The 60,948-nt window shown below is 40.0% G+C and overlaps 2 protein-coding genes across 5 annotated transcripts; one reads left to right on the plus strand and one right to left on the minus strand.

Moving 5' to 3' along the window:
• Positions 1–14,165: 14,165 nt before the first annotated feature.
• ttr (transthyretin (prealbumin, amyloidosis type I)) lies at positions 14,166–27,952 on the plus strand. The gene is made up of 4 exons (XM_086146730.1): positions 14,166–14,298; positions 22,071–22,210; positions 22,283–22,418; positions 27,676–27,952. Exons 1-4 carry the CDS (start codon positions 14,170–14,172, stop codon positions 27,781–27,783), a joined length of 513 nt encoding a protein of 170 aa, XP_086002856.1. The 5' UTR covers positions 14,166–14,169; the 3' UTR covers positions 27,784–27,952.
• A 2,826-nt stretch (positions 27,953–30,778) lies between these two features.
• Positions 30,779–60,389, minus strand: b4galt6 (UDP-Gal:betaGlcNAc beta 1,4- galactosyltransferase, polypeptide 6). 4 transcript variants are annotated; one of them, XR_015106125.1, is made up of 9 exons: positions 59,333–60,389; positions 51,219–51,335; positions 50,692–50,805; positions 42,024–42,148; positions 41,812–41,928; positions 40,785–41,215; positions 39,331–39,432; positions 38,013–38,436; positions 30,779–37,791 (listed from the first exon to the last, which is right to left on the minus strand). XR_015106125.1 is itself a non-coding variant. In XM_086146412.1 (9 exons), the coding sequence occupies exons 1-9, from the start codon at positions 59,445–59,447 to the stop codon at positions 38,289–38,291; spliced, it is 1,149 nt and encodes a 382-aa protein (XP_086002538.1). In that variant the 5' UTR covers positions 59,448–60,389; the 3' UTR covers positions 30,779–38,288. The 4 variants fall into 4 exon arrangements, 3 of the variants coding, with proteins under 3 accessions (XP_086002538.1, XP_086002525.1, XP_086002547.1); XM_086146412.1 differs by having other exon boundaries at positions 30,779–38,436; positions 40,785–40,907; positions 41,028–41,215; XM_086146399.1 differs by having other exon boundaries at positions 30,779–38,436.
• Positions 60,390–60,948: the final 559 nt, after the last annotated feature.

Below are 60,948 nucleotides of genomic sequence, written 5' to 3' on the forward strand. Positions count from 1 at the left end.
TTAAAGGACACACAAGAAAATACAAATGCAAATATGTCACTCTCATAACAGATAAATGTAGCTTTTGAAGTTGAAGATCAAGAGAATGCGGTAGGCTGGAGTTCTCTGCAGGGAAGAACAAATCAAGTATTACCAACTTTCACAGAATTCTCAATGTGTAGACCAGGAGTTTTCAGCCAATGCAATTACATCTTCAGTAAACTTGACATCTTCCAGGGTGGCTGCAGGACAGGTTAGTGGCCCCAGTGAAGTCAAAGAGGCCAAGAGCAAAATGATGGCAACTAAACAAGGCATCATGTGTGGTATGATTACCTTGGACTAAAAGAACATGGAGGTAATTAGCATTCAACAAGATGAAGGTGATCATGAAGATCTCCTAGGCAGAGAAATAGCATAGCAAAGTGTTTCAACTTGGACATCACTAAGGGATTTTATGACCATTCACCCGAAACAACTGGCTAGGTATTACCAGCACCTAATATGGAATTTAATGTAGTGGCCAGTTCCACATCTTTAATGTGGGAAAAAAAGAGATCTTGTCTCAGCAGAAGCAGCTGAGTTGGCTGGCAATCTCATCCAGAATCATAGCGTGTTCATGACTAAAGAGACAGTAGAAGCAGAATCAGAATGATGTCCATGAAGCAGACGAGTCATGGTGACATGAGTTTGGGTTCACTCCAAATAGCCATTAGTCAAACTGCGAGGAATATATTTTGAAGGAATCGAAAGGATTCCAAGAAGAACCCAAAAAGCCTGACAAAGAAATGCAAGCAACAATCATACCTGAGGCCACTGTGGAAAGGTTTCAATGTCTTAATTAATACATTTAATCAATACTTTTCTGAACCAATTACAAAAAATGGAGATTGACTGTGACCTATGGAATGCAGAATGTATGTTGAATCTGTTGCATTTTTTTTTTTTGTTTGTTTTGATATTTGTTTTTGTTTTTTTCAAATTTAATAGTTTTGGAGAAATCTGTAAATTCCAGAAGGGTGTTGATTCTTTTTTATATTAGAATGTCTCAGTGATTCTCTATATAAAGCATGTTCAGGTAGACTGAAGTTTACGCAGAGTTTCCAAAGGTTAATAGATCTGATGTTGAGGGATTCAGGTTGAGCAGCAGATGGCCATAACTTATTTTTTGGTCAGACCAACAAGATCCATCCCATGTCTTTTGGCTCTATATAATTATATTTCTTTTGACGTAATCGCATGATAACGCATATGTTCCCTTGTCACCAGAGCTTGTTTGCCAAGAACCAGTTCATCTCTCATCTGACTTATACCAATATTTGCTTCAATGCATTCAACCCATCTAGGTAAAGACAATTTCTTTTTTGCAGTGCATGTGTGAAAGGGGCTACGGTTACCAATTTGACATAAACCATTATAAAGTAAAGGTTAGTGGGGGTTCAGAATGTGGATGTTTCATTCATACCAAAACTGGGAGCAGAAATAATGATTTATATTCCAAAATTTCTATACATTTTGGAGGGATATGAGGTTTCAATCTTATATATAGCTATGCACTTTTTTCTGTTTGTTTTGACATTGCTTTCCATTATGTTATATATGTATATTTGTTCGATTATTGCTGCAGTTTTTGCATCACCTGTATTGCGTCTTTTTTGTTACCTGAGTCCATGTCACTTATTTCATGTTTGTTGTTTTCACATTTTGAAAATAGGTATTGCTTTTTCTAAGGCTGGTATTGAAAATAAGAAAACATACTTAATGACATGCCTTGACAAAGTTCACATTATCCTGGCCAAATGTTGCTTTCATGTATTTGTTTTTCTCTCTTTTGGTTCCTTGAAGTTGCCATACTAGCTGAAAAACAAAATATTTAGCCACAAGAAATTCCTGTTCCAAGAATCCAAAAGTTTGAGATGGTAAACTCAATAAACAGGATCTGCTCCACAGAAAGATAAAACTTGCACATTCTATCATAACAATTACCGAATAATTTAAATTCTTTAGTTAAAAAATTAAAGTTGATGAAATAAATCAGGAAAGTCAAATATAAGAAAAATTTAACATGTTCGGTTATTTAAAGCCATGAAAATGATAGGCGATTAGTTTTCTTTAATATTAAATCATTTCGGAATGTCTCAATGAAAGTCAGCTAAAATTATGTTTAAGTAAGTGTTTTTTGAGTATTGTTCTATTATGATGAAAATATATGTTGTGCTTTAAGTTATATGGTACATCATTTCTGGCCTCATGAAAAGCGGTTCAATGTTATAACATAAATGTTATTTCGTACCGTTGTCACAGTGCTTGACATGTTCTTGCCAATCAATCACATTGCTTACTTTGCAAAAATGGGAGTTTCTTTAATACAATCGTAAACATCTATGCACCAAGATTTTATAAACCAGCTCTTAAACAGAACCATTAATAGAATGCATTACAGTCACATTAGAACAATGTATAACTAAAACTTACAACCTTGTTGATCTGAGCACTGTTTGATAAATAACAATAAACATTAACAAATTCATAACATTAGCTTTTGAGCACTGTGGATGGCTTAAAAAGTTCCCTTTTAGTTACAAATGGAGAGATCTAGATTTTGTGTTTTTTTTTTCCTATTTTTCGACAAATGTCTGATTTAAAACCTCAGAATGTAATGATTCCAAATAATAAATTGTCTTGTTGATTCAATGGAAAAAAGTGATGTAATTTTGGTGAGAAAGGAACCCTCTGCTCATTAAATGTTTGAAAATATGAAGAATGAAAATTAATTTGAAAAGACAGCATTGTCTGTGAGGAACTTCTGTATGTCATTTTATTTGCTTATGGGGACATTTGTAGAAGTATATCATGCTTGCTTGTATTGGACTTTTCTCATCACTACTAGAAAGAACATTTTTACTTGGGAGGAAGATAAACTATGCTGAATTGAACATCCTTGTTTGCACCGGCACAGTTGTGTTCTGAACATAAATACAAAATCTTCTGCAGCATTTTTGCAGGATGGTCAGCCAATCTCAGTCAAAGCTCCAATTATAAAACACATGAACACAGGACCTGTTAATACCTCATCCAGAACAGGATTTTTACTTGGTTTGGCTGGTGTGGAAACGCAAAAAAAAAAAAAAGAGTTGCTCCCTTACCTATTACCTCAATTAGGAAGTTGTTGAAAAACATGTTTGGTCTTTTCATTGAATGAATGAAATAACTACAAAGATGGGAAGGAGGAGGGGGAGTCATAATTGTATATATCCAGTCAGTGCTTTAAAAGACTTCAAAAGAAAACTTTAAAGAAATATTAGCCATACAGTATGTGAAAACAGACCAAAACCTAGTTTTACGTGATCACTGATTTACGACTATGTAAACCAGAAGTAGTGTTAAAGCAACATGATGGTCCAATGCACACAAGGCTGACAAGCAAACTTTGAGGAATGGGTCCACTGGAGAACTGCTGATCAAGCAGGTTGACATGACATAGCAGCAGTTGGGTGAGCCATTCCCAGGATTGAGATCCATGGTCAGCCCCTGACAAATCTGACTCTCCACAGGCCACATTACATCCCCTAATAGACAGGGAGGTGACAGGATACAGGTTGTGTTGTGTCTCTCCATCTGGAGAAAACTGCCTGGATATGGTATCTGGTTTGATGTCATGTTCTGAGATCGAAAGTAGGCCAATGCCCAAGAAAATGCTCTACCACTTAAGAGCTATAACCTAGGAAATCTTGGCGGCATCAGAGGAAAATGATTGATGTGAACATGAAGAAGAAACCCACCACACTTGCTCAACTCACCAGAGAGCTGATCAGGAGATGGAATTACTGCATCTTGGAAGACCGGTTTCTGACCAGACACCTGACTTGGTGGGGTCGGGACAGATGAAGGTCCAGGGGTCACAGGAGAGAGTTTTTCTAATTACCTTTTGACTTCGCTCACACACTTTATCCACTTGGTGATTACAGAGACCCTGTTGGTCACCCAGGAAGCGCAGGGTTTTTTCATGTTCTCCAAGTAGCTCCCCTTGCTTGGACAGGGCTGTTTTGACTGTGTCTAATGAGTCCATTTTATGGACAGATTGTGCTGTCACAGCTGAATCAGCCAGAATAAAAGGTGAACCCAGAAGCAGAAGAGATCCAGGAGGGTTCCAGCAGAGGAGGTAGGGGGGTGATAGTGATCCATGTGAGTCGAAGGCAGGTTGAGCAGGCAGGTTCCAATGAGAAATGTTCAGAGGAGAAAGATTTGGGCAACATGTGGAATCCGGGAGAGCGAAAGCACTTAAACAGGCAGACAATCTGGCGAAGACTGGAGCCCCTGCAGGTCCTTTAGTAGTTGGAGTGATTAGAGCAGATAGCTTGCAAGGGGGAAGTGGAAGTACTCCAGTCTCGAGTTTCCAGCACTCCAGTCTCCACCCAGAAGCTTCCTGGAAGCCTGCCCTGCCTCACCTAAAACCTCAGCACTATACCCAGCAATCATGACAGATCTGCAAAATGCATATGTTCTGACATCCTACAAAATGAGTATCTGTGCTATTTTCCAAAATAATTTGATTATACACATTGACATTTTAAATATCACTGACAGCTGCATCGATTGTCCACAGATTGAAGGAAACAGAGCTCCAGAATAACCAAACCTCATCCAGACAGAGGAATAGATTGATCATCTGTCAGCCCCATGTAATATTTCCAAACTCAGTGTTGTGGAAGCAAAGGCAGCCCACTTGAGCTAAAAACAAATCCAATCTGGCAACTCAGCATTGATCCTGTTGACATACTGTATATGAAGTTTGGAGATGAGAGACTCACCTTCTATTTTATAGATACCGCAAAAGCAGCTACTTTACCATTCTGACATCCTATACATTTAAGGAGTTTGGTGATTTGTTGAAGATTAATATTCTATCAGGGTCTCACACGGCTGGGTCCAATTGGTAATCAGCGCCAGCTGCCGCTAATTACCCGGCCCCATAAAGAGCAGCGGCATGCTCTGCTCGGGGCCGGGGAATTTGTGAGGGGCTCGAGAGGGCTCGAGAGGGCTCGAGAGGGCTCGAGAGGGCTCGAGAGGGCTCAAAGGAAGGAGCGACTGGAAGTCCCAGGGCTGGAGGATTGTGGGACCCTTCCTGGAATCCTTCCTGAGATCCTGCCCTGCTTGTGACCCTGCCTGTGAGACCCTTCCTGAGATCCTGCCCTGGTGAGACCCTGCCTGTGAGACCCTTCCTGAGATCCTGCCCTGGTGAGACCCTGTCTTGAGACCCTTCTGGTAACCCTGCCTGGGATCCTTCCTGAGACCCTGTCTGTGAGACCCAGCCTTGTGCGACTGTCTCGGGGCCGGGGAATTGCCAGAGACCCTACCTATGTGTGACCCTTAACCTGCAGCTCGGCCCACCATGTCCCCCTCGTCTTGCCCTACCTAAATAAAGCGTTCCGACCTGATTTCAGCCTTGGTGGTGTGGTTCCCACTCAGAGTCTGCCCCCCCACCCTGTGACCTATTCAGAGTAGCTGTTGGAGAGTAATTCTAATTCATGCTGATCTAAGTTAAAGCCTGTAAAAAGGAGACGGAGGTTATAAGAAATAACACAGACAAGCAACTATTCTTTTGTGCTCTGCAGAGGGGGAGACTCAGCGCGCTCTTTGGAGGCAAGATCCAGAGAGTCCCACAGAGTTCCTCCTTGCTCGGCTTTTTATTGTGTGAAAGTGTTTATTTACAAAACAACATTCAATGGATAGTATAGTTCATGCATAAGTTAAGTTGTCCAGGATGATATACAGGGGTGGGCAAGTTTCTGTCCAGAAGTGTTTATTCTCGTTAAATTTACGTTTACGGGGGGTAGGTTCTTATCTAAAGAGGTTTACGACCATTGGAATCTAAAATCTTGGAGGGCTCAATTCCTGTTTGAGGACAAAGGTCATTTGTGCTCTAGCATGTCTGGCTAACTTCATGTGAGTAGTCGAAATAACATAGTTCCAGAAATAGAGAGAGAACTCTAACAGTAGCCGGCGGCTTATTTCCTTTGCGGAATGTTGAGTCACACTGTGGTTAAAATGGGGCTACATTGGGATTTAATAAATAATTGGTGTTTATTTGCTGAAAAATGTTAAACCAGCCTGACACGGATCTGCCCCTTGACAATTAGGTCGCATTCACACTAATGCTGCTTGCTGTGTTGGGGACACTAAGGGGTGTGGCCTCTCAACCCACGGGACTACAGGCTGTGGGCAGGGTTTAGGTTAGGGGCATTCTAGTCCTAGGAAGTTGATTGTTAGTTTGATATTGTTGTTTAAGGAATAAAGTTGGAACTCTCCATCGCTGCAATCCTTCCTTCTCACATCACATTGATGACCTCTTTCTGGACGTGTCTGACCGAGTCTGCGACCACATTTCAGCCACATCGCCACAACTCCCACAGCTGGCCGTGCTCACTGCGGCTTTGACGCTCTGGCAGAGCGACCCTGCCTCCTGGTTCCAGCACATCGAGACTCTTTTCCACCTGTGTGAAATTGTCTTGAACAATGCCAGGTACTTCCTTATTGTCACTGCGCTGGACCAGCAGTCCACAAGGCAAGTTTTGCAGCTGTTGAGCAACACGGTAAATACGCCAACCTCAAACCGCTTCTACTCCTGAGGTAAAGTCATTCTGCTGCATTCAGCTACCTACCAGCAGTCAAGGATGTGACGCCGAAGCCCCCCCAGTTGGGGCCAGGGAATGTGGATCCAGCTGTGGTGCCCAGAGTGACTGTCGAGATGCAACACGGGACCGGCCTCTGCTTTCTCCACCAATGGTTCAGCGGCATGGTGCAGCGCTGCATCCAACCATGCTCCTTCACGGCCGAGGTGATCCAAGGCCAGCACTCGAGTGGCAGCTGTGGACACCGGCAGACACACCAAGCTACTGTTCATCTGGGACTCAAGGTCAGGAAAAATGTTTCTGGTGGACTCTGGCTCACAGAAGAGTCTGCTCCCTCCCTATCTAGCAGAAATACAGGCCAAAGGCAGCATCCCGTTACTGAGCACGGCTAAGGGTTTTTCCACTGCATCATTCAATTCAAGGTCGGTGTCAGATTTTTGAGAGGGATTTTGTGATTACCTCCATCACAGTCCCATGATTGGCATGGACCTCATTCCTCTTTTCTGTTTCTGCTCTGGATCAACTACTTTCATATCCCCTCTAACTAGGTCCATAATATTCTCTTTGGTCTTCCTCGAGACCTACTGCCTGGCAGCTCAAATTCCAGCATCCATCTACCAATAAATTCCCTTTCCCTGCTCTGTGCATGACCGAATCATCTCAGTCTGGCTTCTCTGACCTTCTCACCAAAACATCAAACATGTGCTGTCCCTCTGATAGAGTCATTCCTGATCCTATCCATCCTGGTCACTCCCAAAGAGAACCTTGGGTAGTGGTCACACAAAACTGGTAGTAGTGGTAGGTCAAGCACAAGCTCAGCCAGGGCTGGCTAAGGCAGAGATAGCGGCGCTTGTTGCTCGCCAAGCTGCTTTATAGGAGAAGCATGCGAATGAGGAGCAGGAGCAACAGCTGAAGAGGCAAAGGGAGCAGCTTGATCTGGACGTAGAGTTGGCTGCGTCAAAGGCTAAATTAGCCGTGCTGCAAGCCTCAGACAAAAGGAGTCACTCAGCAGCGCGCTCAGATGGCATGAACTCGTATCTGCATAAAGAAAAAGGGAATGTGGCTACCTTAATCCCAATACAATGGAATTTCAACCTGGTCTACCACAAAAAATGCAACATGTGTCCACCAAAGGCCCACTAACCTACCAACATACCACCTCCCAGCACACTGTCATTAGATGTGTGCAAAAAACAAACTGAGCAATTGTGCAACGATGTTCTAAACCAGCAACACAATGTTCCTCAGTTACAACATTAAATAGAGCCCATCAACAGTATGCAATGGTTGCACAACCACCTCTTACCAATAGTGCATCCAGTTATTGGAAATAATGCAAAGGCAGAATGACATCACAGCCGCTCTGGTTCATGAACAGTGCATCTCTTCTCTACCATATGGTGCCGGAGCATGGCTATGTACTAGCAAAGGGCCTCCTCACTGAACACTTTGGCAATCCATACAAGTTGGCAACAGCCTACATGTAGAAAGCATTGGCCTAGCAAGCTGTTTAAGCGGAAAATGTGAAGTCACTGCAGGCCTAGTCATTGTTCTCACTTGGCTGCTGTAATGTTATGCAGGAATTGAGATATGTGCAAGAGCTGGACATGCCTGTAAACGTGAGGACCATTCTCTCAAAGCTGCCATTTAAAATGAGAGAGCAGTGGTGCACTACAGCTTATGACATCATGGAGAGAACTCATGACAGAGCCAACATCATTGACCTGATGCAGTTCATTGAACGGTGTGTCAAAATTCTGTTTGACCCCTTGTTTGGCGATATATAGGATCCACCCCCTGCCTCATCTATGACAAGGCCTCCATCAAAGTTCAAGCTACAGCCAAGGGGCAATTTAAAGGGAAACATTGTTGCTGCTGTAACAAATGATGTGTCTGAGGATAGCAAGGACCAGACTCAAGGTGTGGATGAAGTGAAATCCCTGTGCCGCGATCGTCAACATCTGGAGGAGGAATGCAGGCAGTTCAGAGGCAAGAAGCACAAAGACAATATACTCCTCTTGAGGCAAAAGGGAGTTTGCTTTGCATGTTTGTGCACCAGACACATGAGCAAGGACTGTGAGCAGCGCTTGACATGCAAAACCTGTGCAAAGACTCATCCAACTGTGCTTCATATTAAACAGCAACAGACCCCAGGGCAGTCAAAGGATTCTGCTAACACCTAGCAGTCCTCCAGTGAAACATGTGGGCATACAGGGCCAGGTAGGAACCAATATGTATTGTCCATTCTGCCAGTGAAGTTGAAGGGAAGCTACATTTTAACAACATATGCCTTCTTGGACCCTGGTAGCTCAGCTATATTTTGCTAGGAACACCTCATGCAAAAACTCAACATCACAGGCAAGAAAACCAGCTTCCTGTTAAGGACAATGGAGCATGAAAAGGTCGTTCCAGCATACACCCTGTCTGTTCTCAAGGTGTCTGAGGTGGACCCCTCAGTAACAGAGGGGTTAGACAGTAACAACTTCTAACCCCTGACTGAACTCTTTACACTGAAGAAAATGCCAGTCTCTGTGGAGAACATGATCACATCTGAGGTTTTTTCCTAGATGGCCCTACCTGTTGAAGGTGCACATCCAAAGCATGAATGCGAACGCTGATCTGTTGATTGATACCAACTCACCTATGGTATTAGAACCCTGAGAGGCCATCAATAGCTGTGACAGCAGGTACTATGCCATCAGGACCATGCTAGGATGGGTGGTCAATGACCACTGAGTGGAAGCAGTGGCACACCAGTACCTTTCACCACAGTGAACCGCATCTCTCTTCAAACATTGGAGCAAATGCTTGGTAGACAATAGAACCACAACTTCAGTGACAAGACTGTGGAGGAAAAGGAAATGTCTAGAGATGACGTCAGGTTTATGGAGACCATGGATCAATCAGCAAAAAATGCAAGATGTAAAGTACTGTCTGAAGTTGTCTTTCGAGAAGAAAGAGGTGTCTTTGACCAGCAACATTGCCGTGGTGAAGCAGAGGATGCAGGGCTTGAGAAGAAGGTTCCTCCATAGCCAAGGCTTGCACCAGGAGTATGCCGAATGTGTGAATGGCCTTATCAGCAACACCTATGCAGAACCTGGAAAAGCCTCCTGGGAAAAAAAAGATGGCGGATATTCCAGAGGTGCAGGTTCAGCCAGACTTACCCCCCTTCACCAACCCAGGGGTAGACTACTTTGGTCCAGTGGAGGTGAGGAAAGGAAGAGGAACTTGTAAGCGCTATGGAGCCATATTTACCTGCTTAGCCAGCAGAGCGGTCCATCTGGAGGTGGCAGTTTCTCTGGAGACAGATGCCTGCATCAACGCCCTGAGGCGGTTCATGAGCAGAAGAGGGCAAGTGACTCATCTGAATTCAGATAATGGCACAAACTTCACTGGAGCAAACAGGGAGCTGAGAGAAGCCATAGCTGCATTCAACCATCAGCGGATTGAAGGCATTCTCTCACAAGCAGGAATTCGTTGGAGTTTCAACCCACCAGCAGGCTCACATTATGGTGGTGTCTGGGAGATGATGATCTGTATGGGGAGAAGGGTCTTATGTTTGGTGCTATGTCAGCAGACACTGGACGATGATGCTCTGCATACAGTGTTCTGTGAGGCCATCTTGAACGACAGACCTCTTACCAAGCTCTCTGATGACTCAACTGATCTGGAGCTGCTCATGCCCAACCACCTACTCTTGCTGAAAGGAATACTCGCTATGACACCAGGAGTCTTTGAGACTTATGACCTATATGTAAGACAAAAATGAAGACCAGAGCAATATATTGCAGATTTGCTCTGGAAGAGATAGGTCTGAGAGTATTTGCCGTTGCTTCAAGAACTACAAAGATGGCGTGAAAAGAAGAGGAGCTTGAAAATTGGAGACATTGTCGTCCTCATAAACGCCTCTGCTCCCCATGGATCTTGGCCACTTACCAGGGCGCTTGAGGTATTTCCTGACAGACAAAATGCAATACTATTGAAAGACCTGTGACCAACCTCTGTTTAGCCCCTTGGTTTTTGCTACCTGTTGGTTCCTTTTTGTTTTCTTTTTCTTTTTCTTTTTTTTTTGTGAATTGTTGTGTCTGCCTGCCGACAATTAGGGGCCGGTGTATAGGAGCCAAGATGTATGTTTTGTTTTGAGGTGTGATTTATTTATCTAATGTCCACTGGGTGGGGCATGTTAATTAGCCATTTATCAGGTATTAGGTAGGAACTATATGTTGTTGGTTAGGTGTCCTACCCAGAGGGCAAAGGGTTTTGACCTCAAAAGCAGGATGTTAGAAACCCAAGACACTAAAGGCAAGAGGCTAACGTAAAATGGCGAGTGCTATGCTAACTCCTTTCGGTTGGACTTCGCTTGTGGATACTTTGCCTAACATGATGTATTGAACTTAGGTGGGATAAATGGATCAGTCTTGATTCCACCAAAAGACTAGTTACAGGCATTGTGCATTGTATCACAGCGAGTCGATAAAGTAGCATAGCAAGTAACTTTTGATCAGATCTAGCACGTCAGCCTCGCCAACACCGGTTGTTAGTGACACCTCAGGAGTTCTGTTCTAACACAGAACTCCTGTTCTAGGTCTGCTCATAGATGTGATGAACCACCGTTAAATTGACACTGTGTCTTTCACCACCTGTCCGTGTGTGACAAGGGAAGCTGGCACGCTAGATCATTCTGTGTTTTTGGCATTGAGGGATGTGTACCAACGTTTGCTAGCAGAATTTCCATCACTCACTACACCTGCCCTTTCTACACTTCACACAAGCACTTTATCCCAAAGGGGGGATCTCCTGTTTTCACACGGGCATGACACCTTAGTAAGCTGGCCACGGCTGAGAAGGAGTTCACCACCATGAAAAGCATTTGGGGATGCACATGGTGCACAAGGCTGATGGGTCATGGTGTCCTTGCGGTGACTTTTGCCATTTGAACAAGGTAACTGAAACAACTTCTACCCCATCCCCCACATTTAGGACTTTTCCGTATGGCTGTCAGGCGCCACCATCATTTCTCAGGAGGACCTGGAGCACGGTTATCACTAGGTGCCCCTGCGCGTGGAGGCCATGCTCAAGACCACCCCATTTGGGATTTTCAAGTTCCTGTGCATGCCTTTCGGCTTAGAGGGAGCTGCTCAAACCCTCCAGAGGTTCATGGACATGGTGCTGCATGAAATGCTTTTATGTTTGTCTGCCTTGATGACATACTCGTGACCAGCTTGTTGGCTCATGAGCACCTGGAAGATGTTACACAGGTTTTGTGTCATTTGGACGAACACAGCCTCATAGTCAACTCACAGCATCCACAGAAATGACAACAGATGCATCTGACATTGCTGTTGGGGCTGTGATCGAACAGCATGCGGCAACTGCAGGGCAGCCCCTTATGTTCCTTAGCTGCAAACTACAGGATAGCGAGTGGAAGTACAGTGTTTTTGACAGCTTTGCAGGGTTTGACACACCTGCTCACCATGATTGATCAAACCATCAGGAAGCCGGGGACTGTTCTCCACGACAACTTCGGATGTGTCAAGGGCGTTTCTTTCTTCCTGGGTTGCCCTGTCAGACATCACTTCGGACAGGGGTCCGCAGTTCACGTCGGTGCTCTGGACGGCACTGGCTGGATAATTGGGGGTGAGGGTACACTGTACAATGGCATACCGCCCTCAGTTTCAGAAAACGGTTCCACATTACTGTGGCTTATGCTGGGGCTGCGTTCAGCGCCGAAGGATGACCGCAACGCATCATCTGCCAAGATGGCTCTTGGTCAGCCACTGAAGGAATTTTTGCCACAGCGATCTACTCCTCTACCTTGTCTAGCCGCGGATCCTTTTATGCACAGCAGCTCTCAGGGCCCAATTCACCATGGTTTCCTGTAGTCTTTTATGCCTGCAGAGCTCATGTCAGCTCAGTTTGTGTTTGTGAGGCATTAAACATTTTGTCCTGGACATAGGTGGGCGAAAGGAGCGGGTCATGCTGGATCGTCTGAAGACGACACACAGGGTAGCTGGAGAAGTTGTGTTTCCAGGTTCCCCGCCAAGTCCACCCTCCTTCCAGGACACCAGCAGTTCCTCCACAGGTCCAACGTTCCTCCTGCTGCCTTGACCGAGGGAACCACAATCGTTATGGCGGGCTGCTCAAGCAGTCCATGAGGGACTAGCTTTCAGGAGTCCCTTCTGGATGTTTGAGGGCGGGCAGATACTACGGGGTATGGCATCTCACATCCCTACGAGTTGGGGTCGTGGTTTAAGTCATTCTAACTTCCAAGAAACTTGACTGTTGGTTTAGTATTGGTGTTTAGGGAATAAGGTTGGACATCACCTTCGTCTACGCAGTCCGTCCTTCTCACAGCACAGGTGCATTTTTCCATACAGTCTAGCATGGTCGGGCTGGTGTGAATACTCAAACAAACTCTGTGTCGAATCAAATAAACTAACCCTAAACCGCTTCAAAAGACAGATCTTGGTTTACTTCCAGCCAATCTATCATGCAGTTCGTTTAAGGTCAAAAAGCAAATGAACCGGCTCGAGACCGAAGTGCGGAGGTAGAGACAATGTGGTACATCATGGGCATCAGGAGTATAAACAAATGATTCAAAATATTGAGCGAGAGAATGACATCAATGGGTTCTAATTACACAGATGGATGTTGTGCCCTTAATGTTAAAAAAGGACATGTCCCACTAATTAAAGTGTCCAAAAGAATGGAATACCTGCCATTTGTTCTGTCCAATAATAAACAGGCCTCTTTTTTCCATTGTCTTCTTCTCTAGTCTTTACAGCTGAACAATGCATCACTGCATCAATGCATCACTTTATCATTATTATTATTATTATTATTATTATTATTTACAATAGTGATAAAAAATTATTATAAATTACAATAATAATAATAATGATAATGATAATGATAAAGTTATGATAATAATGACGATAATGATAAAATTAGATCAGATTGCAAAATTTTAAGGACACTCAAAGAATGCAATGTAACAAAAACAAACAAAATAAATTAAAATAAAACCAAAAGGTTGTTAAAGAGTCACAGTTTGGCAGCAGGGAATTCCAGAGCGTTAGGGCAGCAACAGCAAAGGCTTAGTCACCCAGGGTTCAGCTCCATCTGATTATTGGGGTTCCGGGACTGGTGTTAGCAAATCCCCTTCCCCTTCCAAAGGGGCAGGAAGGGGAAGGGATTGTCACAACCACATGATATTGTTTGAGGGATTTGGTTCATTTGACATACTGTGTTGTAAGTGTGGTGCTAAAGCAAAGCAAACCAAGAAAAGTCAGACAACATTGCACAGCAACCCCCTCCAATCTGGGAACTACTGTAACTGTTGAAGTACTGGCCAATAGTGCTGGGGGCTGTGCCAAGACAACAATCATTTACTTTAAATCAGAAAGGATAAACCCATTAGACGTGTGATCACTGAACATGCTGCTATTGTGGACAAAGCTGATTTAGTCGCAGTTATTCATTGTCCAGGTAATGACGTAAGCCGGCAACATGTTGCTTTAGGGAGGGCAAGAGACAGGACAGCAGTTCATAAGAGCACCGAATGAGGCTTTCAGGTCTTAACAGTTTACCTCTGTGGGTGGGTCGGTCTGTCCATCGGCTAATCATGTTGCGACCGTTGCACTTTCTGCTGCTGGCCTCTGCTTTGCTGTTTTGCAACACAATACCCACGGTGAGTGTATAAGAGGTGGTTGCCTGATTATTATATATGTGTTAACAAAGCCTTGATGTTCAACTTTGTTTTTCCTCTAGACATGATTGTGAAACTTCAAACCCTTGACAGTGGGTTTCATTCCGGACTGTATTTTTTCAGTTTTACATCTTACAATTATACTTAACTTGTCCTTGAACATTTGTTTATCAGAAATTACAGCCCCAGTAAGGTTCAAGGGGGGAAAAAAACTTGCTTAGTAATGGGACTAATTAGGCTTCGACCAAAAACATGAAACTAGTTGATTTAACGCTTCTAATATTGTCTTATATATATTGTCTAATATTGTAATAAGACAGTACTTTTCACTCATTGAGCTGCCAGGAAAGCACCTTGGACAAAACATTACTGGCTTTGACTTTTTTCTTGGTATGTGTGAAATGAGAGAGAAAACTACTTGCCTAAGAAAACTAAGGCAAGGCATTGGAGAAAAATGAATGAGGGGCAGTTTTTGATACCCCACCCCCACCCCCCCAAAAAAATAAAAGAATATCTAATTACCAAAAAACACGTAAAGAATATCAATAGTTATGGAGATTGATTTGTTAGCAAGGATAAGTTAAGCATGACTGGCGGTAGAAACTAGAGGTGGAAGGTTGCTATATGTAATATGTGCATTATTTGACAATATTTGTGCATTGAAATTTTATTTATTGTAAATCTGTTTTGCAGCAGACAATCCAATATTTTACACCGTTGTACTTTCTACCTTGTCCCATTGGACATATTGCATATTGCAGAATTGTGTCTGTTATTTTTGGATTTGATAAGGTAAAATATGTTCTCACTCCTAATGCAACAGCCTGATGAATTACACTGAGAGCCCCCTTGGCGTCACATACCAACCCATTAGGCACCCCTTTTTCACCCTTTTTCGACAAACCTGAGTCTGAGATATTATTTGAAACATACAGTTTCTAAGCCAAATGGGGCTTCATGGAGAATTAGGAGTCAAACAAACAAGACAAACGGCTTAAAGTGAGAATAATTAAACATGATGTTGAGCAAGCAATGCTGGCTTTAGATTTAAGTTTAATAATATTCATCCTCCGGAGCTTATCCAAAGTCAGGTCGCAGGGACAGCAGCCAAGGCAGAATCCCAGTCTTCCCTCTCCCCAGCCACATGGTTCAGCTCATCTGGGGGGATCCCAAGGAGTTCCCAGGCCAGCCTATAGGCTCGTCAGTTCATCCTGGGTCTTCCCTGTAGCCTTGTCCCAGATGGACATGCCCGGAATACCTCCCCCAGAGGGCATCCTGACCAGATGCCCAAGCCACCTCATCTGATTCCTCTCCTTGCGGGTGCAACTCTACTCTGAGCTCCTCCTGAATGGCCAAACTTCTCACACTATTTCTAGGGGAGAGTCAAGCCACCCTGCAGAGAAAACTCATTTCAGCTGCTTGCATCAGTGATCTTGTTTTTTCGGTCACTAACCACTCCTCATGACAATAGGTGAGGGTAGGAATGTAGATAGACTGGTAAACTGAGAGCTTTGCCTTGTGACTCAGCTGTTTCTGGGCCCTTTATTCATAATGGGAAGGTCTTCTGAGACGCGCTTTGTCTGGTCCCTCACCTAGGACCTGTTTACCTTGGGTGATCCTATCAGGGGCATAATGCCCTCGACAACATAGTTCCTACGATCATTAGTATGCGCAAACGCCTCCACCACAATAAGGAGGGGCTTAAAAATAGTTGGCCATTTTTGAAATGAGTAATAATTGTCATGTTTTGGGTTCAGAAGTTTCAGTGAGTGGTTTTTTGATGTGGATGAGAATATCACTGCTCTGTTTGATTAGCCGAAAGACAGAAGGGTAATATTTAAGGCCCTTACATACACCGCAAGGAGCAAGAACAATGCTTGAACAATTATTCAATTGTTCTCAACAACAACAATTGCTCCCAGAGCTGAGAAAATAAAATGATGTAATTCTATTCTTGGAGCCCTATTTCTCTCAACATGTCATCTGGGCAGGGCTTTTTGACCATGTGACAGCAAATGAAGACAATTTTAGAAGCACCTGTAGTTCTTGGAAAGAGGTTCCCTGGACATTGTGCACAGAGGAGAATGTCTGTTTCGAAACATGGTGATAACTATGCAACAAATTTGCAAAGGCCAAACAACATGTACAGATGTAGAGCAGCACAGAGAGGAAATCAATTCCAAGGCCATACACATCATTGCAGTAGCTCAATCCTTGACATTAACACACTAAAATGGCCGGAAAATAATCCTCTCACTCTTACTGTGCTGTCACTAAATTGTTAATTCTGTCAGATTACAACAACACTTGCCATGCATGACTTGTGAGTCTATAAGGTCCTCCTCGGAGTTTTGCATCTGAGTTCCTCATGAATTTGAAGTGTCATGGACAGAAAGAACCATGATTTTGTTCTTGAGCCCTGGGAATAAGAATAAAGTTGTCTCTCAGTATGGGCTCTGAGGCCACCTACTGCTGACATTTCATCCATGGTGGGTAAAATGCAGAGAATACCCTTGCAGCTATATAGTATAAAATGTAAAGTATAAAGCTCCAATACACATCACTGAATAGCGATATTGACATGCTACATCAAATCAACCCATTGTTATAGCTGCCCTCCTAAGCTGAGACCTTTTCAGTTGCAGAGCTAATAGCAGTTTTTAAAAAGGAACTAACACAATGTTGAACTACACCAAAGGGCACTCAAAAGTCAAACAATCGAGTTTCTCCAAGCTTCTTCACAGCGTATGATCTCATAGCCACTACTTTTTGGAGCATTGGAAGGCTAAAGACACAGTTATAGCTATCCACAATAATTCTGAAACAAGCACAGACTGGGCGATCCCTTTCTGATAATAAATTGTGACTTTCATAGAATTCATTTCCAAATAAAATACATTGAAACTATGAATGTCTTTGTATGCTTTAAACACACTCTCCCCCATTTAAAGGAAATAATTTACATTCATCTATATATCTGCAGGGCAGAAAAATCTTCATGCATCAATCATGCAGACATTCTCAGGGCAGAGAGGGACTGGATTATGATCTATACATTTGTGGAGGAAATAGCGGGGTCACTCACCTGTGACATCTGTTGTCTGGGCTGCTATAGGGTGGCGGTGTCGGAAATAGGGATTTTTTTTGGTTGGAGAAAAAATATCTACAGTCCATCTAAGGCACTTCAAGCCTCTGAGGTCACTGAGGGATTGGCTTCTACATCACACTTCTTCTTCTTCTTCTTCTCCTTTTGGTTTTTCCCTTTTCCCTATTCTCCGTATCCTCCTCACTCACACCAACTACCTTCATATATTCTCTCTAACTACGTCCATTAATCTTCTCTTTGGTCTTCCTTGAGAGCTTCTGTCTGGCAGCACCAATCCAGCATCCATCTACCAATATATTCACTATCCCTCGCCTGTTTCTGACCCAACCATCTCAGTCTGGCTTCTCTGACCGTCTTTCCAAAACATCTAACATGTGCTGTGCCTCTGATAGACTCATTCCTGATTCTATCCATCCTGGTCACTCCCAGAGAGAACCTTAGCATCTTCATCTCTTCGACCTCTAGCTCTACCTCCTGTCTTTTCGTCATTGTAACTGTTTCTAGGCTATACAGCATTGCTGGTCTCACCACTGTCTTGTACACCTTTCCTTTCATTCTGGCTTATAGTCTTCTATCATATAGTACCCCTGACATTTTCTCCACCCATTCCAACCTGCCTGAACCTGTCTATTCACCTCTTTTCCACTCTCCACTGCTCTGGACTGCTCTGGTCTGTTGACCCCAAGTACCTGAAATCCACCAACTTCTTGATCTCCACTCCCTGTAGCCTCACCGTTGCCCCTAGATTCCTCTTATTCACACACATATACTCTGTCTTGCTGCGACTAACCTTTATTCCTCTCATTTCCAGAGCATACCTCCACCTCTCTAGATTTTCATCAACCGATTCTCTGCTCTCACTACGGATCACGTCATCTGCAAACATCATGGTCCATGGAGATTCCTGTCTAACCTCATCTGTCAGCCTGTCCATCACCACTGCAAACAAGAAGGGCTCAGAAATGATCCCTGATGGAGTCCGACCTCCACCTTGAACTTCTCTGTTACCCCAAAAGCTAACCGCACCTCTCACAGCTAGCATACCTGTCCTGCATCAGTCTAACATACTTCTCTGCCACTCCAGATTTCCTCATACAAAACCAGAGTTCCTCTCTTGGCACCCTGTCATATGCTTTTTCTAAGTCTAGAAAAACACAATGCAACTCCCTCTGGCTTTCTCTGTACTTTTTGGTAGCATTCTCAAAGGAAATACAGCATCTGTAGTACTTTTTTTTTTGTTGTAGTACTTTCTAGGCATGAAACCACACTGCTGTTCACAAATGCTGACTTCCACTCTCAGTCTAGTTTCCACTACTCTTTCCCATAACTTAATTGTATGGCTCATCAACTTTATCCCTCTATTCTTCAGGCATCTTCTTACTCTCTAAGATCCTGTTGAATAATCTAGTCAGAAAATCTACCGCTGCCTCTCCTAGACACTTCCACACCTCCACAGGTATATCATCAGGACCAACTGCCTTTCCACTGTCCACCCCCTTCAATGCTTTCCTCACTTCACTTTTACTAATCTCTGCCACTTTGTGGTTTACAATAGTCACCTCTTCTACACTTGCCTCTCTTTCATTTTCCACATTCATCAGCTCTTCAAAGTACTCTTTCCATCTTCCCATCACTCTTCTAGCATCTGTCAATATTCTTCCCTCTCTGTCCTCAATCACCCGGACCTGTTGTACATCCTTTCCATCTTTATCTCTCTGTTTTGCCAACCTGTATAGATTATTTGCTCCCTCCTTACTGTCCAACCGAGCATACAGGTCATTGTACGCCCTTTGTTTTGCCTTTGTTACCTCTATCTTTACCTTACGTTGTATCTCCCTGTACTCATGTCTGTTCTTTTCAGTCCTCTCAGTGTCCTTCTTCTTTGCTAACCTAATTCCTGCACTTCCTCATTCCACCACCACGTTTCCTTATCTACTGTCCTTCCAGATGATACACCAAGTACTCTCCTATCTGTCTCCCCGGCCTCGATCGATCCGGTATGATCTCATTATTCAGTTTGATTCGCATGTGTGTTTTTGGCAGAAGTTTTACGACAGATGCCCTTCCATGCCCCCATGAGGCTGGCTCAGGGAGACACCAGCCCATGCCACCCTGAGGCTGCATTCGGTTCTTCATCACAATAACAGGCAAAATGACAGTCTGGCTTTTAACAGAGAAGCTCTTACATTTTCGAGGGTGTCTAAGGGCATACATATCCAGCTGTACATGATGTGGATACTGTTAGATTTCTTCTTACTAAATCTTCTTCTTTCGGCTTTTCCCGTCAGCGGTCGCCACAGCGAGTCAACTTTCTCCATCTAACCCTATTCTCTGTATCCTCCTCTCTCACACCAACAACCTTCATATCCTCTCTCACTACGTCCATAAATCTTCTCTTTGGTCTTCCTCGAGACCTCTTGCCTGGCAGCTCCAATTCCAGCATCCGTCTACCAATATATTCTCTATCCCTCTTCTGTACATGACCGAACCATAAATAGCACATGCCAAAAAAGAATTGTTGCAGTACAGCCTTATCTTGTATTCATTAAACTATATTTTTAGTTTTCTTATTCAGTCTCTAAGTATGTAGTGGGTATATGTGGTTAATTTTGTAGCCATTATGGCCATTTTAGTATTGTGCAAATCTGTTATTGGGGGATAGCGTATTGCCAGGTTTAACATGGGTCAGTCCTGACATCACAGTTAATTAGATTGAATTTGAAATCATATAATCCCATGAAAAAAAGAAATTCAAACATTGATAATAGATATTTATTTTTACATGTCATGCAAAAAAAAAAAAAGTTGTGAACTTAACTGAATACATGTGATCAAACAACACAAACATAGCACAGCGGGAGGTTGGACAAGCCAGGGTCTGGGGTTAACACACACACACAAATACCAGTGGCCCTTTGCACCTAGGCCTTCAGTGGTGCTCCGAATCAATCCACCCCCCAACAATTAGTTTATGGCTATAAAAAAAGCATTTTATTATGCAGAAATGCAATATAAAGTGGGGTGCATCGCAGATAGATAACTCGTGTAAGGTTAAAATTCGCCCGCGGGGGTGCATAACGGGATGTCAAAGGGATGTCAAACTCTACTCTTCCACTGACACCCCCCCCGTGCGTAATCGATCGCGCACTCCGCGGCTTTGTCCGGGACGCGGCCCGGCACCTCAAGTGCCCAAATTCCAGGAGTGTGTAAAACAAGTCCTTATTAGGAAATAAACCGGACTGTTGAGGCGATGGTATAAAATGACCGCGCCTCCTCGGCTCGGAGCCGGAACCTCCTCACCTGCACATCCGCAGGACGCGTCTCAGTGGGTGAGCAGAGAGGTTGAACGATCCTCTCGGGGTGACATTCATTTTAGCCCGGGATATCTCTGGCCCGGGACATCTCGTAAGTGTATTTCCTAACTTTGAAAAAAACATTCTTGCTTGATCAGTTTCTGACCATTATGACGTTTGCCCTGAATGACATCTGAAGACACCGAGACAAAGTCCGGTCCCGTGGCGGGAGCCACAAAAACGGTCAGAAGCCACAATAAATGCCTTTATAGCAAACAGCTGCAACACATAAATACCAATAACAACCTTATAAACTTTTAGTATTATTAAGGAAAATAGCAGCATTTTACTCACCAAAATCTGATCATTTATAGACAAAATCCATCCTCCTTCCTTTCCTCAAATAGAGTTCTATTATTCTGTGGTACAGATTATCCGTGGGCTTCGTCTCCAGTAATACAATTGTCAGTGTACCTCGGAGCCTGTGAGCCAGGGCCATAGTTCTTGGCTTGAAAATGTCGGACAAATCCTTTTCCTGGTTGTGACAGGTTCGCTAGCTTAGGAGTTACCTGACCATTCTTTACTATGTCCAGCTTTTCTTCAAAACTCCATCTAGAAAACAACTTTAACAATATATTAGCAACTAAATCCGTTTCTTCTCCTCCTGCAGCCATTGTGGGTTGACAATACCGATATTAAACAAACACAACTATATTTCTGTTCGCAGCTCGCTAGTGCGCTTCTCCTTGCTAATACACTTCCAATCTGACTATGCAATCAGAGGGTGTGAATACGCTGACTTTGCTGTAGCCTGCTAGAAGGCTTTGATGTCGCCACTCAAAATCTGATTGGTTGAAGCAACAGCGTCCTCAACACTTATTATTTGCATAAAGGGCTTGCAGAACTGATTGTGCAGCCCCCCCACCCCCACACACACAGGCAGATTCCTTTGACTTTGACCCTGCCTGACAACAGATTATGGCTGGAATGTGATTGGTTAATATGAAAATGTATGTCTGGCAGCGGCACAACCAGCAGAAAAGCTATGAAAGAAGGGAACAGACCATTTGGAATATTTAATAAGTTTTCATGGACAAAATATAATTAACGTTTGTGATTCAGATATTTTTTTAGGCCAGCAGAGAAGGCCTTGCAGGCCCTGATGGCCCACCACTGACAAATACACAAAGGGATGGACAAGGGGTTAAAGGAATGCCAGTTTGGTTAAGCTGAGTAGTGTATTTATTTTGTGTACGATTTGCAGGGACAAGTGAGGTCAGGGACATTAAACCACAAGATGATTAAATATACAAGGGTGGCTATTGAAAATGTGAACACGTATATCCCTTCTCCAGGAGAAACATGGAGGCTCAGATACAAAATGTCCTTTAATGGTGAAGATCCTGGATGCGGTGAAAGGAACGCCAGCTGGATCAGTGGCACTGAAGGTGCATCGGAAAGATGATGATGGTGGATGGACACAGATTGCTGCTGGGTATGTCTAAAAAACAAGGTCACAGCACATATATAGTCATCTATATCTGATTCTGGCCTCTTCTTACTGCAGAGTGACTGACCCCACTGGAGAGATCCACAACCTGATCACTGAACAAGAATTCCCAGTAGGAGTGTATCGTGTTGAGTTTGACACCAAGACTTACTGGAAGAATGAAGGGAGTACACCTTTCCATGAAGTAGCGGAAGTGAGTAAAAATCAGAGCATGACAAGTCATTTACAAGGTTGTCATTGGACAACCTCACCTCTGCATTGTATACAGTGTACCCACAGTAAAATATAGAAAACAAAGAGGCAATATGCACAACTAGGCTGCCAAAAGGTATTTATTTTTCAAAAGAAAAGTGCAACAAGAAACACTCAGTGCAACTCTTGAAACATTGTTAGTGACCAGGGTGTTGACATACATTGAACATTTAATCCACAAGATTGGGCGGCATAGTACAGGAGGTAGAGCAATCATCTTCGGAACAATTATTTTCAGAACCGAACATTCCTGGTTCAATTCCTAGCTTGTTGAAGTGGTGTTGAGTAAGAACCCGTGGTGTTGAATATGAACCCCTAACTGCTCCCCTGGGGCTGGTGGACAGCATCCTACCACTTATGGTTCATCTATGATGGGTTAATTGCAGAGAACTACTTTCTCCACAAAAGATAGAAAATTATCATACAGAATCCGGATCTTGATTCAAACTTACTTTAAATTCTCATACTTGTCTATTATCCAATTAATATACAACTGAACCAAATGGTAACCTTGTTGGGTAAAAAAAAGAAGAGAAAAATTAAGAAAATGAAGAAAATAACAGTCACATAAGGCCATGTATGAACGCATCTATCATTCTGTCAGTTTGTTCTTTTTTGGCAAGACAAAGCAAATGCACACTAAGGCAGGTAAAGTGCATTAAGTCAAATCGATTTTATTTTATAGATAGGTAAGGCAAGTCCCTTGGTGAGTGACTATAAAAGTAAGTCAATGATAAATATCCCGCATTGAAACGTAACAAAATATTTTTAGCTAAAATAAAACCATTGGTTGTGAAATCGCCTCAGCATATCATACAATTTTTAAAAATGTGGCAAGAAAACTCCTTTTACATGAAAATATTTTCAACCTTCTTTTGTGTTTTGATTAATCCTTTGTATTTTTTTCTCAGAAATTAGAAAACACACAAATACAGTAAAAAGAGATTGTACTAACCAGTCCAGTAAAGATGGAGTGCAGGCATGATATGGCATCAAATTCTTGTTTGAAAGTGTACAGTTGCAGAAATCCTGTATTTAATGCAGCCCAAGGGAACGAAGGTTAGCCACTGGAAGACAGAATACATGTGTGTGAATGAGTGGGACCCAAGTGGAACACTGAGGCTACATTGAGTGGATATACAGGATTTTAAGTATGTAGGATCAAAAGTCCAGCAATGGAGAGTGAGGAAAAGAGGTAAAGAAACATGTTCAAGCAGGTTGGACTGTGTATAATGGTGTCAGGGATAATGTGTGATAAGAGTATCAGCCACAATTAAAGGGAAGGTGCACAAAACAGCGGTGAGACCAGTGATGCTGTATGGCAGGCCTGGCCAACCTGTGGCTCCCGAGCCGCATGCGGCTCTTAAGTGCATGTCGAATTTTGTGTGTGTGTTTTTTACTTGTGCAATCGCGTGTCGCATCCGGGGTTCTCTGTGCACAGCAAAAAAAAAACACACATATACAAAAATTGACATAAACGTGAGAGCCGCTTTTGGCTTGGGAGCCACAGGTTAGCCAGGCCTGCTGTATGGTTTAGAAACAGTGGCATTGGGGAAAAGACAGGAAGCAGAGCTGGAGGTAACAGAGATGAAGATGTTGAGGTTCTCACAAATGAGTCCATCAGAGGGACAGAAAATGTTGCCAGACAGTAATGGTTTGGTGATCCAACGAGGAGGGATAATGAATATACTGTTAGAAGGATCCCGGGTTCAGAACTCCCTGGCAGGAGGCCTAGAGGAAGGATTTAGGGATGTTGTGAGAGAGGACATGAAGTTAGTTGGTTTGAGAGAAGATACAGAGAATAGTGTAAAATTGGGGAGGTTGATTTGCTGTGGTGACCACTAAAGAGAGATTGTAGGGAAAAGAAGAACAGGAAGCATCATTTGTCCATTTATTCACTCTCCCACAGATCCATCCACTCAGACACCACAGGTGTTACGACTGCAAGCCTTGTTGTTGTTCACCGCTAGTTGCCACTTTTGCACATGTTTATACTGTCCATATATTGTTTAGATGCAACTTGTTAAACAAGTTCTATCCTGTTTATATATATGTATATATTGATTTAACTTTTTAGTTTTCAATTTTTGTTAACCTTTTTCTTGCACTGTCCACTTTCTGCTGTAAGTGGTTGAAATGTCCCCACTGTAGGACAATTACAGGAATATTCTTTTTTATTCGATCATTCATTTATTTTTCATTATCTATTTATATTCTGTCAAAAGTGAAATAGAACAGTTCTTGTCAAAATTGTTGCCCCGGGAGTGCACAAAAGAAGAAAATGGGAACTGATATTTCGCATTTTATCCGTAGGATTTCATCATTTACAAAGTCATTTTTTTTGTTTTAAGGAACTCAAAGCTAGAGTTAAAAATAAATAGATAAATAAACAGCAATAAATGATAAAGATCGATGTCTTGTGTAAATTTTGCAGGGTAAGTTCCAGAACAGCTTTGCCGTCATCATGATATAGTCACACTGATGACCCATCATGAATGTGACTCCCCCTTTAAGTGCATGAAAGCACTGACCTTTGCCTCCGGTTTTAGTGGACCCCATTACAGTGCAGTGACCGTTATGACAGGGAAATACCACCATTGTGCTTATTTTGCTGACTATGGGAAAAGCTGTGGTCACGCTAGAGAGTAAATTGATCGATGGAACCACATTACAAGGGACTGCAGATGCATTTTATCTTGATAAGTAGTGGCCAGAGGCTGTTATCGCCTTAACCGCTTTCTGGGACCACTGGTGCCAAATGAACTCTTCAATTTGGTTGACTCTGACACAAAGTATTTTAATACAAAAGGCCAGGAGTTCAGAAACTCCCTCTGCTAAGTCACTTGTAAAGTCAAAAAAATGATATAATGTTCACTTCCACCAGAAAATTGAAGTGTGGAAATTATAAAATAGATAACAAATTTTAATGCAAGTAAGAAGACAATTTCATTTCAGTAGTTCATGTGTATTTTTTATCTATTGCTAATATGTGGATGATATGATTTGATTTGTCAGAGCATAAAATTGGGAGCCATAATTCAATGTTGACGTACAACCAAATTAGTTTGGTCGTACAAGTTTAGTTTTGGACAATAGTTTGTTACTTAATGTGTCTTAATGTGTCTTAGTCGTTATTTATGTCAACAAATTCTATTTCCCACTTTGTGGCAAGTCAACTCGGTTCATTCATCAAGATTTCTTAAATGTGAACTACAGTATTTTCAGAAGGTAGCTACCATGGAGTGATCTTACATCTCAGATATACCTACAATGAAAAGCTATGATGCTTGTTTAGTTTTGAATGAATCTCGTTACACTTACATCTGAACCAAACCCAATACACACAACACACATGCCCATGAACATCAAAATTATGACAAGCAGGGTAGTTGTTCCTGTGTGGAAAAGCAGATCCAGGATTCTTCTGTAGCGATTTGAAAGATGCAGCTGTTTATGTGGAGAAATATACCTCCGGGATTGTAGAGTGTAGATCAGGGGTGGGCAAACTTTTTTGGCTCAGGGACCACAACGACTTTTAACATTTTATGCACAAACCAGTTTTTCCCTTGTATTCATGTGTGTCAGTATGTCCACAGTAAAGGCTAAATCACAAAGCCAATCTTTGGTATTCAGCTCAGGAAAAGTAGCTCCAAAAATGAAATAATCTCCCGTTTGAGCTCCCACATTCATTGATCCACTCATTCAATCATTCACATCAAGTATGAATTCTATACCAATCTTTGGCGGGCCGGATTAAAAAGACCAACGGGCCGGATGTGGCCCCCGGGCCGTAGGTAAGACATGCATACAATAACCCAACAAACGCAAATTTAACAACCATAGCAAGCACATAGAAGCTCATATGAATTTTGAAGTACTAACATTTACGTGTTTTCACGAATAAGCACAAAAATATCTCTGTAGCCGCCATATGACAAGCTCAAACCAATTGCCGGAGTTCACCTCCGTTGTTTGCATAAATTCAATCATACCAAAATACCAGCATACAGCCTTGTTTTTTGTTCGTTTGTTTGTTTTTGTAGTTTTCTGTTTTTTATCCTCAGAAAGATATGAGGATTTTCCCTGCTGTTGCTGTTTTCACAACAGGTGTCATTGAGCCATTCTCTCACATCTCTGTTTTTTACATGAGAAAAGGGCAATAGACCATTAATGTGTGATTAAATGAATGAGCGCCAGCCAGTGACCAACATGTCATCAGCTTTAAGAGATATCAACTTTTGATGGGGAAAAAAAAGTAGTCAAAAGTTGTGATCCATCTCTCTCAGCATTTTGATCATCTGAATAATAATAGTATCAACTCACAAACTAAATTCAATCACAAGTTAAAGCATTCAGTTATGGGGCTGAAATTTACATGGGAGTAACAGTGATTAATATTCATATTTGAGGTGTAACTGGATGGCTTAACTTTGAAAGGGTCAGCTGTGAGCACAGGACACTCAGCATTAAGCTGTTTACAATAATGGAAACAAAACCACCAACTACACTTCACATGACCCTAAATAAAATTATTAAAAGTATGAATTGAAATCCTTTACGAGGACTTCTGCTAATTTGCCCAGGTTTTTATTTTCCCATAAGTGACAATTTAGGCTACCTATAATTACCTTCTCATTCTCCACTTTATAGGAGGTCATACTGCTGCTAGCCTCTGACGTTTGACAGAGCTCATTCTAGAATTTCCTCAATGTTTGCGTTAGCATCTTGAAACAGCTGTCTGCTCTATGACAGTTCAAGTGGGGAAACGCTTCTGGGATCACTCTGTCCTGAAGTCAAGCCTTTTGACAACCAACATTTTCATACTGAGGAAAGTTGGAAAATTAAAAAGAATCTCAACAAGGAATTCTCTGCACTCAACAACAATTTGTTGGAGTAAATTTTGAATTAGATTAAACTAGATCTGCATTTCAAGCTTTAGAAATATTGTCTTTGAAAATAAACAAAAACCTTCCCAAACTTTTATTATAGTGAGTTGTGCAGTCAACTTAAGTTCAAATATTGTATTAGCATAGCAACTAACATTTTTAAGGTGATAAGAGGAAAGAAAATGTGTTCCTTTCTGATGGTTGTCTGTCCTTAAACACGACTTTGCCCTTCGCTCTATAGACTTTTAAAAGCCTGTCACTGACCTGCATGTTTTGACACACTGTTGCATGTGTTTGTGTGTGTGTGGGTAGGTGGTGTTTCAGGCCCACGCTGAAGGTCATCGGCACTACACCCTGGCCCTACTGCTTAGCCCATTCTCCTACACAACAACTGCTGTGGTCAGCGAGGCAGAAGTGTGATACACTGAGGTGCTTTTCTATAAAGAATAGAAGCTTCTGGTGACATCAGCTCTGACAGCATCATTTTGACATTAAACAAAAAATCCTTGTTATAAATACTTGTTCTATTTTTGTTTTGTGCTAAGTGTTAAGGTACCTCCCTTAACCCAATAAAAATGATTTTCTTCAAGTTCCTTGAGTTTTCTTCTACTTCTTTCCAAAGAACATGTGGAAAAAAGTCCAGGGTTATTATTGTTTTTCTATCTTCAGAAGGTTTATATTGAACTGACTTAAACTGACTCAGTGGATAACTTGCTATTTTGTTGTGTCTAAAATTCTGTAAATGCTTCCTGCAATTGTTTTGACATTGACCAACGGCCATACCAAAAACAGGCCATTAAAAGAGTTTGGGGTTTTTATAACCCTGCATTGTTAAGTTCCACTGAATGTTGTGTATTCTTTCATCTTCCTAAAGAAAAATCAAAAAAATTAATAAATTATGGATAATCAAGCGTGCCAGTATCCTCCTAGATAAGTTGTGGTGCAGTTTTTTTTTTTCTGAATGAGGAAGAACATATCCCACTTAAGTTAGTGGTAAGGGGGAGGGTCTGCTATTGAAGTGTGAATGGAAAGTGATTCCAGAGGGGGGCAAAATATTGAACTGAGGCCACTTCTTTGTCAAGGTCTCAAAGTTATCAAGACCTAAGTGTGTTTCAAACCTACCCAAATAACTCATAGGACAAAGGGGGCATTTCATGAAATTTTAACCCACATCAAGGAATTTATGGAAATACAAGTAGACCAATTAGCTAGATTTAAGTCCAATCTTCTGAGCTCAAACACCAAGTAAGTAAACATGAAGTAAATATCTTCTTTCCAAATGCTTAATGATGAAAAATTGGGATTTTTTGAGTGATGCGTTTTAAATGGACTACAATCAAACACAGGGGGGATCCAGGAAGAATGTTTGTAATTCACTTTGTGCGCGGTACATGTAGATTGTTTATATTGCGACTGTAATAATAAGCATTTATTTCCCTTCGAAAAGACACTTTCCGCCTGACATCTGTGTTACTCATGTTGCTAGCTTCTCGATTACATTTTTGGCGCTCAAGTGACCGAGATGTAACCGAGAGAATCAGGTCGTTTTTCAAAATAAAAGATTTTTTATTCCTTGTGCGGCCCGGCACCAATTGATCCACGGACCGGTACCGGCCCGGGGGATGGGGACCACTGGTTTACAGTACATACATATATATATATATATATATATATATATATATATATATATATTGTAAATGACAACAACAAAGTATTACACTATTAATTGCAAATAATACTGAGGGGCTAAAGGCAGGGACCTCCAAGGAACCAAAAACAAACTTGACCTACATGATAGGTTTTCAGTGTTCTAAAGCACAGGTAAAGTCCTTAATGTTGGGTCAGGTCATGTAACTGGGGTGCAAACCAAACATCAATGCCTTGCTGTCTAGATCTTTTGAAAAAAAAAAAAAAATCATCAAACCAAATTGGACCTTGAGTGTTAATTATGTGTCAAAATATTATTATTAAAAAGACTTAGCAGAGCATAGGTCTTCTTAAGAATAAGAACAAGAACAACTTTATTTATCCCGAAGGAAATTGTTGTGCCAGAGTTACAAGAAAAATATAACAATAATAAATAATAGTAGAAAATTGTATAAACATTAAAAAAAAAAGCGGGAGAATAAGAAATACAAAAAAACTATAAAGTGTCTTAAGTACCAAGTGAAAGATAAGGAGTGCACGAGAGTATGGAAAAATATTGTACATGTAGCTGTTATGAAGTATTGCACAATTATGAACATTTATACACATAAACTATTACAATTTACAGTAAGTGGGTGAGATCTTTCTTTCTTTTCTTTTTTTTTCTCTTTTTACCAATGTTTAAGATTTTAAGATTCCCTGCCGTTGAAGGGAGAGGAATTAAAAAGTTGATAGCCTCAGGTAGGAAAGACCTCCTGTAGCATTCAGTGGAGCTCCTCTGTGGTATCAGTAAGGGCTTTTATGTTTCTTTTTTTATTCCCGCAGAACAGGAAAATATATGCTTTACCTTCCAAGGAACAGCACTTCTCCTCTGTGGTGGTGAGGAATGGACTTGTACTTGCCAATCTCACCCTCTGGCCGTGTGACATTCAGACTGGCATAGTGAACCCTGAGGGCAAACAGTCAAATAAACAAACTTGTATTTTTGTAGTTAAAATAATAACAGCAATTTTTAAAGAGAGGATTGACTATATTTGTTTCTACATTTTTCTTAAAACTGGTTTACATCATGTGATAAATGCCAAACATGATGTGAATGTGCCGCCAAAATCCATTTCCTCGTCGGTTTGATGTCCATCTCTCTGAACCCAAGGTCTTAAAATGGCCGGAGCACATGGTAAAGATTGTTGTAAAGATTGTTGGTTCATGAAGTACTCACTCCATCTAGTAACAAAATATTGTTGGCGCACTGGTTGCATGTTTAAGACAATATACTCTGGCAGCATCCACCAGAGAGAAAAACTGTTATGTCACACCTAGGTTGGTAAGTGTCTGATCAAACAGATTTGTAAATTTGATCTGACCATCTTGATAAAATTTGATTTTGCAAGTATACTTAAAAGGGACTTGTTTTTTTTTTTTTTTATAAACAGTTCCCTCAGCTGTTGATTGCCCCTGTAAATACTTTTCATCAACTGACTCAATTTTGGAGTGATAAACTGATATAAAACATCAATGGGTTTTGTTATGTAGAAATGCACAATCTACATTCAAGGATCATATAGCCTCTTAAACCTCTCAAAGACATGTAAAGCTGATAATGTCACCATATTTGCTTTTGTATAATTAGATGTTTAAATTCCTGATATTCATTCAAGTTATTTATCTACAAAGAAAGCTAGATGGATACATATGTAAATTTATATATCACATTTGTAGAGCAGATGTGTGATATTAAGAAGCCAGTAGGCAAGTAACACACTTTCCATCATATGGCAATGAAGTATTTATTTTGTCTGCCGTTGACAAAGAAAAAAAGAACGTTACAAAGTAGTAACAGGTCAACAGGTCAGACTCATATCATCTTTATCATCATACTGTCTGTTACCAAAGACTGCAGAGGTCTGACAATGAAGCAAATGAAGCTTAACTTCACCATGTAAAATAAAACATCAAAAACAGAAAAACAAACGGAAAAAAAAAATCAAAAAGAAAAAAATCTGTGATGTCTGGGGAGGTGAGGGTTATTGGGGAAAGGGGTGAAGGGGCTCTAACACATGCTTGTGGGCCAGTTAAGAGCAATGAGACAGAACTGAGCATGTGCAGAGTGCGTGCTACATTATCATCTTAACAAGGTTGGCTCAGTGTACTTTTTTTTCTATGCAAACCCGTTCAGAGGCAAAGAACCTGCTGATCAGATGATCAGGACAATACAAGTGAAAATAAAAACAACTTAAAGAGACACAAAGTCAAACAAAATTATACATTAAAAAAAAGCAAAGCTTGCAGGAGTCACGTTGTCTGTTTTAAAGCTGAGCTCTGCAGGACAAGGGTATGTCACCTTATCAGTTGTTTCCCCTTTTTTCCCCTCATTCACCAATTTCAGGGGCCAGTTCAGCAGCTGCTCTGAGGGTTCATAAAGGCTCTCTGTAAAACTAACATTTGTAGACTAACATTGATAACAATAGTGGACAAAAACATAAAATACCTGTACCAAACAACTAAAAACACAACATACATCTCCGCTTACTGGGATTTTTCTTCAACATTCTAATTTAGCCTTCACCAGCAGATAGTGTTTTATTATCTGGAGTGTAACTCCTTGCGTCTGTAATTTTCCTGTTTTTTTGTTTGCCAGAAAAGTTCATGTATTTGCTTCCTTCCTTGTTCTGTGTACTTATGCAGGAAAAACAGAGTGCTAAGGTTTGTGTAGTGTCCTGATGAAAAGACACTTTCAAAAGTATGGGTCAAATGCAAGGACCTGCTTTTCTTTCCGCAAAAAGTCATATATAGGCATGTTTTTTTTTTTTGTTTGTTTTTTTTTTTTTTTTTGTCTTGTTAAGTACCAATTCTTGGATTTAGGACTATTTCAACACTCCAATTTTTACACTAGTAGTCCAATTTGTATTGGCCTAATATTCTCCACAATGACACGTTTTCGTTTTAAAAGGGCTTGGTCAACTGAACTGACAGAATAGGAAATTATAAAGGAATTATAATTATATATTATAAGGAATCAAGGTGTGACTTTTAAGATGGACATAGATAAAGAAGTGTGGTACTATTACAAGCTGTTCTGGAGCTACCCTGTGATCTTCTGTGGCATAGGTCTTAATACACTGAATTCTTGTTCCTATTGAATAGACTCGTAAAAGAAATGAAGAGGCTGGCGTGATTAGCTTCTGGAATAAAATGATGCACTTCAACTGTTATTTCTTAGATCACACTTATCTAAAATAAATCAAAACATTTCCAATGATCCACTATCAATCAATAGTTGCTATCATCAAATTGACATCTTATCTGTAGAGCCAAACTGATATGTCTCTAGTAGAAAAGTTAAGAAAGAAAAGTAAAACAATGTATTTTTATATTCAAATTTAAATGCTCTTACTATAGTTTTCAGTCTGGGGAGAACAATATTCTGATAAGTCTTTAACAAGAAACTGATCAACACACACCTTAATTGCTATACTTTTTGAGAACTTCTGATCTAATTAAAGAATAAATAAATAAAATAACCCACAACTAAATTTGTCCAAAAAATCATTTCTGGAATGTTTGAGGTAAAAGACAGTTCTAGCTGGCCTGAACTGTTACTATATATGGTAAATGGTATTTCCAGAACTTTCTATACCTGTGTTGGAATAAATGATGGTGAATAACATTAAAGATATAGTTATCATTAAAAAAAAAGTTAAGTATTCTAAGCACACTTCCTGGCAGTTCTTTTATATCAGTATAAAGAGCATCTACTGATATGTAGGTTTTGAAATTGAAAGGAATTCCCCATATATCAGTTAGACAGTCTTTATGGTCCATCGGGACTAAACTTCATCTGCTGATAAAGGCCAAGATATGAACTTAGGGTAACTAATATTTTCAAAAGTGGATAAATGCACACAATAGTTATTCATGGTGGATAAACTGTAACAACACAGCAAAAATATAATCTTGAGTAAATTCGTCATTTGTTACTGAACACTGGTATCCATGTTAAATAAGAAAGAGGCATCTCCATTCACTTCCACAAGTCCCTTGTAAACACAGAAAGCAAAGACAGTGTGTAAAAGTCCTCAAATGCAGGACAAAGCGAAGGCAGTCGCAAAGACCTGGTGACACCATGCTCTTCAGTGTAAAGCTGCCAGCAGCACAGATCACAAAAGCAAAGCTTCTTTTCACCTCACCTGGTCATCATGCATGTGTACTATTAGCTGGAAATTTGGCATTGTGTCACCCACATATTCAAACGTGGGCAGGGCGAGGCCATGCGGAGCAAAGACTATGCGGGCTTAAGGGTGCATGTGTTAGATGAGTCCCAAATGCCCAACACTATTTGTGCTTCATACAGCAAAAGACCAGAAGCTAATGCTTTTTAACTATTTTTCAAAGATTTTTATTTTTATCTCATTGAACTCTGAGGATGAAATGTAACAAATCCTTGACATTCTCTTTCAACCAGGCCATATGAAAGTACATCAGAGTTAGTCTGGCACGATGGGGCGAAGATGACATGGGAAATGCAAATAATTCAGATTTAAACAAGTGCTTTCATGGAGTAAAATAGAATTATGGAAAGGAAACTGAAGGCACAAATAAAGACAAAATGAAATAGACTGTGATAAACAAATACACGAAATGTGGTTGATACTGATGGGACAGTCAACCAATAAAAAGTTGAAACCAGGACACACTGATCCAACAGGCTGCTCAGAGCCAAAAAGAGGGACAACTCTGAATACTGTTTGAGGACGGATCATTTCCCCAACGTAGGACTTGGCATCTTGACCAGAGGATTTTCTTGGGTTGCATAAACAAGACCAAGTGCATGAGAAAGGAAGAGAGCCAGATCTTATGCGCTTATACTAAACGCCCTTTACGGCCTAGGCAGTGCTGAGATTCTCTTCTTTTAACTTTTACTGTGTCGTGAATGAAATGATAGTTTTTTTTGTTACATCACTTTCGGCAAATGGCCATTCAATGTGTGGCAAATGTTGAGAGCCCTTTAATTTGCAGCGTACGAATGAGCTGCAAAAAGCTAATGTAAACTTAAAAGCTTTCCCACAGCTGCATTTTCAGTAAAATTATTCATCGTACCAAGCACAAGGCAAATCCAATTTTGTGTCCTTTACAAGTAGCAGAGTTAGAGTTAGCAGATTTTCAACATGTCGGTCAGAAATATTGGAGAAAGTAATCAAACAAGGAACAGCATAAAGTTAACAGAGCAAGCTGAGAGACCTCTTCCTAGTCCCTGCCATTAACTGTTGTTCACAACAATGCAAAAAAGCAATTATGATTCAAACAACTTTTAGTAATTGCTTCAGTAAATAACACTATCTACTGCCACAGTGATATGATTAACTTGTATTCTTTGAAATTTGTGAAAAATTGCTGTGTAAATATGTCCAGATAAAAGTAAAACGTGACAGGAAACTGCATGTACAATGGTAAGTGTTTCCTGTTAGCAGACAGGAAAATTTAAATACAGGGATAACTTTATTCATGGAAAGGGAGACAAAACATAACCACGTGTAAGACGTAATAATTGTGGTTTGCCAAGGAACCAGGGTTTTAACCAGTCTTAACTCTGCACCTTACCTGGTTCTGCAAAAACTCAGAAAAAGGCCGGGACTTATCTGATTAACTGAGACACTCTTCTATAGCCAAGTCACATAACCCTCTGCAGGGAGGGGAGTTAGTTCTATCAAAACTCTCAAATTGAGGTGATTAATTTTCTGGTGCAAATTCTGTGGTGCTACCCAAAAAAGGCAAATGTTCATCTTCTGAACTGTTTCTCCAGATAGCTTGAGCCGACTTAGCTAAACCTTAACAGCCACCATGACTTAGAGACAGCAAAAGGCAGGACCGATTTGCTACTTTCCTCTCTAATCTGATCCACATGATGAAGTGCTGAAAGCGGAGATGGAGCCAACTGCTGCTCAGCCATGTCAGAGAAAAAAAATAAAAAATAAAAAACAAGAAAGAAAAACAAACTGTAAACATATAAAGGCTGCTCTGGCAATCACTGCTGCAAGGGTTTTTGGGAGAAAGAGCAGAGATCCTTGACGATCGCATAGAAGAGCCCTGGTGTACCAACTGATGACACTTTTTAACTCTTCTTCAAGGACTTTGGCCATTAAAGACCTCGACCTTATCTTGTACCATCTACCGTGTACATTGCTGACTATGTTCAGTTTGTTGATCATGAGACCTGCCCCAACTGAAAAATAAATAAACAAACCATAGTATCTGCGTCACTGTAATATGAATCAAATGGATGTTGAGTTTAGACCAAACAAATAAGAATTTTAAAAATAACCGTAATAGAATATCCTGTAATCCAAATTTTGTGAGGGAGAAATTTGTCAATATTTGTGTCAAATGGCTGATTTGCGATGAACTCCATTTGAAGAAATTGATTTTTTGAAGTTGTTTGCTTGTTGTCTTTTGAGTTCAGATTAAGTAATTTGTATGAATCACCATCATAATACTCTTAAATCCACATCATTTTGACCTATCATTGCCATTTAACACATCACATTCATTCAGAGGACCAACAGTTCATGGTATTCTGAAATAAATTGCATTCCTTAATTAGTTTCAACACAGGAATATTTTGTTTATTTTGAGTGGATTGTTTGAACGCCAAAGTATATATTTTGTCAGATTCCTTCGGTGTAAAGTAGCTGTGGCAGGGTTCCTTTGTATTTACAAAAAAAGAGCATTAGGAAATTCTCATCTCAGTAGATTATGGCCAGACCTTGGATCAAACCTATCTATCGGGAGTTAAACTAGCTGTGATTTAGTTGGAGCTTAAGAAAAGGATGAAAGGGAAAATCAAGAAGAGAATGTTTGGATGAAACCGCAGAGTGAAATAAAATCTGTACTCGTCAAATGTATGTGGTGGCAAGGCTGGTTTGCTTAAGATGCAATTGAAATTCCTGTTCTTTTGCTAGTTATTATAATTTGTTTTTTTTACTCCCACACATTAGTATCAGGCTTCAATCTTTGGCACAGTAAAATACCAGTATGTTTGTACAAGACAAAAAAAAAAGTTTCAGCTGTTTAGGTTTTCAGTAACTATCTAGGTGAAAGGTGAATAATGATTGTTTTCTCTGGTCATATACAGTATGAGGTTTTAATGTCAGTCTAAACAGGTCTTAAGTTAGTATGACAGCAGACTATCATACAAATACATATGTCCTTCTCCAAAGTAGTTTCTTTTGAAAGTATAACTTATCATAAGCCCAACATGCACATTGTGAATGTGACTCCCTGTTTATCAAGTGATGGAATATGCACAAAATTAAACTTGGGGACAGGAAATGGCAGGGAAAAAAGCTCCAGGTCTGACAAATGGCCAGAGTCCTAATCTTTGGACATAAAGTCAATGAAAATATCTGAAAACATACCAATCATGGTCAAATTAAAAAAAAAAATAAAAAAATAAATAAAACTCTTCAAGAGAATCTCAACAGAGAACTGGTCAAAAATATTCTGTCTACACATTTTAGTGCTCAAAGCTTTAAGAAATTAAACTTGTCACAGCCCTACATTCAGACTGCGCCATTCAAGAACAGCGGTAGCTCCAGCTGGGTGAGGCTGATGCTAAGGGTTCTCTCATTCTGGCCCCACTGACTCATTCACAAGCTTTAAAAAAACAAACAAAAAAACAAAAAAAAAACAGTCAGGTCCAAATGCACCCGTCCTGAATCCCCATGCTAAAGCATATGGCACAGTACAGTGAAGTGAAGAGCTTCAATACATGGTCCAGCACTACTTAATACAAATAATTTCAAAAATTAAAAACAAATGAAAAAAAAAAATCATCTCAGGACAGAGACAAAAAGTATACACTCACATGAGCGACCAAAACTTGCTCCCATTACAAAGTCATGGAAGAGAGACATCATAAAAGCAGCTCAGTCACACTTCCATCCTATTGAGGAGCAGGTCAACTCTTTTCACACAGTGCACCTCAAACGAGTTAAAAAAAAAGGCAAAAAAATGCTCAACAAAAGGCAAAATAAAAAATATACACATCTGAATCTGATTAAATAACTTATGTATATTAAGAAAAACAAAGCTGGTAAAAAAAAAAATAAATTAAGGCATGCAAAAGATAATGTCAAATCTAGAGATTTGGATTCTTGTTCTTCTATTTTTTTTTTAAGCCAAACACCGCTAGAACGTCTTCCTGTTAGGAAGAAACCACTCAGTCTTAATAAATCTTCAGAAAGAAGGTAGCTGCCAAAATAAAATTCAAACCCACTGGAATATCACTGTAATATGCCCGAGCGTTTAAAGGCGAATATTTACATATTTGTGTTCTGTGTACGAGCTTTAAGAGGCCAATATTTACATACATGTTCATGCGGATTCAGCAGCAGTGCAGAAAAAAAAAGAATTAAAAAAAAAAATCAATAGAAAAAAATTAAAAAACACTTGAGTGACACAGGCAGGTAGGAGTGCTTCTGAGAACATCCTGAATTGGAAGAAAAGTAGTGAAATAAAAATGTGAAAAAATGAAAAATCATTTAAATCGCGCACAAACACCGCTGGGTTACTTCAATCCCTCTTCTGAGAAGTTACACTGTCGCCTGACAATAAATTATATTTATTTAAAAAAAATAATAAAAATAATCAAATGGGGGAGACAACAAGGGATCTGTTGGCTTGTAAAGTGACGGTGAAGCAGTGCAGAGCTGAGGGAGCCGTGGATCTGCCACGGTAAGGCTTTGCAGTAAACATCAGAGCCGAGATGCTGCTGCTCCCCCTGACCTAAACCGAGAAAGATGTGAACATTTTAGTAGTTAAGCCGGAAAAAAAAGACATGCAGCAACTAATGTGTCACTCACTCACTCACTCACTCACTCACTCACTCACTCACTCACTCACTCACTCACTCACTCACTCACTCACTCACTCACTCACTCACTCACTCACTCACTCACTCACTCACTCACTCACTCACTCACTCACTCACTCACTCACTCACTCACTCTGAAGAGTTCACTGTATGACACTTGCTGCTGCTGCTTTGACATTTTTTGAATTTCGGATTTTCTTCTTTTTCTTTTTTTTTTATGTTGTTGTGCCAGACTGCCTCCCTAACCTCCCACCCCCACTGCACACATCACACCCACTTCTGTGTGGTCGAGTGGGGTTGGGGGGTTGCTAGGAAGCCAAGACAGACAGGCGGATGTCAGGGAGGGTAGGGTGGGGTTTTGGGTGATGGGAGATTAACAGGCAGGTATGGGGTTGAATAATGGGGAAGTTCAGTAGTCTGCGATGGGGGCGAGCTCAGGATGCAGGTCCACCGTCACATTCTTGTAGAGGGAGCTGAGGGAGACCAGGGGGTTGTAGTGAAGGTTGTTGAGGCCATCCAGGTGTTGCCGTTCTTTGGAATACCTCAGCAGCTTGTACCTGGAAACACACATCACCATCAGCTTTCAGCAGTGATGCGGAATGCGACTGAGCAGAAACATGTCTCGAGGCCCAACAAGTCTGATTTTGAAGATTGACTAAGAACCTTCAACCACTATGTGCATCTGTGCAGTATCAGTCACACCACAATTAACTTCTGGGGTAACTTAATTCTGACTGCACAGGTAAAGTCCTTAATGTTGGGTCAGGTCATGTAACTGGGGGCAAACCAAACATCAATGCCTTGCTGTCTAGATCTTTTGAAAAAAAAAAAAAATCATCAAACCAAATTGGACCTTGAGTGTTACTTATGTGTCAAAATATTATTATTGAAAAGACTTAGCAGAGCATAGGTCTTCTTAAGAATAAGAACAAGAACAAATTTATTTATCCCGAAGGAAATTGTTGTGCCAGAGTTACAAGAAAAATATAACAATAATAAATAATAGTAGAAAATTGTATAAACATTAAAAAAAAAAAGCGGGAGAATAAGAAATACAAAAAAACTATAAAGTGTCTTAAGTAACAGGTGAAAAGCATAAAGTGTCTTAAGGTCTTAAGTACCAAGTGAAAGATAAGGAGTGCACGAGAGTATGGAAAAATATTGTACATATAGCTGTTATGAAGTATTGCACAATTATGAACACTTATACACATAAACTATTACAATTTACAGTAAGTGGGTGAGATCTTTCTTTCTTTTTTTTATATTCTCTTTTTACCAATGTTTAAGATTTTAAGATTCCGTGCCGTTGAAGGGAGAGGAATTAAAAAGTTGATAGCCTCAGGTAGGAAAGACCTCCTGTAGCATTCAGTGGAGCTCCTCTGTGGTATCAGTAAGGGCTTTTATGTTTCTTTTTTTATTCCCGCAGAACAGGAAAATATATGCTTTACCTTCCAAGGAACTGCACTTCTCCTCTGTGGTGGTGAGGAATGGACTTGTACTTGCCAATCTCACCCTCTGGCCGTGTGACATTCAGACTGGCATAGTGAACCCTGAGGGCAAACAGTCAAATAAACAAACTTGTATTTTTGTAGTTAAAATAATAACAGCAATTTTTAAAGAGAGGATTGACTAAATTTGTTTCTACATTTTTCTTAAAACTGGTTTACATCATGTGATAAATGCCAAACATGATGTGAATGTGCCGCCAAAATCCATTTCCTCGTCGGTTTGATGTCCATCTCTCTGAACCCAAGGTCTTAAAATGGCCGGAGCACATGGTAAAGATTGTTGTAAAGATTGTTGGTGCATGAAGTACTCACTCCATCTAGTAACAAAATATTGTTGGCGCACTGGTTGCATGTTTAAGACAATATACTCTGGCAGCATCCACCAGAGAGAAAAACTGTTATGTCACACCTAGGTTGGTAAGTGTCTGATCAAACAGATTTGTAAATTTGATCTGACCATCTTGATAAAATTTGATTTTGCAAGTATACATAAAAGGGACTTGTTTTTTTTTTTGTTTTTTTTTATAAACAGTTCCCTCAGCTGTTGATTGCCTCTGTAAATACTTTTTTTATCAACTGACTCAGTTTTGGAGTGATAAACTGATATAAAACATCAATGGGTTTTGTTATGTAGTAATGCACAATCTACATTCAAGGATCATATAGCCTCTCAAACCTCTCAAAGACATGTAAAGCTGATAATGTCACCATATTTGCTTTTGTATAATTAGATGTTGGACTCACTTCACTTTTTTTTTTACTTTATTTTTATTTTGTATCTTATTGTATCTTTGTTTTTTATTTAATTATATGTTTTTATTTGATGTATTTATAGATGTTGGACCTGCTTTAGGTCCCTATGCTACCCCTTGCGCCTTCCAATTGCCCCTCAGGAACAAAAAAAGTTTTTCTGATTCTGATAAAATACCCTGCTACTATTCCATGGGACTAGGGACACGTTTGTTTTTTTGTTGATTAAGATGTTGAAATTTTTATATTACTGAGGCAATAAAAACATTATTAGTGGCAGTAAATGATTAGTCCAATAACTCTCAACAAACTTTGTGATATTTCCAAATATCATAGTGATGGCAAAATAGTTAATATGTTGTATATTAATGAGGCTTTTGATTCATACCCCTCGTAGTTAGCAAGTAAGTGTTACTACAGCCCACAAAAATTGGTCTATCAAATAAAAATTTGAGGAAGGGTTTATACGTTTAAGAAAAATTTAATCAATTGACCCCATTAAGAGTGCTTTTTTCACAAAAAATAGATTATCAAGGCTTCAAGGGATTTCAGGACAAAAAAAAAAAAATCACAAAATCAAAGTATTACTAAAAAGGGAGACCATTCCCTTTAACAAGCAAACCCCTTCATTACTGACAACATACCTGTTCCACAAGTCATCGTCCTCTCCTCCCCAGCCCCAGAATGCATTGGGGAAACCATTGATCTTACGGAACTGCTCCACGGTGAGTCCGCTTACTCCACCAAAAAACTCACTGTAAGGAAGACTGGATAAACAGGCAGACAAAAGTTTTGACACTAGCACTGAGGCCAACATAGGGTTACAGGGCAAAACAGTCTGCAGTGTTTCAATGGGGAAGGGCGTAGGAGGGTTCTGACACACATACATATACATGTATTTGTCGAGCTTGGCAGCAAAGTGGCGAGGCATCAGACCACAGCCATAGTAGTTGCGGTCATTCTCCGGGATGTGGTCAACATCGTGGAATATTAGGCAGTCCCAGTCCAGGTCCTTCATGGCCTCCAGGAACCCCACATTGAACAGCATGGCTCTGTTGAAGGGCTGGCTCCCACTCTGACCACAAATACACATGCATGCAATGCCATAAGGTCTCTCACTCTAATAATACTTTCCAGAAGTTACGCTATGCATTTATGGTATAATTACAATTTAACTACCACTTAAACAAGTGATACTTATTTGAATACAGCCATTATTCAACTGGCATATTCAGAAATCATGTCTTTATGTTGCACTTTTCTCTTTTTCAATATTTAAAACTAAATATACCCTGAAAGTTTCTGTGTTTTAATTCAACAGCACAACATATTGATTTACTTTTTGTTAAAAATGATTGCTACTTTTCAGTAGAAAAGAAAAGAACTTTCTCCTCATCACTATGAATATTTGATTTTTTTGAGGGACATTTTTATATACTTTTAAAGGCCTAATATACTTTTATATACTTTTAAAGACACAATACTTTTTTTTTAACTATGGATTTTTGATAAATGATAAATGACACTTGATAAATGACACTTCTTAGGCGGTTAGATAACATTAACCGAACTCTCTGGATACAAGTAAACAAAATCAGTTTCTAGATAGGGTCACTGAATTGCCTATGATCTGGTGGCAGTTCAGTTTTTGATTTTTGGTGAGGGGCATACCTGTTCAATGACGTAGAAGGCAAACTGTAGCCTCTGTCTCTGCAGCATAGGGATGAGGTGTTGGAAAAGGATGGGGAGATGCTCATGACGGTTTCTGAATGGAATCAGGATGGCCACCTGAGAAAAGGTCACACACAGTGAGCAGGAAAGGAGCAAAGCCTTCAATTCATTGCTGGACTTTATTAAACAAGGGGGGGAAAAAATGCACAAACCTTCCAGCGCGGTTTGCAGTCCTTTGGCCTCCAGTGGCCTCCAAACTCTATGTCGAAAAACTTGGTGAACTTCAGTTCAATTTCCTCTATTGGGATTTCTGTCATGTTAACTTCCATAAAACCCTCTGTGGACATAAAGATTTTACACTGAAGTGGCCTTGTTAGGGTTTACTCACAAGATGGCGAAGGTTAATCGCAGATAAGATAAAGCTGATAAAACAGTTCATTAGATTTGGAAAACATACATTAAATATTCATCCAAATGAAATATTCTAGTGATTTTAGAGTAGATTTCTATAATATTAAAGCTACTGTCTAGACACCGTCTATATCCAGACGTACAAAACCATTGTTGACCATTAAATTATGTTTTCAGTAAAAATCTATTTTATTTTTCACTTTTTTCCTGTTATATTTTAGTCAGTCTAAAATCAACTGAAAATTAGCAAAAATTTCATTGAATATAAACAAGTAATGTTTTTTATAATTATAAAATACCGGTAATTACAATGTTTGAAATGTCCTTCAAAATCAGATAGTTCCAATCTGTGTTCCCGGCCCGCTAGGCAGCATGAGCATGAATGATATGAAAACATGAACACGGACATGGAAATTCCCTGCGAATATAAAGAGTAGAATTAAAAACTCATTAGAAGCAAAAATGGGTGCCAAGGTAAAATTTTTTCCCCTCCGACAAAAGAATCTTGCACCTACGTTTTGTAACAGGCCACCATGTGTAGTAGGCATTGTTACAGAGCAATTTATTAAAATCGGTTTCACGTGTTCAATATGAATCTATAATAAAGAATAAATGGCTCTCACGTCTACTTGTACTGAATAACATAATTGAGATTATTAACGATCACACAGTGTTTCTTTTATTGTTTTGGATTATTTTGCTGAGGTGTTCTGAAATCTGAAATCAATAGTTTTCATGGACTTTATGTATGTATATATGTATGTATGTATGTATGACTTTATGTATGTATATATGTATGTGTGTATATATATATATATACACATACATATATACGTATGTATATATACATATATACACGTATGTATGTATACGTATATATATATATGGGATTTTCTTCCCCCCAGGACAAATTTCAATCCAATTAGAGACCATTAACATTAAAACCATAAAATGATAGACTGATTCAACCAAACCTATCTAAGTGTGGTACAGAGGTTTGAGAAAAGATAACACTGAGCACTAAGTGTCTTGTGGCTGAATAACCCGGGCCACAGGTGCTCAGAGGGAAGGATTTTTTTTTCTGGGAGCTGTTCAATGGTGGGGTAGCAGCAGGAAAATTTCTCAGGATTTGCTACTTTAATGTCTGAAACATCCTTGGTTTCACGGACTCTTAATTTGAGCAAACCACTGTCATTTGTGCTTTAAATTCAAGAAAATCCTGGGATGAGTGTTGAGAAGAAAGAAGAAAAAAATATGTGAGAAAAGGGGAAAAAAACATTCCTGTAAAGAGTTCTGTGGCATTTTCCAAAGGCTCCCCATGTGATACAATAGAAGGAAATAAACATCCTGTTGTGTCATGCCAGTGTCATGTATGCACTGATTTTTTTTCCTCAGCCAAAATAGTATTTTTGATATTGAAAATACTTGAAAAGAAGTACGTTTCTTCTATTGTGGCTCAGGAGATTTCAATGCATGGTTGGCTTGCATAGTCCAACCAGAATGGCCCCATAGGAATAGAAGCGGAATCAGTGCTATGTTGCAAAGCTCTCCTCCACCCACACCAACCCATCCCAACTCTGCAAACTTTAATTTCCATACACATTATTTACAATATGTGAGAAATGGCAGATGGTACAGCTGGCAAGATCCTTGGGTCTGACTGCTCTATGTCTAGTGGCACCACTCACAATCAGCTTCCTGTCTCTGTCCTTTTTTCCCCACCACTGTGGCATTTGAAAACAAGCCAGGTGTCCGGCCTTTTAGCCAACCTCACACGGCTGACAGCACACAGGGTTCATTATCGTAGAATGAATCATACTGCTTTCCTGAAAACAGGTAATGGCCAAAAATGAAAAAAGTCAGTAAAAGTTGCAACAAAAATATCATGTTTATTCTCAAGCATATCTGCTTTGCTTGAATAGCATCTGATTGACTCAAGTAACAGACTCCACAAAGAAAAACTTCTAAATGGATATGGTCCTTCATTTATGTAGAAATCATTAAAACAACCAGAGCCACTTCATTTTACAGAAACACCAAAAATATCAAAATAATTCCAACAATTCTATGTGGATTTTTTGGGCCTCAGGTCTCATGTTTTGCCCCTGGAAGAAGAGAACCAGAAACAACCCAGGCGGACAACTTTAGAAGAGCAAAGGCTTATTTTGCATTTTAGAGGAAGACAGGTTGTTATTATTAGTATTATGATAAACCATGGTATTTGGAAGTCAATCATGAAATGACCAATTACTCAATGAAAGGAATACTTTTTCTCAGTTTTCAGTTAACTGCATAAATCACTGCACTGAATCATAAAAACCTTTAAAAATATAAGTTAATATAATGTACTTGTATTAAAATGTAATCATTCAGGTCTTGTTTGAGGAGTAGGTGAAGACAACCTGAAAAACAATCAGCTTTCCTATTGTTACCCTATAACTCACCCAGAAGGTGTCAATGACTTACACCAGATCCTAACAGAACCAATTCAAAAGACAAAATTTTACAACGTGCGCCCTTATCTAGATGACTAAGAGATCCCACAGTCAAAATGCAATATACCGTAATAAAAAAAAAAACTAGAAAATTTGCAAGGTCTAACTAGATTGATCTCCAAAACAGTTAGGAACGCTTCTAATAAGATATGTTAAATAACATAAAAATCATAACCTGTTGACTATGTTTGACTTTGATAAACATATGAAGCACCATTAAAATAACAAAAGAAAAATAATGAAAAGCATATTATAAATGAAGTTATTGCAGCCTCAGGGCGGCAAGGGTCAGTGTCTCCCTGAGCCAGCCTCGAGGGGGCTCAGTTAAGTTAACAACATTTCTTTTTTTCACCATGGTTGTATGTACCCAAAGCCTGTATCTGTAGCGTGGCATGTAAAAATAAATATCTTTTTGAGTTTCTGAATTTCTTTCTATTTATGGGATTACATGATTTCTAATACAATCTGATTAACTATGATGTCAGCACTGACCCATGTTAAACCTATCAATATACTATCCCAAAATAACAGATATGCACAATACTAAAATGGCCATAATGGCTACATAATTAACTATATATACCCACTACATACTTAGAGACTGAATAAGAAAACTAAAAATATAGTTTAATGAATACAAGATAATGGCTGTACTGCAACCATTCTCTCTTTGTCGTGTGCTATTTAGGAGGAAGAAATCTAACAGTATCCACATCATGTACAGCTGGATATGTATGCCCTCAGACACCCTGGAAAATGTAAGAGCTTCTCTGTTAAAAGCCGAACTGTCATTTTGGCCCGGCCCAGGTTAACAACGAGAACCATTGGTACCAATGACCTACTAGGTACCAATGGACTGTGCTACTGTGGGTCAAAGAAGGAGAGGAGGAAGGCGTGTTTGGAAGCAGAGAGAGAAGAGGACAGGCAAGGGTCTGGGACTTAGATAGGGACTTTGAATATCAATACTATGACAGGAAAAGAAAGAGAGTTGGTTGACCTGATGCAGAGAAGGAAGATGGATATACTCTGTGTCTACGAGACCACGTGGAAAGGTAGTAAGGCTAGAAGCTTAGGAGCAAGCTTTAAGTTGTACTATCATGGTACTGACAGGAAGAGAAATAGCGTAGGAGTTATCTTGAAGGAGGAGTTTTTAGGGATGTTCTGGAGGGGAAAAGAATGTCAGATAGACTTATGTGTCTCAAACTGGAAATTGAAGGTGTGATGCTCAATGTTGTTAGTGGCTATGCCCAACAGATGGGATTCGAGTTTGAGGGGAAGGAGAAGTTCAGGAATGAGCTAGATGAAGTGATGCAGAATATGCCCAGAGATGAGAGAGTGGTAATTGGTGCAGACTTCAAAGGTCATGTTGGTGCAGACAATAGGGGGGGATGAAGAAGTGAATGGCAGATTAGGTATACAGGACGGAAACACAGAGGGACAGATGGTGGTAGACTTTACAAAAAGGATGGAAATGGCTGTAGTGAACACATTTTTCCAGAAAAGACAGGAACATACGGTAACTAATAAGAGCCGAGGTAGAAGCTGGCAGATAGACTACAACTTATAGACAGGGTAACCTGAAACAGATCAGTGACTGCAAAATAGTTGTAGGTGAGAGCGACCCAGACAGCATGAGATGTGGTTTGACGGATGGCTCTAGTGACAAGAAAGATCAAGAGGACAAAGGCAGAGCAGAGGACAAAGTGGTGGAAGCTGAAAAGGTGTTGTATGTTGTATGGATGGTGTTGAGTGTTGTATGGTTTGAGCGAGGAGTTTTTGTAGACCTAGAAAAAGCATATGACAGGGTGCCAAGAGAGGAGCTCTTGTATTGTATGTATTGTATTGTAGGTGTGCTGCATGTGTGACAGAAAAGTTCAATGTGGAGGTGGGACTATATCAGGGATCAGCTTTGAGCCACTTCTTGTTTGCAGTGGTGATGGACTGGCTGACAGATGAGGTTAGACAGGAATCTCCATGGACCATGTGTGCAGATGACATTGTGATCTGTAGTGAGAGCAGAGAACAGGTTGAGGAAAATCTAGAGAAGTGGAGGTATGCAACAGGATACCTGGAAAGGAGAGGAATGGAGGTTACTTGCAGCAAGACAGAGTATATGTGTGTGAATAGAAGGAATCTGGGTGAAACGGTGAGGCTACAGGGGGTGGACATCAAGGAGTTGGAGGATTTCAGGTACTTGGGGTCATCAGTCCATAGCAGCGGAGTGTGCGAAAAAAAGGTGAAGAGACGAGTTCAAGCAGGTTGGAATGGGTGGAGAAGAGTGTCAGGTTTATTAGGCAATAGAAGACAGCTAAGAAATTAAAGTTAAATTAAGTTGATAAATATTCCCACTTATTCAGAGGATTGTTTTCCTTGTATTGAGGTTTTTAATTAGTTTTTGTATAATCACCAAACTTTTTTGTTATACCATCAAACTTTTTCAAATTGTCATCTCTTGATAGTTCTTTACATAATTGAAATAAAAATGGCAAATAAGTCAGTGCACTGCTTTGTAAAAAATATATATGAAGGACAACGAATCAAAAAGTACTGGAAACGACACTCCAATTGGCAGGGTCTCAAAATTCAGTTAAATGAGACTAATCATGCGAAGAATTTTTAAACCCTCTGGCTGACCTATAATAACAGCGATTTTGTCTTATTCATCATGGACCAGTTGGATTTGTAGCTCAGTGTTTAGGTTCTAGGGACTGGCTAACCTGCCCTGCAAAGTTGGCCGTATGCAGTGGCATCTCAGTGGGACAAACACTGCCTGGATTCTCGGTCTAATCGTCTGAGCCTGCCTCAAGGACTCCTTCGTGGCCCTCCAGTCAGTGAATACACCACTGTGTTTGTGTGTCGTGAATATTTCAGCATCTCTGTTGACCCTCCACTGATGAACGGGGTTAGTCAAGTCTATCAGAGAGCCGCCTTTGACTGAGCATCATTTCAAGCTTTGAGTGTCTTCTGTTGCACAAGTTTCAACAATAACAGAAGAAAAAAGACACTTTCTCTGATCTAGACCGAAAGACATTTGCCCTGTACACCTCAACAAGCACGGCAAAAGCAATTAGGAGGTGGAATCGGCAGAAGTGCAACCTCCACTCGAACTTTATGCAACATAAAACATAAAAGACCACCCCCACCTCCTCAGTGAACAAAACTGATATGGAGAAGCTATCAAGCCCCTAAAAGCTAATGCAAATGTGTCTATTGCTTTGCTCAGTGGTATCAAAACAGTCAGTGGGTGAACATCCAGAGGATGATGCGACATGATTAAAAAGTGTTACTTGGTGCATAATACATATATTACTGTATCGTAATTCATGATATTGATATTATTACGGATGTGAAAGTAGCACAACATGGTAAATCCTTAATGTGCACTGCTGACTAGTAAAGAGCCAATATTTTTGGAGGAAATAAAGAGGTTGTAGCTTATATTGAGCCACTTTTAAAAATTTCTATGATGGATTAAATTTAAGCAAATTATACTGTTGAAAGAACAACTGCACTGAACATCAATAAAATGTTACACTTGGATGTGAAAACAGGTTGGTATTTGAATTGAAACACTGGATCAAAAGCCAAACGATCTGAAGCAAATAAAACATTTTATGGACATTTGGAGGATCTGTTTTTACTTTTTCACTGGATTTAGAAAAACACAATCCCAGTGATGGTTTTCATCACAATCTTAGATCACATATATCCAAATATCTACATCTGACCATATGCATAAAGCTGAGATTGTACCTATTATTTCCTTTTTTTTCTTCAAAATATAGAATATTGATCTACAGTTTCAGCTAACCTACACTCCACCGATTTATGATCAATATAAATTGAGGCACACCCTTCATGGTTCCTGTTAATTTACTGAAAAGAATTTAAATAATCTAAAAATACCCACACTACAACTATGTTGTAAATTCCTTATGTTCACCAGCATTTGTAATAAAGATTCATGGATGACAGGAGTTCTACTATAAATACATTGTGTACATGATATTGTGTATTTGTTATCCACAAGCTGTATTTGTTTTCCATGAGAAGAAAACACATTAGGCTCTACTGGTAAACTGGAGTACTTTCTAAAAACACCTGATTTGGTAATAATTGGCCTAATTAGCTCTGTGTTCACAGTTGTGTAATAATTGTTTGTTCCTTGGTCTTTAAATAGGTGTTGATTAGTTGAAATGCCTTTAAAGTATGTACCTAAATAGTGGAGTAAAAACTAGGGCTTATTCTTCCATTAGCTATGTCCTACTACCGTAAAGCCTTTAATCTTCTCAAAAATCGACAATGCGCCTTATAATCCGGTGCGCCTTATATATGGATCAATATTGAGCCGCAAGAGGTCTCGCAACAACGGAAAGCAGCCGCCGACTCCATTTTCTCCTGTAGAAGAAGTAACGCGCGGTGGATGCTGGGATATATGACTGCGCGAAGTGTGCATTTTCATTTCCATTTGTGTGTTTCAGTGTGTGCGTGCGTGCGTGCGTGCGTGCGTGCGGGTCGCAGAAGTAGCAGCGGTAAAAACGTTACAGGGGAATTCCAGTCCCACACCACTTGTGCGTGTAAAAAGACCCCAAAATGGTACCTTTCAAGAAACACGCCTACGACGCAGAGTTCAAACTCAAGGTGACCAGTCACGCAGTACAACATGGAATAGAGCAGCAGCGAGAGAATTCAACAATAACAAATCAATGGTGCCGAAGTGGAGAAGCAACAAGATGACCTGCACCAAGTAAAGAAGACTAAACAGAGTTTCCAAGAGAAGAAAGCGAGATGGCTACAGTTAGAGAACAAACTTGAACAGTGGGTTGTTGAACAGAGAGCACCAAGTAGAAGTATCACCACAGTCACGATTCAAATGAAGGCAAAGGTGCTAGCTTGCAAAATAAACATCAATGAATTTAGAGGCTGCTTGGTGCTTTTGTTTTATGATACGCTTTGAATTGTGTCAAATTGAGTTGGAAATACACTGTTTGTACGAAGGCAGCGCAAATACTGGTTAGAGCTACCCATATGTACGGCACCTTACAGTGAATGCACTACCTTGTTTTGGGACTGAACAGAGTTGTCAGAACATTGGTTTGCATTCTATTAATAAGTTTGAGTGACTCATCTGACTGTTTTGTTGACATTCCCTTTAGTAGAGCTCCATTTAGTGGATGCATAATGCAACCCCGGCCACTACTGTAGCTTCTATTCTATGCGCCTTATAATGCGGTGCGCCTTATTTATACTGTAGGTTTTTTTTTTTAAAGTAGGCCATTCATTGAAGGTGTGCCTTATAATCCGGTGTGCCTTATAGTGCAGAAAATACGGTAATTGTAAGATTCTTAAGGTATTTAGGGGTGGCCCAGGGACATGGTGTCAAGGAGGCAGTGAAGGACTGCTTTTTATCTCTATCTTGCCCTCTCTTTAGCTAGCTAGCTCTAACTCTTTCACCATCTCTCAAACATCAAACTAAGGCGCAATTGCCAAGAAACACAAACAATGAACACACAAAACGTCCCCACATTGATGCCCAACCTGCCTGGAAGCAATGTCTGATATGATATTTACAAAGCACATGATATAAATCTGGAATTTTAGGGATTTTCTTCCAACTCGACTCAGAATTCCATACGAGTGGCAAAGTTATATTGTATCTTCATATACAACATTTACATTGTATCTAAATATATAATATAACTCTCAAAGTGCAACAAAATGTGATAGATGTGGAACTTCACATTACAATTCTATTTACATTTGGGAAATACAATGCTACACGGTCTATAGCATAGAATGTATAGCATAGCATGTATTCTTATTAGTAATACTGTATTCCATTACAGAACCAGAAATCCTTTACTGATCTTGGAGGACATTTTTAATTCCTGACACACAAAGTCAAAGGAACCAAATGTACCACAGTAAAACATTATAATCAGAGTACTAACATTTAATCTCACTTTGTACTCACTCATAGAAGGTAATCGCTCTGGGCAGGGGAGGTTCTGGGCGTAGGTGAAGTTCTCCGGTAGGTACGTGGTTGGCTGGACCAGGTATTCACTTGAGTTACTGCCATCAGGGTAGTCTGCAGTGAACAAAGGCCCAATTGTATAGAGCAGTTGTTCAAGCTTTCTTCACATGACAACAAATAGAATATTTCTGCTCTTCGGGTGTTTCAGTTCATTGAGAAAAAGTGAACAGAACAGTTAATTATGAAAATAATGGTCACATGACTAAAATAATTGTGTTATATATTTGAAACAATCACACAAGATTTGTTTCCTTTTTTCATTATATTTATTCATTTCATATAAATATTTCCGTGAGACATAATTTAATAAAGCGAAATGCAAAAAAATTATAGCTATTAAAGGTGATTATTGAATGGTCAATCGGGTCATCATATTTGACCAATAAAATTATGACATTTTGAGTATTACTTTACCCTCCAATCATTATCTAGTCACTTGGCACCTGATGTGTGAATGTGTGACTCACCCGTTCCGTTGAGCGTACTGTTCTTGTTGGTGTACAATCGGATCATCTGGCCAATGGTCCGGACATTGTCCCTCAGCATGATGCCTTGAGCCTGCACCATGAAGAAGTATGTGTTGGCTGCCAGAAAGAAAGAGAGACGGGGGGGGGAAGTTAAGGGAGGTTGGCTCTTTACATTACGACTAATTACATTTGCTTCAATTATTACATTCCTTCACTCTGTATGGTACTGCTGCAAGTGGACAGTGACGACAAATGTTTTACTAATTTATTGATGTACACACATGCGCATGAGGCACCCGCGCTCTATCAAAAGTCTAAATGTCAGCAGAAAAATATAAATAAATAATAAAACACAAAGAAATTGATGACTTCTTCAGCAACTCCAAGGTTTGTATGTTTGTTAGTGGGTTTCCTGATAATAAAAAGGCACTGAGGTTCACACAGTTTACACAATTCCAGGAGCCTATTGGTTCATTAGAAGATTTTCATGTTACAGAATACTGTCTGTGCACATTGAAAATCAACTGTTTAAAGGTTTTAACAACATACAAAACAAACAACACTTGACAAGCTATCTGACTTGAAACACTAAAATAAAACTGGCAAATGTTCTTGCTCTGCCATCTAGTCAATATGCAGATTACTGTGATAACAACAATTATTGAATCTGATATTTTATATACTAGAAGACCAAAATGTAATCTGCCATTCTGACATTATGTCAGGCCAAAATGAAATAGGGAAAAAATGGAATACCATGAAAACACCATTTTGAAAACTATTTAAAACATTTGGATTTTTGGACAATGATTTGGTCATTGTAAAGTTTCAATATTCAAATATTTGAATATTAATTCAAACAACAAGACAAACCTTTCATTAGTGGTTACAAACAGATATATGGTCGAGCCATATTAAGCTGAATTGTGCATTCAACATACATTTTGAAAACTATTTAAATCTTTGGTCATTATAAAAGTACATTCGCAATTATTTTGATTAACTTGGAATTTACAACAATGACTATAAAAAAAAAAAAATACTAGATCATTTTTCTAAACCCCCCACAATACAATAACAGCTATGAGTCAATATAATTTTGTTATTGAAGGCTACATTTCATATTCTCAACTGTCCAAAGCGTGAATAGCTTAATTCAGTGTAGATATATGTTGTGACCAGAAAGCAGAATGCCCCTTATTGTTGTAGTTGTATTGTTGTTGACAGGTTATTGCTGATAGCTGAAATATCTAAATTAGTTTGTTTATTTATTTATTTATTTATTTATTTATTTATTTATTCCCTTTTGGTGCAGAGCTGTATATCTGGCCATTGTCAGCCCCATCACTGTAAGGGGGCAGTCAGTTGCAGCTAATTTTTATAACATATTCTTACTAGATATAAAAACAAAAATTAAGAATAGGAAAAAAAAAAAAATCAGTGCAAGGACAGAGCACTGACTGAAAAGGGCAGTCTAAAACAACGCAGCTGGCGGATTGGATCCAGTTCTGAAAAACAGCCAGAGGAATCTTTGAATGTCCATGACCACATGCGCGTTCGCACACACATACACAATTAACACACACTTCAAGGTTTCTAAGCTGACAGCAACTTCCCAACAGTGTACTAGGGTGACAAAGTTTATCTGGTGGAAGATGTGCTATAGGAACAAGAAGTGGACTTTGTACTGTAGGTCAAATATTGAACCTGGTATCAAAAAGTGCCCAACATCGCTGCTTCATTGTAGATTATACATTTTTTTCATTACTATACATGCAGATCATTGGATGGTGCGACTATTCATTGTAAAAAGCCATCACAAAGCTGACCATTCAGTGATCATTGACAAAAGAAAAGTGAACATTTCAAATAGAAAAAAATATTTTAAAACTTACTTCTATTACCTGAATATCTACAACAATGCTGTTTTCTGGGAAGTAAAGTCCAGTGTGGAAAAGAAGTGAAGAGACGGGTCCAAGCAGGTTGGAATGGGTGGAGAAAAGTGTCAGGCGTACTATGTGATAGAAGACTTTCAGCCAGAATAAAAGGAAAGGTGTAAAAGACAGTGGTGAGACCAGCAATGATGTATGGACTAGAAACTGTTACAATGACCAAAAGACAGCAGGCAGAACTAGAGGTTGCAGAGATGAATATGTTGAGGTTCTCTTTGGGAGTGACCAGGATGGATAGGATCAGGAATGAGTCTATCAGAGGGACGGCACATGTTCGATGTTTTGGAGAGAAGGTCAGAGAAGCCAGGCTGAGATGGTTCGGTCACGTACAGAGGAGGGATAGAGAATATATTGGTAGACGGATGCTGGAGTTGGAGCTGCCAGGCAAGAGGTCTCGAGGAAGACCAAAGAGAAGCTTTATGGATGGAGTGAGAGAGGATATGAAGGCAGTTGGTGTGAGAGAAAGATAAAGAGAATAGGGTTAGATGGAGAAAGTTGACTCTCTGTGGCGACCCCTGACGGGAAAAGCCGAAAGAAGAAGAAGAAGAAGTAAAAGAAAGTCCAGTGTGAACACAACAGGTGTAATGTCAGTGTTTTAAAACTGAACTCCCTTGAAGTAAACAGGCCTGCGCTGGGAGGACATCCAGTTGTGCAAGAGCCAGGAAAAACAGGATTAGGATGTAAATTCATTTTAAGATGAATTTCAGATTAGAGTTGTAAGAAAATGGTGTCTGAAAATCACCTGAATACATGTTTTGTTTGATTTTTGCCTCAACAACACTAACGGATAAATAACCATCAGGGGTGGTTCCATGGCGGGATTCTGCAATTTATAATGTCACATAAAGAGAAACTTAACCAGCAGACAAACATTCATCATTCATCCTCCAGCCTTTGAGCTCAGGACAACACAGGAAAATAAATTTCACATATTCAGGACATCAGTTACAGGTCAATCGTGACCATTATATTACAGTTACTTTCTAGCCAACAACTTAAGAGCCAGAAAGCTGAGTTGCTGATTTTTAGAACTTTAGGGAAACAAGATTCACTGTGTAGACCAATATCACTAATGTCCAAAGGATGTTTTACTGATAATAAAGATCAGCTGCCTGCGTTGTGTCCATTTTTGTGGCCTCCGCCACAGGACCGGACTTTGTTGTCCGGTGTGTTCAGATGTGATCCAAGAAAGACATCAAAACTGTCAGGAACTGATTAGGCAATGAGTGGTTTATTGAGGTCAAGAAATACACTTACGAGAATTGCCGGGCCCAAATGAATGTCACCCCAATCGTTCGCCCTCCCTAGACAACCACTGAGGCGCGTCCTGTCAGATGTACAGATGAGGAAGATTCGGCCCCCCTCTGAGGTAGAGTGGGTGATTTATACTACCATCTCAATGGTCAAGGTTACTTCCTAATAAGGAGTTGTTTTTCACACTTTTTGGAAGTGGGCAACTAGGTGTACCAGGCTGTGTCTTGGACTGGGCCTTGGGATACGTCATCGATAGTGCGCGGGGGGTGTTAGTGGAAAAATACAAAGTTGTGTGTACTTTTGTCATCATGTGATGCCTTCCTACATGTGAACTGCGCATGAATTTTAACAGTTGAAAGAGGAAAACTAATACAACTAATTCAGCAAAGCTATAATTGTCTGGGGGAAAACTAGCCATAGGGGTAAAAAAATGGTCTAAGAATTTAAAGATAAAATGGGGAAAAACAAAAGTCAGGATGGTAAGCACAAATTACCTGAAATTTTAATAAGGAATAATTTGAGATAAGGAAAAAGAAAGTATGTGTGCAGCGTTATAAATCCTGCTAACACATAAGGTAAATTGCTTTGGTTACATGGACACTGTGTGACTAAAAACCAATGGCATCCAATAACTGGGTCAGTCAAGATTAAATGACAGAATCCCAAAGGTGAAATCCAGTGGCCTCTTAATAATATTTCTTATTTCTCGAATTCAAGGTTAGAAAGTCTACTACATTCATCCTTTGGCTATTTCTCATTTTAATTTGCAGCTTCTATTGATTGTAACAGTTGCAACAGAATCTGAAACTTGGTTCATTCATTCCCTTTGCCTCTTACAAACTTGTTGCAGAAGTTGTCAGTGATCGTTGTACCTGCTCCTAACAGTCCTTCAAATCAGAATGTGTTGTACTTTACACTGAGAGATGTTGCACATTTCATTGTGTAAACTTGTTTAACTGACTTAAACTTGCCTTTGGCACAGGTCATCATTGTAAATGAGAACTGGTTTCCAATTGACTTACCTGGTTAAATAAAAGTTAAAGAATTAAATAAGAATTCAATAAAATAAGAATTATTTTAGATGCAACTGATGTTTCCAGTCCATCCCTATCTTTCATCAGGGGACATCTAACCAAAAGCTTGCTGGTAAGTTGTATACATCTCAGACCATTCTGAAAGCTGTCAGACAGTGATCATGTAGGAAAACAGGGTGTTTGAATTGGTCAATCACCATTTGTTTCAGGGCCATCAGGGAGAATTATAAACTCTATAAACTGAAAATTGACTGTCAATGAAAATTTTAACATAATTCTTAAAACTCAAAATTTAAAACAGGTTTGACATCGATAATGCAATTTTATAGACCAAATCTGAGAAAAAGCTGCCATTGAATGTACTATGTTATTGAAGCTGACACTTAAATGTATTTGACCAATTGCTTGTCCTCCCCAGTCAGTCAATATAGATAAAGTATCAAACAATAAACAAGCATTTTCCAGCAGGATGTCAAACATATGCTATTCAACAGACAATGAATGAATGAACAGACAGACAGACAGACAGACAGACAGACAGACAGACAGACAGACAGATAGATAGATAGATAGATAGATAGATAGATAGACAGATAGATAGATAGACAGATAGATAGATAGATAGATAGATAGATAGATAGACAGATAGACAGATAGACAGATAGACAGATAGACAGATAGACAGATAGACAGATAGACAGACAGATAGATAGATAGATAGATAGATAGATAGATAGATAGACAGATAGATAGATAGATAGATAGATAGATAGATAGATAGATAGATAGATAGATAGATAGATAGATAGATAGATAGATCTGCATGCCTAAAAGAACAATTGTGTTAAAAAAAGGACTGCTATCACAATGTACAGTCACATGTCTTGTTATTAACAGAGCAATTAAACTGTCTAGCCATTATGACCAACTGGTTTCAAAGCTTGGCACCCTTCCTGTGAGCTTGTAGGTAAGTCTGACCACTTTGCACCTATTTCAGTAACCATTATTTCTGGTTCAGCAGGCTCCAATCTAAATGACAAGGAATAAAAGCAACTGCATAGAATCTGCAATATAAGACTGCAAGTGTAGTTAAGAGTTAAATTGTTTTTTTTTAAGGATTAAAAAGTATGGTGCCTTTTCCTCTAAATAAGCACAACCACCAGTACAAGTTCATTACAGAATTTAAATCACTAATGTAATTTGGAGCTAAATCAAGACTTTTTGTCTACTCTACCAATTGAGATTCTGGCTTGCAGTTTGGACAAGCGTCTAGTGAAGTGTATTTCAGTGCTGGTCATTTATACATGCTCTACACTGGGTGAACTGCACCCACTGAATTTACAGTAGAGGCTTTATGATTCCTTGTTGTAGATTTGGCAATCATTGAGTTTCACATTCTATGGATATGGCTAACAAAGAAAGCACAGTGTTTTGTTTTTTATATAATAGTATGTATACACATATTTTATCAAATTTAATATAATTCACAAATTCACCATCCAAAACCAACCAATAACTTGCTGGTATTATTGTTGATTGTCAAATGTATTTTAATTAGAAAAAATCATATAAAAAGACAAACTTTTTAATAGTGATTACGAACAGATTTATGGTGGAGCCATATTAAGCCATATGCCACTTTCAATGACTTAGCTTCACTTAGATACACACTGCTACAGATAAATGGGTTAAGGAATACTGTAATGTAAAATTTCAAGGAGCCCTTGTTATTGAGCTTACAATTTTTGTGCTATCCTTTTAATGTCTTGGGCAACAAGAAACTTGAGTAACATGACCAGTTTTGATTTGGTTATGTGTAAAAACTGAACTTTGCCAATTCTTTAGTTTCAGGATGCTGATGCAGCGACATAAACAACAAATGAGTTGATGCGTTACAGTAAAGCCCATGAGCCCAAAATGTTATCCTAATTTCCAATAATAGGCCAGCTGTTTGGGTAATTTGTGTTCTATGGCTTGTTTAACATGTAAACACAGGTCTAAATGTTCACTTCAGTTTGCAGCAACAGGTAAAAAAGTAAGGCCTCAAGAGACTACACTCCAATTGAATTCCCAGCTGCCCGCTGAATGAGGAACACTGAACAATCTCAGATTGGCCAGGAACTCACAGACAGTCCAGCTGGCCTTTACAGTGAGCACACTGTACATTAAATCCGATGGAACACAGCAAATATGTCAGCAGGATGGGATACAGACATTCACAGACCTGCAGCCCTGCAACAAATGAACATTCAATGACCCCAGCCTATCATATATACACACACACACACGCACACACGTATTGCTCCACATCAGTTTATTAAATTCAAATATCATGCCGAAATTAGCTTGGACAGACATAAGATTTTTAAAGATAAATCCCAACATGGGACTTTAAAAAAATCAACAAAATAGGCATCAAAAATGTGATAAGAATTTTTTCCAAGATTATTTTTTGAAATTCAAAATATGATTGCTTAGAGGACTGTTTTTCAGGTGTTGATTATCACAACATAACTCCATTAAGTTTTCTGAGATCAACAGCTCCACCTATATTCAAGCAATTATCAATCTCATAATTTATGTGCTCAGCTGGGATGTTATACAGAAGAATCACTGATCTGGAAAGGTTTCACATCAGTCCACGTGATGATAGTGATAAATAAGCCAAAGGATGTCTTCTGATAAAAAAAAACAGCTTACTGATAAGCCCACCGCAAAGACGAGTGTCAAGCCAACATGAATATGCAATATCTGGGTGTTGAGCCACCATGAGCGCTCACTACATCCAGTTTTTCCAGTCATCAGGACCCAACCATAGGGATGAGCACCAATGAAAACCATTTCCAGTCGATGAAAGGAAACATGAGAACGCAGAGCACAAAGCCACTCTTTCATGGCCCAAATTTAACATCTCAAATCATGCCGCTAGACCTCGGGCAAATACCAGGCAGGGAATTTTCCCAGAATTGCCCCTCATCCCAAACATGACACCACCGCTTGCCAGTAAAAAGCTAGAGCACACAACCACTTCCCTCGGGTGTTTGTGCGAGATGGATCAGCGTAGAAATTATTCAGTAAAACATCTAATCCATGGGGGGCATGTATCCAACAATAGATAAGTAGTTAACAAGTCTCGCAATGTTTACTTCATATTCCTATGGCAGCTGTGGATGTACATCTGCTGAAACAGAATTACTACAAATTTGATTTCAACAATGTCATTGTTTCCATGCATGTGATAAACAGCGCATATAGTTAAGGTAGATTTGACCGGTTTGCCTTCAAGAATGTTGGCTGACCACGCTGACTGCCAGAACTTTTTTTTTGTTTGTTGGTTTGTTTAGGTTTTTCTATCATCAACTTTCACGGAACGTCGCCTGCAACCACTGGTATATTTACCACATCTCGTGGACAAGAATTTGAAAATTTCAATTTGACGATCAAGTAGAAGGACAGGTTGCACCCGGTTGACTTATTCACCATATCCCAGCCCCTTGGATAGAAACCGGGAAATTACCATTGGCGAGCGCTCTCTGTTCATTCATTCCCGAAACAGCGGTGCAACGCCTGCGCCACTAATGACCACCCATACAGTCACACTAGCCGACGGGGGATTAGATAAGCCTCGGAGCCATTTGATCTTTAAATCCGTGATTTGCTCTGAGACATCTTAAAATAAAACATTAAAAAACATGCTTGCGGGACACCACAACCCGGGCTACTTAGCCCATAAGCTAATTGTGTAGCGTCAAACGTCCTGTGACAACAGCTGCACCGTCCTCAGCTGCATCTACTAATCTGACGAAATCACATTAACAGATACCATGTAAACCCATCAGCTTTATGTATGAAGCGGGAACATCTGCTCACTCACCTATTCCCGGCGCCACATAGATGAAGTAAAGACAAGTGGTGGACATAGAGAAGAAGAATATGAAGGCCAGAAATGATCGGTTGGACATTCGCAGCAGCCGCCTCCAGTTCACCATTTTGGCTTAGGCCCACTTCTCCTTCGCTTATATGAATCCCATAAAATAACTCTTTCGGCGTTAAAAAGTCCTTGGGTTGTTCGGCGATAGCGATGGCACAGACATTGGAAAAGGCTGCACCGTTAATGCCCAGAGATATGGATGAGGCTAATGCTAGCGGCGCTAGCCGGCCTGCTTTCCTCTGGCAAGAAATTTCCAGATGGAAATAGCAGACCTGTAACGTTAATATCAGGCAATTGGGAGCCTCACGGAGCACCACCGGTCGGGCATAGTGAAAACACCTAAGCTACCGTCAAGCAACTCATCCACACTCAACTTTTAAGGATACTTCTGGTGGTCACCCATGGTTACGGTATCGCCGGCGATGCTTTTATCGCTAGCTTTAAAGGTTGGTCATTGAAGGGGGCAGGACTGCTCTGTCTTCTCTCCCCCAGTCTACTCTCGACCGCTGCGATGTTTCCAAAACAATCGGCGCACCACTCGATCGAACCGCGGGCACGGGAGTCCAGTCATGCCACCGGGAGTCCCCAAGACGGTTCCGGGTGACTTTGGCATTCAAGTGTCAACCACGCCGGCTGAAATCTGTGAAAACGACTACATAAAGGGAAATCAGACTTTGTTCCCTTTTATTTTCTGCTTGCACTGCAGACACCGTTTCCGGCAGAGTAAAAACCCCGCCCTCGTGTCACCATGGAAACCTATGTGCGATGCACGAGCAAAGTGTCTTTCCCGTAGTGTTTTTAATTTTCTCCGGCGCATTTTCGAAAAAAAAAAAAAAGAAAAACAACCCGCACAATAAAAAAAGGGCAATGAGGACGCAAAGAAGTGTCATCGACACGTAAATTGAAAACCGTGTCTGACAAATAATAATCTAGTGCAGTGTGTTTCCCTCGTGTGGCTCTTTTTTCGGCATGAAACGATTGGAGATTGCATCGCTCTCCCTTTCACGATTTGGGGCGGGGCACTACGGCATTGAACTGCTCCCAAGAGATCCCACGGTACGTGTAACACGCCCAAGAAGCGCTAAGGACACACCGGGATTACACCCCTCGTATCTTGCCCCGGGAGGTGGTCGAGCACCCCTCAAGTGACCCAGGTCAGATGTTTTCTTCATGTTAACCACAGATGGGGTTGTTTAAAATCTACCGAAGAGTCTATTGAGTGGACCACCGATGAAAACACAACTGTCCCACTTCATAATCATGTACATGCAACTTCACATGGTAGGATAATAAATGTGTGTTGTCGCTGTAAAATGGGAGCTGCACACCTCCATGAAAACTTTAGAAAACGGTTGCTTAATTATTTGAAAAATGTCCGTGGCAAATTTGCTGAATTCTCATACAAATATAAACAGAAATACCACTTGAGACAGACTACAACTAATAATTGTCAATTAGTTGTAGATAAAGCCCAGGGAGGTATGGAGGAATAAAGTGTTTCATTAGTGGGCTCAGTCTGGATTTTATCTTCTTTTCCTGTAAACAGACAACTTTCCCTT

Source organism: Fistularia commersonii, chromosome 1 (assembly GCF_037954325.1).
Source record: "Fistularia commersonii isolate RoL2024-O1a breed Wild chromosome 1, RoL_Fcom_v1.0, whole genome shotgun sequence".
Taxonomy (NCBI): domain Eukaryota; kingdom Metazoa; phylum Chordata; class Actinopteri; order Syngnathiformes; family Fistulariidae; genus Fistularia; species Fistularia commersonii.

Coding starts and splice junctions, on each gene's coding strand:
- b4galt6 (XM_086146399.1), bottom strand. CDS start 59,447: ATGGTGAACTGGAGGCGGCTGCTGCGAATGTCCAACCGATCATTTCTG. Junction 51,336..59,332: donor CTATGTGGCGCCGGGAATAG/GTGAGTGAGCAG, acceptor TCTTTCTGGCAG/CCAACACATACTTCTTCATG. Junction 50,806..51,218: donor CAGTACGCTCAACGGAACGG/GTGAGTCACACA, acceptor TGTTCACTGCAG/ACTACCCTGATGGCAGTAAC.
- ttr (XM_086146730.1), top strand. CDS start 14,170: ATGAGGCTTTCAGGTCTTAACAGTTTACCTCTGTGGGTGGGTCGGTCT. Junction 14,299..22,070: donor TTTGCAACACAATACCCACG/GTGAGTGTATAA, acceptor TCCCTTCTCCAG/GAGAAACATGGAGGCTCAGA. Junction 22,419..27,675: donor CTTTCCATGAAGTAGCGGAA/GTGAGTAAAAAT, acceptor GTGTGTGGGTAG/GTGGTGTTTCAGGCCCACGC.